This window comes from Balaenoptera acutorostrata, chromosome 2 (genome assembly GCF_949987535.1).
Source record: "Balaenoptera acutorostrata chromosome 2, mBalAcu1.1, whole genome shotgun sequence".
Classification (NCBI taxonomy): domain Eukaryota; kingdom Metazoa; phylum Chordata; class Mammalia; order Artiodactyla; family Balaenopteridae; genus Balaenoptera; species Balaenoptera acutorostrata.
In genome coordinates, this window is record NC_080065.1 from 94,720,582 (window position 1) to 94,792,670 (window position 72,089).

Genomic DNA, 72,089 nt, shown 5'->3' on the forward strand with positions numbered 1-72,089 from the left:
CACTGCAAATGAAATTTGGGGTTATGAATATTTTTGCTTTAGTAGGTAATGATGCTTTCTTGGTACTGTGAGTCAGAACTCAACCCCACATCTGCAAAATAAAATAATTTCTTGTTCTTTATTAAGTGTTTGGTGTGAAAAAAATGCCAACTAGAAAGCATTATTCATTTTTCCACAGGTAGTATTAATGTAACTTTTTTTTACTAGAAAGAGGAAAAGGGGAAAGATAAATCATATTCAACTCTTCATTTCTGCAAATGAAATTAAGCTATATAAAATATCTCTGTGCTGCTAATGCTGACCAATGAAATCTCAGAGTCTGGCCTTAAAATGCAATTTTTATATTATCAAAAGGAGTTGTAGAAAAAGATGAAGGAGCTCTTTCACTTCTGCACCCACAGAGGAAGAGAGATCACTCTTGATCATAAACTGTTCCAAAGAATCTGATTTGATAAAACATCATATTGCAAATTTCCACAAAAAATAATCTGGTTTTCCTAAGAAACATTTGGACTTAAATAATCACAAATTTTATCAATTTCTTTTCTGTCTGTTACTATAACTCTGATTTTGGAAGTGGTTTTTGGTCTGAGGGTTCTTGTAAGAGTTTAGATATTGTTGTCAATTCTACGATTATAATTTCTGCAAATAACCTGTAATTCTGATGGGTGCCATGTTCATAAAAGAGGGGTGGGAGATACCAGGAAGGAAAGTCAATTAATGTTCATTACAGTTTTTGATAGAACAAGACATTGAAAGTTTAGTGGGATTTTAAATTAATATTGTTGTTAAAGTATTATGATATGTCATTTTAATTTTAATTTCCTGAGAGGAGAGAGTAGGAAAAAACAGAATGAAGAACTCTTCTGCTAAGATCTTGTCCTGTAAAAAACATAAAGAACTCGACTTTCATGTTTACCTATTATGAACAGCATCTCTAAGTTGGAAATTTTTAGGCTCTTTGGACTGGAATATGCCAGAGTACAAGGAAATGATCTACTTATGCTTCAAGGTTGCTGCTGTAGCTGGTGGCAGGGACCACCTCCCTCTAGCAATGTTGAAAAATGCCAAACAGTTGTTTTCTCAGCCTCCCCTGACACTAAAGAGTGTAGAAGGTAGTTTTGGTCAAAAGGACCTGAGGTAAGTCTGCTGTGGAGCTTCTGGAAGAGCTTTCCTTCCTTATTCTTTTTCTTCTTCTTTTTTATTTTTTCCTTGTCTATAAATAATGTTTTATTGAATCACAGTTATACGCATTTATTTACATTTTACTGTGGCTGCTTTTGGCTACAGTGACTGAGCTGAGTAGATACAATAGAGATCATATGGCAAATCTAAAATATTTACTCACTGGCCCTTTATACAAGTTTGCCAACCCCTGCTCTACAAAAGTGGAATTTCTTTTTTTTTTAAACACATAGGCTGGGAGTTATATATATTTTTAAACATCTTTATTGGAGTATAATTGCTTTACAATGTTGTGTTAGTTTCTGCTGTATAACAAAGTGAATCAGCTATACGTATACATATATCCCCAAATCCCCTCCCTCTTGCGTCTCCCTCCCACCCTCCCTATCCCACCCCTCTAGGTGGTCACAAAGCCCCAAGCTGATCTCCCTGCGATCTCCCTGTGTTATGAGGCTGCTTCCCACTAGCTATCTATTTTGCATTTGGTAGTGTATATATGTGAATGCCACGCTCTCACTTCATCCCAGCTTACCCTTCCCCCTCTCTTATCTTCAAGTCTATTCTCTACGTCTGCATCTTTATTCCTGTCCTGACCTTAGGTTCCTCAGAACCATTTTTTTTCTAGATTCCATATATATATGTTAGCATACAGTATTTGTTTTCCTCTTTCTGACTTAGTTCACTCTGTATGAGAGACTCTAGGTCCATCCACCTCACTACAAATAACGCAATTTCGTTTCTTTTTATGGCTGAGTAATATTCCATTGTTTATATGTGCCACATCTTCTTTATCCATTCATCTGATGATGGACACTTAGGTTGCTTCCATGACCTGGCTATTGTAAATAGAACTGCAATGAACATTGTGGTACATGACTCTTTTTGAATTATGGATTTCTCAGGGTATATGCCCAGTAGTGGGACTGCTGGGTCATATGGTAGTTCTATTTTCAGTTTTTTAAGGAACCTCCATACTGTTCTCCATAGTGGCTGTATCAATTTACATTCCCACCGACAGTGCAAGAGGGTTCCCTTTTCTCCACACCCTCTCCAGTATTTACTGTTCATAGATTTTTTGATGATGGCCATTCTAACCAGTGTGAGGTGATACCTCATTGTAGTTTTGATTTGCATTTCTCTAATGATTAGTGATGTTGAGCATCTTTTCATGTGTTTGTTGGCAATCTGTATATCTTCTTTGGAGAAATGTCTGTTTAGGTCTTCTGCCCATTTTTGGACTGGGTTGTTTGTTTTTTTGATATTGAGCTGCAAGAGCTGCTTGTATATTTTGAAGATTAATCCTTCATCAGCTGCTTCATTTGCAAATATTTTCTCCCATTTGGAGGGTTGTCTTTTCATCTTGTTATGGTTTCCTTTGCTGTGCAAAAGCTTTTTAAGTTTCATTAGGTCCCATTTGTTTATTTTTGTTTTTATTTCCATTTCTCTAGATGGGTCAAAAAGGATCCTGCTGTGATTTATGTCATAAAGCATTCTGCCTATGTTTTCCTATAAGAGTTTTACAGTGTATGGCCTTACATTTAGGTCTTTAATCCATTTTCAGTTTATTTTTGTGTATGGTGTTAGGAAGTGTTCTAATTTCATTCTTTTACATGTAGCTGTCCAGTTTTCCCAGCAACACTTATTGAAGAGGCTGTCTTTTCTCCATTGTATATTCTTGCCTCCTTTATCAAAGATAAGGTGACCATATGTGCGTGGGTTTATCTCTGGGCTTTCTAACCTGTTCCATTGATCTATATTTCTGTTTTTGTGCCAGTACCGTACTGTCTTCATTACTGTAGCTTTGTAGTATAGTCTGAAGTCAGGGAGTGTGATTCCCCCAGCTCCGTTTTTCTTTCTCAAGATTGCTTTGGCTATTCGGGGTCTTTTGTGTTTCCATACAAATTGTGCAATTTTTTGTTCTAGTTCTGTGAAAAATGCCATTGGTAGTTTGATAGGGATTGCATTGAATCTGTAGATTGCTTTGGGTAGTAGAGTCATTTTCACAATGTTGATCCTTCCAGTCCAAGAACATGGTATATCTCTCCATCTGTTTGTATCATCTTTAATTTCTTTCATCAGTGTCTTATAGTTTTCTGCATACAGGACTTTTGTCTCCATAGGTAGGTTTATTCCTAGGTATAATATTCTATTTCTTGCAATGTTAAATGGGAGTGTTCCCTTAATTTCTCTTTCAGATTTTTCATCATTAGTGTATCGGAATGCGAGAGATTTCTGTGCATTAATTTTGTATCCTGCTACTTTACCAAATTCATTGATTAGCTCTAGTAGTTTTCTGGTAGCATCTTTAGGATTCTCTATGTATAGTATCATGTCATCTGCAAACAATGACAGTTTTACTTCTTTTCCAATTTGGATTCCTTTTATTTCTTATTCTTCTCTGATTGCTGTGGCTAAAACTTCCAAAACTATGTTGAATAATAGTGGTGAGAGTGGGCAACCTTGTCTTGTTCCTGATCTTAGTGGAAATGGTTTGTTTTTCACCATTGAGGACGATTTTGGCTGTGGGTTTGTCATATATGGCCTTTTATTATGTTGAGGTAAGTTCCCTATATGCCTACTTTCTGGAGGGTTTTTATCATAAATGGGTTTTGAATTCTGTCAAAAGCTTTTTCTGCATCTATTGGGATGATCATATGGTTTTTATCCTTCAATTTGTTAATATGGTGTATCACATTGATTGATTTGCATATATTGAAGAATCCTTGCATTCCTGGGATAAACCCCACTTGTTCATGGTGTATGATTCATTTAATGTGCTGTTGGATTCTGTTTGCTAGTATTTTGTTGAGGATTTTTGCATCTATGTTCATCAGTGATATAGGCCTGTAGTTTTCTTTTTTTTTTGTGGTATCTTTATCTGGTTTTGGTATCAGGGTGATGGTGGCCTCGTAGAATGAGTTTGGGAGTGTTCCTCCCTCTGCTATATTTTGGAAGAGTTTGAGAAGGATAGGTGTTAGCTCTTCTCTAAATGTTTGATAGAATTTGCCTGTGAAGCCATCTGGTCCTGGGCTTTTGTTTGTTGGAAGATTTATAATCACAGTTTCAATTTCAGTGCTTGTGATTGGTCTGTTTATATTTTATGTTTCTTCCTGGTTCAGTCTTGGAAGGTTGTGCTTTTCTAAGAAATTGTCCATTTCTTCCAGGTTGTCCATTTTATTGGCATAGAGTTGCTTGTAGTAATCTCTCATGATCCTTTGTATTTCTGCAGGGTCAGTTGTTACTTCTCCTTTTTCATTTCTAATTCTATTGATTTGAGTCTTCTCCCTTATTTTCTTGATGAGTCTGGCTAATGGTTTATCAATTTTGTTTATCTTCTCAAAGAACCAGCTTTTAGTTTTATTGATCTTTGCTATCATTTCCTTCATTTCTTTTTCATTTATTTCTGATCTTTATGATTTCCTTCCTTCTGCTAACTTTGGGTTTTTTAGGTTGTTGTTGTTGTTCTTTCTCTAATTGCTTTAGGTGTAAGGTTAGGTTGTTTATTTGAGATGTTTCTTGTTTCTGGAGGTAGGATTGTATTGCTATAAACTTCCCTCTTAGAACTGCTTTTGCTTCATCCCATAGGTTTTGGGCCGTCGTGTTTTCATTGTTATTTGTTTCTAGGTATTTTTTGATTTCCTCTTCGATTTCTTCAGTGATCTCTTGGTTATTTAGTAGCATATTGTTTAGCCTCCATGTGTTTGTATTTTTTACAGATTTTTTTCCTGTAATTGATATCTAGTCTCATAGTGTTGTCAACCAAAAAGATATTTGATATGATTTGAATTTTCTTAAATTTACCAAGCCTTGATTTGTGGCCCAAGATATAATCTATCCTGGATAATGTTCCATGAGCACTTGAGAAGAAAGTGTATTCTGTTGTTTTTGGATGGATTGTCCTATAAATATCAATTAAGTCCATCTTGTTTAATGTGTCATTTAAAACTTGTGTTTCCTTATTTATTTTCATTTTGGATGATCTGTCCATAGGTGAAAGTGGAGTGTTAAAGTCTCCTACTATTATTGTGTTACTGTCAATTTCCCCTTTTATGGCTGTTAGCATTTGCCTTACGTATTGAGGTGCTCCTATGTTGGGTGCATAAATATTTACAATTGTTATATCTTCTGCTTGGATTGATCCCTTGATCGTTATGTAGTGTCCTTCTTTGTCTCTTGTAATAGTCTTTATTTTAAAGTCTATTTTGTCTGATATGAGAATTGCTACTCCAGCTTTCTTTTGATTTCCATTTGCATGGAATATCTTTTTCTATCCCCTCACTTTCAGTCTGTATGTGTCCTAAGTCTGAAGTGGGTCTCTTGTAGGTGGCATATATATGGGTCTTGTTTTTGTATCCATTCAGCCAGTCTATGTCTTTTAGTTGGAGCATTTAATCCATTCACATTTCAGTTAATTATTGATATGTATGTTCCTATTACGATTTTCTTAATTGTTTTGGGTTTGTTATTGTAGGTCTTTTCCTTCTTTTGTGTTTCCTGCCTAGAGAAGTTCCTTTAGCATTTGTTGTAAAGCTGGTTTGGTGGTGCTGATTTCTCTTAGATATTGCTTGTCTGTAAAGGTTTTAATTTCTCTGTCGAATCTGAATGAGATCCTTGCTGGGTAGAGCAATCTTGGTTGTAGGTTTTTGCCTTTCCTCACTTTGAATATGTCCTGCTGCTCCCTTCTGGCTTGCAGAGTTTCTGCTGAAAGATCAGCTGTTAACCTTATGGGGATTCCCTTCTATGTTATTTGTTGCTTTTCCCTTGCTGCTTTTAATATCTTTTCCTTGTATTTAATTTTTGATACTTTGATTAATATGTGTCTTGGCCTGTTTCTCCTTGGATTTATTGTGTATGGGACTCTCTGCACGTCCTGGACTTGATTGACTATTTCCTTTCCCATATTAGGGAAGTTTTCAACTATAATCTCTTCAAATATTTTCTCAGTCCCTTTCTTTTTCTCTTCTTCTTCTGGGACCCCTATAATTCGAATGTTGGTGTGTTTAATGTTGTCCCAGAGGTCTCTGAGACTGTCCTCAATTCTTTTCATTCTTTTTTCTTTATTCTGCTCTGCGGTAGTTATTTCCACTATTTTATCTTCCACATCACTTACCCGTTCTTCTGCCTCAGTTATTCTGCTATTGATTCCTTCTAGAGAATTTTTAGTTTCATTTATTGTGTCGTTCATCATTGTTTGTTTGCTCTTTAGTTCTTCTAGGTCCTTGTTAATCGTTTCTTGTATTTTCTCTATTCTATTTCCAAGATGTTGGATCATCTTTACTATCATTACTCTGAATTCTTTTTCAGGTAGACTGCCTATTTCCTCTTCATTTGTTTGGTCTGGTGGGTTTTTACCTTGCTCCTTCATCTGCTGTGTATTTCTCTGTCTTCTCATTTTGCTTAACTTACTGTGTTTGGGGTCTCCTTTTCGCAGGCTGCAGGTTCGTAGTTCCCATTGTTTTTGGTGTCTGCCCCCAGTGGATAACGTTGGTTAAGTGGGTTGTGTAGGCTTCTTGGTGGGGGGGACTGGTGCCTGTGTTCTGGTGCCTGTGTTCTGGTGGATGAGGCTGGATGTTGTCTTTCTGGTAGGTAGGACTGTGTCTGGTGGTGTGTTTTGGGGAGTCTGTGCACTTTTTATGATTTTAGGCAGCCTCTCTGCTAATGGGTTGGGTTGTATTCCTGTCTTGCTAGTTGTTTGGCATGGGGTGTCAAGCACTGGAGCTTGCTGGTCATTGAGTGGAGCTGCATCTCAGCGTTGAGATGGAGATCTCTGAGAGAGCTCTTGCCAGTTGATATTATGTGGGGACGGGAGGTCTCTGGTGGTCCAATGTCCTAAACTTGGCTCTCCCACCTCAGAGGCTCAGGACTGACACCCGGCCAGAGCACCAAGACCCTGTCAGCCACATGGCTCAGAAGAAAAGGGAGAAAAAAAAGAAAGAAAGAAAATAATATAAAATGAAGTTATTTTAAAATAAAAAAATATTATTAAAATTAAAAACTAATAAAGAAATAAAAATGTAATAAAAAAAAGAAAGAAGAGGGCAACCAAACCATTAAACAAATCCACCAATGATAACAAGTGCTAAAAAACTATACTAAAACAAAGAACAAAAAATGGACAGAGAGAACCCTAGGACAAATGGTAAAAGCAAACCTATATAGACAAAATCACACAAAGAAGCATACACATACACACTCACAAAAGGAGAAAAAGGAAGGAAAAAATATATATATTTTTTTTAAAAAAGGAAGAGAGCAACCAAATCAAAAACAAATCTACCAATGATAATAAGCTCTAAATACTAAACTAAGATGAACATAAAACCAGAAACCAATCAGGTGCAGAAAGCAAACCCCAAGTCTACAGCTGCTCCCAAAGTCCACCACCTCAATTTTGGGATGATTCACTGTCTATTCAGGTATTCCACAGATGCAGGGTACATGAAGTTGATTGTGGAGATTTAATCCGCTGCTCCTGAGGCTGCACGGAGAGATTTCCCTTTCTCTTCTTTGTTCGCAGAGCTCTTGGGGTTCAGCTTTGGATTTGGCCCTGCTTCTGCATGTAGGTCGCCCTCTGGCGTCTGTTCTTCGCCCAGACAGGAGGGGGTTAAAGCAGTGGCTGATTAGGAGGCTCTGGCTCACTCAGGCTGGGGTGGGGGGCGGGGGGAGGGAGGAGTATGGAATGCGGGGTGAGCCTGCAGTGGCAGAGGCCAGCATAACGTTGCAACAGCCTGAGGTGTGCTGGGTGTTCTCCTGGGGAAGTTGTCTCTGGATCACGGGACCCTGGTAGTGGCAGGCTGCACAGGCTCCCAGGAGGGGAGGTGTGGATAGTGACCTGTGCTTGCACACAGGATTCCTGATGGCTGCAGCAGCAGCCTTAGCGTTTCATGCCTGTTTCTGGTGTCTGTGCTGATAGCCGTGGCTCACACCCATCTCTGGAGCTCGTTTAGGCGGTGCTCTGAATCTCCTTTCCTCACACACCCCAAAACAATGGTTTCTTGCCTCTTAGGCAGCTCCAGACTTTTTCCCGGACTCCCTCCCGGCTAGCCGTGGCGCACTAGCCCCCTTCAGGCTGTGTTCACGCAGCCAACCCCAGTCCTCTCCCTGGGATCTGACCTCCGAAGCCCGAGCCTCAGCTCCCAGCCCCCACCCGTCCTGGCAGGTGAGCAGACAAGCCTCTCAGGCTGGTGAGTGCTGGTCGGCACTGATTTTCTGTGCGGGAACCTCTCCGCTTTGCCCTCTGCACCCCTGTTACTGCACTCTCTTCCGTGGCTCCGAAGCCTCCTCCCCCCCCCACCCCCTCACCCCCCCACCCCCGTCTCCACCCGCGAAGGGTCTTCCTAGTGTGTGGAAACCTTTCCTTCTTTACAGCTCCCTCCCACTGGTGCAGGTCCCATCCCTATTCTTTTGTCTCCGTTTTTTCTTTTTCCTTTTGCCCGACCCAGGTACGTGGGGAGTTTCTTGTCTTTTGGGAAGTCTGAGGTCTTCTGCCAGCATTCAGTGGGCGTTCTGTAGGAGTTGTTCCACATGTAGATGTATTTTTGATGTATTTGTGGGGAGGAAGGTGATCTCCACGTCTTACTCCTCTGCTATCTTGAAGGTCTCTGCCTTATTCTTCTTGACTGGATATTTTGTTCCTGCATATTGTGCTTACAATGACTACATCCACCTTGTAACCATGAAGGGAAGATTATCACTGACTTAGTGACAATGGCAAAGTATAAAGTTGGAAAGTATCTTGGTCTGTGACGATATTGTTGAGTTAGTGAACCAACTCTGGAACCATACTACCTCTAAATTCCTTGAAATATGAGGTAATAAATAGCTTTATTGTTTAAGCCACATTTAATTGAGTACTCTAGAACTTTCAGCAGAAAACAGAATCCATCTCTGTGTATAATAAAGAACCTCCATTCAGCTGGCTTAAATAATGAGAAAAATGTACTACGTCATATAATAATATGAGAGAAAAGATGGTTTCAGGGTTTGGTAACTTAGTAGTTCAAATATATCATAAAAGACTCAGATTCTTTTTGTCTTTCTGCTCTGTTTTCTCATCATGTTGCCTTTTCCTCAGGATTTTCTCCCCATGGTTGTAAGGTGATTGCAGAATTTTTAGGTTTTATATGCAGATGCAATAACTTTAAGCAGAAGAAAGCCGTTTTCAATTATGTCCCCCCACCTTTTTGTTTAAACAGACAGACCTTTTCCCAAACCCTCCCAAAAGACTTCCCTTAAAATCTAATTGGCCAGAATTAGGTCTCAAGCCTTTGCTTAAACTAATCTCTGGTGAGAAAATTATTAATTACCATAATTATATTAGACTAATTAATATTCACCTACTCAGGGGAGGGGATTAACCCTTACTGAACCATGAGGCCCTCGGCTATGTGAACATAGTAGGGATTCTGTTAATTAAGAATGAAAACAAGTATGTGTCTGCCACAGAAAACAAGCACTAAGTGAAGTGATACTCAGGAATTCAGAGAAAAGAGAGCTGCTTATGGACTGAAAAAGTCAGAGAAGGGTTTGCAGAGGAGGCAGAACTTGAACTGGGCCAGTAATAAAAGGGAGAATGTTTGCTATCCAGAGGGGAGCTTTGAGGACACTATGCAGCGAAAAGAGCTTAAGTAATCACATAACTATTATAACAAGGTATTTAATGTGTTCAAGTTACTATTGCTGTAAAATAAGCCACTCAAAACTTAGTGACCTAAAATAAACATTGTATTGTGCTATGGATTCTCTGGGTCTAGAATTCAGAAAGGGCACAGCTGGGATGGAGTGTCAGTTGAGAGAATTGAAATCTGGGTGTGACTCGACAGCTATGAGTTGAAATATTCTAGCCCATACTCTCATGCCTGATGGTTCATGCTGGCTGTCAGCTGAGACCACAGCTGGGTGACAGGCTGAATACTGCACATGGCCTCTCCATGTGGTTTCTCCGCATGAACTATTTTGGGCTTTTTCTCTGAATGGAGGCTGACTCCAAGAGTGAGCATTCCCAGACAGCAAGGTGGCAATGCCAGGGATTTTTATGATCTAGTTTTTTTTTTTCTGTAATATTTATTTATTTATTTTGATTTGAATTTTATTTAATTTTTTATACAGCAGGTTCTTATTAGTTATCTATTTTATACATATTAGTGTATATATGTCAATCCTATATGATCTAGTCTTGAGAGTCACATAGTAGCATGCTTACTATACTTCATTGTTTGAAGCAGTCAAAGATCCACCCAGGTTCAAGAGGAGAAGATAGAGATCTCAAGACTCTATGGTAGTAATGTCAAGATCACACCGTATTACGGACATGTGGGATGGGCAATAATGTCGTGATCATTTTTGGAAACGATCTACTACAGGGTGAAACTTTTTCTAAAGTCTCAAAGCTGAGAACAATAAATGATAAATAACTCTCCTCTGCCTATGAACCCTCTAAAGAAAACTTGCAAGACATTCATTTAGGACTTGCTTAAGATATTGCTAGCCCGATCTAGTGACTATAACTCGATCACAGCCAAAGTAAGAGAAAGCTAGATAGTAATTAGAGGGTTCTTTGAAGAGAATCTGTAGATGTAGAGAGAGCTATGGTTTTCTCACCAATCTCACCAAGAAGGAGGGAAGTGAGTTTCCCAACACTTCCAATTCTCAAGCTAAGTATGTAGCTCCAAAAACAAAACAAAACAAAACAATTATAGAGACCAGGGGTATGTACAAGCATGTTAAATTGACGACTTACTCCAAGTTTGCTGAATTGCATAATCTTGTAGACTCAACTCCATGCCCACCTAAATGAAATATAAGACAGTTCTTGGAAGATCCTCTTATATATCTTTGCAGATAAAGCAGAGTGCATAGAAAATAATGCCTACCTCTCATTGGGAGAAATCTGAGGGAGGGAGATTAGTCAGAATAGCCTGTAATTACTGGGCTCTTGAAAGGGATCAAGAGTTGGTGAAGCTGCATGAGACAGAGGACATTTGACAGTCAAGAAAGGACTACCAAGAGTACCATCTAAATAGGATGTTTTCTTCACATCCTTTTCCTTCCCTGATCCCAAAGGAGTAGCCTCAAGATGGCAGGGCCAAGGATAGCAAAAATAAATAAATAAAGAACAATTTAAAAATAAAAAATAGGAACTGGTCTGGCTGCTGTCCTTTTTGAAGCATCATTCTCTAACTTTTCCTTTAGTTCTATACGCAATCCCATATTGCTCCCATTCTTTTTTCCCCCCATAGACTAGGCAGATCATTTTGTTTTCCAGTTTGCTTGTTTTGTTGTGCATCCAACCAGAACATTTCCAACCAATACAGAAATAGAGGGTATGAGGGGAATGAAGGAGGATGGGTAGGGGCAAAACAAGCGTTTTCTTAGGAAAGTAAATTTCTTATTTTTGAAATATTTTGATAAAAGCTTTATGTTAAAAAAGCTTTTATCAATACAGAAATAGAGGGTATGAGGGGAATGAAGGAGGATGGGTAGGGGCAAAACAAGCGTTTTCTTAGGAAAGTAAATTTCTTATTTTTGAAATATTTTGATAAAAGCTTTATGTTAAAAAAGCTTTTATCAAAATATAAAAAGCTTGGTGTCAGTCTATCTATCTCTTGTAAAAATAAAATACAGTGTGTGTGTGTGGAAAAAAAAAAAGTATAAAAAAAAAAAGAAATCAATTAAATAGATGTCATTTAAAAAAAAAAAAAAAAAAACTACAATGAGATATCATCTCCCACCGGTCAGAATGGCCATCATCAAAAAATCTAGAAACAATAAATGCTGGAGAGGGTGTGGAGGAAAGGGAACACTCTTGCACTGTTGGTGGGAATGTAAATTGATACAGCCACTATGGAGAACAGTATGGAGGTTCCTTAAAAAACTACAAATAGAACTACCATACGACCCAGCAATCCCACTACTGGGCGTATACCCTGAGAAAACCATAGGTCAAAAAGAGTCATGTACCAAAATGTTCATTGCAGCTCTATTTACAATAGCCAGGACATGGAAGCAACCTAAATGTCCATCGACAGATGAATGGATAAAGAAGATGTGGCACATATATATGATGGAATATTACTCAGCCATAAAAAGAAATGAAATGGAGGTATTTGTAATGAGGTGGATGGAGTTAGAGTCTATCATACAGAGTGAAGTAAGTCAGAAAGAGAAAAACAAATACAGTATGCTAACACATATATATGGAATCTAAGGGAAAAAAAAAAAAGGCCATGAAGAACCTAGTGGCAAGACGGGAATAAAGACACAGACCTACTAGAGAATGGACTTGAGGATATGGGGAGGGGGTGGGGTGAGATGTGACAGGGTAAGAGAGTGTCATGGACATATATACACTACCAAATGTAAAATAGATAGCTAGTGGGAAGCAGCCGCATAGCACAGGGAGATCAGCTCGGTGCTTTGTGACCACCTAGAGGGGTGGGATGGGGAGGGTGGGAGGGAGGGAGATGCAAGAGGGAAGAGAAATGGGAACATATTGTATATGTATAACTGATTCACTTTGTTATAAAGCAGATGTTAACACACTATTGAAGGCAAATATACTTCAATAAAGATGTTTAAAAAAAAAAAAAAAAAGATAACCTCTCCTATAGTATTCTGATTTTTTACCTTACCCTCTCCATCCAAGCTTTCTGGAATAGAGCTGTCCTCTCTTGTTTTGCTTTGTTTCTTAAGGACTAGACATCGTGTGACATATTTGAGAATATAACCTGTTTTACTCATTTATTTACTCATTCACACACTCATACATTTGTTCATTTATTGTTTTTTTGCTAATTTCTTGATGTGTGGCGGGCAAGCATCTGATTCTAAACTGACCCATGAATATAGTTTTATATGGCCTTTTGAGATTTATAGCAGGATAAATTTAAAAAGGTTAAGAAAGAGAACCACTGGGCTTCCCTGGTGGCGCAGTGGTTAAGAATCCGCCTGCCAATGCGGGGGACACGGGTTCAAGCCCTGGTCTGGGAAGGTCCCACATGCCACGGAGCAGCTGGGCCCGTGAACCACAATTACTGAGCCTGCGCGTCAGGAGCCTGTGCTCCGCAACAAGAGGGGCCGCGATGGTGAGAGGCCCGTGCACTGTGATGAAGAGTGGCCCCCACTTGCCACAACTGGAGAAAGCCCTCGCACAGAAACGAAGACCCAACACAGCCATAAATAAAATAAATAAATAAAATTTAAAAGAGATAAGCAAAACATTCTCTCTATAAATTTGATCTTTAAACAAAAAAAAAAAAGAAAGAGAACCACAAGAATCCATTATTCCTTTCAAATTTCTAGTTTTGGAGAGGTCTTTGATTGGAAGGGTATTGCTTCTGGGGAGACCATTTTTGCACCAGTGGATGCTAATTCTGTACCAATAAGATAAGCATGGGGAACTATGCACTCACAATTCTTCTTACCAATTCTCCAGGTTGGTGGACACCTCTAGTCATAATATCCTCATTTTGTGTTTATTATGTACCTAAAATCTGCTCAAATCATATTGACAACAAACCATGCTCACACTGCCCTCTAGATAATTATATTATGAAGATCCATTGCAAGTTAAGAACCTCTATGGTAACTGTTGGTTAATTTCTTCCATTTGTTCTTTCCTTTTCTATTCTTTTTTTTTTTTTTTCAGTTCTCTTAGTCCCTTAGTGTCAGGAAGGTCTGATAATGAATGGAGAAGAAAAGTCTCTATTACTATCAATGTAGCATAGGATATTTTTTAAAATGAGGATAAAAGAAAGACAGTGACCTCACTGTCAGTGGGCCTACATGGGTCTAGTCTCATACCAGATATTCTATTCAGGGAAAAGACTTCATGGAATATTTAGGAAAAGCTGTTACATGAAAGGCAATGTTGTTTGGGAAGGTAACATTTTACAAATCATTGTGGGGCCTGATTTCTGGCACTTGGGTCAGAAAAGTCCTCAAGAGAACAGCACAACATTGAAGGCTATTTCTACAATATTGTCATCTGATGCTGATAGCCCATGTGTCCTGTTACCCTAGCTCATGGCTATGGAGAACTTCAGCTTTGAGTTCCCACTATGACTGAAAAAAGAAGTAAAAGGATATTTAAAATAAAGAGAACTGCTCCAGCCTGACTATGGAAGAGGATAATGTTATGTGGATGCTTATACTGATGGCAAATCCTAAGCATACTCTTTCCAGAGAATTGACTCTTCTTTCAGGCTAAGTGCTACCATAGGCACTATCAAAGAACTGATTCATTTGCTGTTGTTTAATCAGGTAAAATCTTGTTCTAAGTTTTGGGAAAGGGATCCAACATCCATTTCCATGTTACGCTTTCATAAAAGCAGCAACATTAATAATTCTCAGGACTGGCTCTGTGGCTAGCATTATTAAAGAAGATGATTAGAGGAGCAGCCAATCCAGATCTGGCCACAGGCAAAACTGTGACACAGATTAACTTAAATTCTGTATTACCTTGAAAGCAGAGAGTAGTATTTGATACATTAAAAATAAAAAGGATTTACATGAAAAGAGTTGAAAAGAAATGGTTTGTTGCTAAAGAGGTTTCTCTATGCTGCCACATGTAAGTGACATTTCTCAAGGAAGCTGACTAAAACAAACATTTCCTATAGTCTCCAAACTCTAGATCAGAATTGCCATTACAAGATTTTAGTGAAATGTACATGCTTACCTGTAGAACAAGTAGATCTGACATATTCAGCAAATCTCTTATTTCTACCCTGGTTAACAATATCTCAGAGCAACGTGTATTTTAGTGGTTCTGCTCAACCAGCAACAGACATGTTTGTGTACATTTTCCACGAGCAGAGGAAAAATTGGGGCAGACAGAATGAACAACTCCCCAAGGTAGAAAGTCTTAGATTGAGAATAAGGAGTACTGATATATGGTGCCTGCTCTTTTATCACCTAATTTCACAGTTGTAGTCCTTAGTAGTTCACTCATCTGTGAAATAAGGTGGCGGACAAGCAATATCTTGAAACCTCTTTGGGTTTCTGACATGCTTCTGCCAATACAATGAAATGAACTATACGCATTTCTAAATTTGATTAGCAAGGTAAGTATAAATATACTGGTTATATATTAATGTGTAACAAATCACCCCCAAATTTAGTGTCCTAAAACAGCAATTAACATTTATTATGTTAAACAGTTGAGACTCAGGAATTCAGGAGTGGCTTCAGAGAGTGATTCTGGCTTAGAGTCTTTCATGAAGTTGTAGTCAAGATGTCTGCATGGGGCTTCCCTGGTGGCGCAGTGGTTGAGAACCTGCCTGCCAACGCAGGGGACACGGGTTCGAGCCCTGGTCTGGGAAGATCCCACATGCCGCGGAGCAACTAGGCCCGTGAGCCACAACTACTGAGCCTGCGCGTCTGGAGCCTGTGCTCTGCAACAAAAGAGGCCGCGATAGTGAGAGGCCCGCGCACCGCGATGAAGAGTGGCCCCCACTTGCCGCAACTAGAGAAAGCCCTCGCACAGAAACGAAGACCCAACATAGCCAAAAATAAATTAATTAATTAATTAATTTTAAAAAAAGATGTCTGCATGGCTGCAGTCATCTGAAGGCTTTACTGGGGCTGGAGAATATGCTTTCAAGATGCTTTACTCACATGTTTAGCAAGGTAGTGCTGGTGGCTGGCAGGAGGCCCTCAGTTCCTCGTCATGTGAAACACTCCATAGGACTGCTTGAGTATCTTCCCAATATGGCTGTTGAGTCTCTGCAGAGCAAATGACCCAAGAAGGAGCAAGTCAAAAGCTTCAACGTTTTTTATGACCTAGCCCTGTTACAGGTCAACCCTATTCAGTGTGAGACAGGACTACACAAGGGCATGAATACCAGGAGGTATGAGTCACTGAGGGCATCTTGGAGGCTGGTAATCACAATACCAGTAACAAAAAAGAAATGGTCTTTATTATATAAACTAATCAGAAAAAGTCACATTTAACCCTTTTTTAAAAGTTAGAAATGACGACATGACATAGCTATACTTTTAATTTACCTGAATATTCTGAAGTCCCAATGCATTGAATCAAATTGAAAATGATCATTTGTCAATGATCGACTACATCCACCACGTGGCTTGCAGGATCTTAGTTCCCCTACCAGGTATTGAACTCTGGCCCCCTGCAGTGGAAGCCTGGAGTCCTAACCACTGGACTGCCAGGGAATTCCCTACCTTTTCTTTTATTCTAACTTGGGACTACCATCCTTAGGGGCATCTCTAAGTAAAAAGAGCAATAGCTAGGTCCTTCTCTCCCACCACACATTCAAACACTTTGCTGGCAGCTGAATAGCAAGAAACTCAGGGAGGCAACTGATGGGGAGAAATGTACTCTGACCAACTGCTAAAACTGGAAAACTCACAATCAGCCCATAACATGGCCCTTTAAAAGATCACAGAAAAACAGCTAACATGCACGTCTACTGCTACCATATGACTAGATTTTCCATGACAGTTCTAATTTTTAAACTTTTGTCTCATTGTCCAGATGTAGGTCAAAGAACATAAATCTACTTGTCAGATAGGCCTACATTCAAATTGCTACACTACCATTAATTAAGTGACCCTGGACAAGTTAGGTAATCTCTGGGAACCTCAGGTTTCTTATCTAATGCGAACACACACCCATCATGTGGCCCATCATGTGATCCTGAAAATCAGATTGCTGAATGATTTCTCCCACCCTCCAGCTGCCCCTCAGTGATCTCTCCTTATCCTTTTCTAAACCTTGTGCTAGTCTGGATTTTGGCACTAAATAATCTTGGAACTGGACAAATCATTTAATCCCAATGAACCAATTTCCTCATTTGTAAAACAACAATATAATTTTTGCCCTAAACACCTCACAGTCTTAAATTGAGGATTATATTAAGATAATGCGTGTCATCAAAGGCTTTGTGAACTGTAAAGTCCTGAACAGGAAACTTTTTCAATTTTCTCCCCAAACTGCCAATATAGACAGAAGTCTTTGTGATTATAAAAATAATATGTGCATTATACAAAATTTAGAAAACTCTTAATGTTTATCTAGTAATTAAAACCATTTGTACATATTTCCATGACTCACAGGTAAAAATTAATAATCCATTAATATTCCAATTTATATTTTACTTTAAACAAACTCAGTAAAAAAGCAAACAAAAATATTTTATTATGGGAAATTTTGATTTTAAAGGGAAGCATAAGGACAGTATTATGAACTCCCACGTACTCATTCCCCAGATTAAATAATTACCAATCTTCTGTCATCTAAACCATGCACCTCAGTCCCAATTATTTTGAAAACAAATCCCCAGATATAAAATTTCATCCATAAATACATATCTCCAAAAGATAAGGACATTTAAAAACATAATCACAATACTACTATCACATATTTAAACAATAATGTCTTAATATCATCAAATATCCACTCAGTGTTCAAATTTTCTTGACAGTCTCATCGTTTCACACGCTTTCAAAATCACACGTTTAACCTGACTCCATCTGAGTTAAGACTTCGGTTTCCCCTTCACCCTCCTGGCCCTCGTGCTTACTTCCCCAGTCTTTTCCCTCCCCTAAGGTCCCGCTGAAAAGTGACTCGATTGTCTTCCAGGCCCAGGAGAGCTGGGAGCACCGTTAAACTGCTGAAGACTGTGGACAGCGGAACTGAAGTCGCGCCTCCCCTTCGAGCTCCGGAGGGAGCTCTTTTTCAAATGCACTGAGCACTGTCTCCGCTCACGCGATTGGCACCGGGGACCGGAAGCGCTTGGGAACCCGGCAAAGGATTGTGCCACGAGACGCGCAGACGGGCCTGGGTGCGCGGTTTCCACCGGGACTAGAGCCCAGAGGAAACCGTACCGCGGCAGCAATGGAGCGAGGCGCAGGAGAGCGCACTGCCAGCGCCCTTTTCGCTGGGTTCCGGGCTTTGGGGCTTTTCAGCAACGACATTCCACACGTGGTGCGGTTCAGTGCACTGAAGCGCCGATTCTATGTGACGACGTGCGTGGGGAAAAGCTTCCACACCTATGACGTGAGTGACTTCTTTCTCCCGCTTCCCGGGAATCACCCTCCCCGGCCCCCAGCTCTGTCTGTGGCAATCCCGCTCTCCTCCCTCACCTACCAAGGGCTTTCGCCACCGCATTACATCCACGTGTTGATTTAGCCCTTGAAGTCTGCTTGGGAAGAGTTTCGGAGGCAGTCTGTCTAGGGGGAGGTACTAGAGAACATTTCAGTTCAATAGCAATGTATTTGCTCAGTAAATATTTGTTGAAGTTCTCTTGAAGATGTAAATGTGATTAAGAAAAGTCCCGGGCGCCCCCACCTTCTTAATTAGAAAGACTTGCAAACTGTTTTATTGTGCAATTCATGACAAGAGCTAGGTTAGAAATGCAGGCTGAAAAACATTGGGATAACTGGAGGGGGTGAGATTAATTATGATGTAGGGGACAGTCCACATTTGATAGCAAGCTAGTTTTCCTAAACTTCCCCTGAGTAGCTTTCTCAAAGTTACATAGCTGGATCAGTAACCATAAATTGGGGTCCACAAACTGCAGCCTGCAAGCCAGTTCTGCCAACAGTTTATTTTTGTATGACCCATGACGTTTTTATTTATTTATTTTTCTGTGTATGTTTGTGTTTATTCTAATATAGCATAATCTCCAAGTAAAATTTGCATAGTGGTAGGATGCAGTATAATCAAATTTTGACGTGGGATGGAGACATCCATCTACTCTTGATTAAGAAACAGATTATTTAGTTCATCTTCAAGGGCTCTTTCAGTCTTACACATCTCTAGGGTTTGAATTTCTCCTTATACCCCTCTGAGCTCTGTGCTTCTGAGATGAACGGTTTTGATGTTTTTAAATGATTGGGAAATAATCCAAAGAATAATATTTCATGGCATATGAAAATTTTGAAAATTGTAGTCTATATCCATAAGTCAAATTTATTAGAATACAGGCATGCACATTTGTTTTTGTGTCGTATATGGCTGCTTTCACGGTACATTATCAGTTGAGTAATTGCAACAAAGACCACATAGCATGCAAAGCGTTAAAATATTTACTACATGACCCATATAGAAAACTATATGTGACACCTACCCTTCCATCACTGATGAAATAGTAGAAAATATAAGCTTTCCTAATAATGAAAATTAGGGTCAGTAAGTGTTTTTTTAAGGAAGGACAGAATGGCAAATTTATGTATGAGGTTAGATCTTAATCTTCAAGTGTTTGATTATTATAGTTGTTTTTGTTAGTAAAAATTTAATCATTTCTTTTTTTTTTTTTAAGACAGGTTCAGAAACTTAGTCTGGTTGCAGTAAGTAAGTATAGACTTTATCCTGAATTTGTGCATGTTTAATATCTTTTACAATTTTTTATAATTTTGACATAATTTAAGACTTGCAGAACAAGGACTCCAGCATGTATTTATAGTAAACTCACATAACAACAACAACAACAAAAAGTCCAGGACAGGATCGTGGGTTGCCTTCAGTTGTCATGTCTCTTTGGTCTTATTTAATCTAGACTAATTCATCAGACTTTCTTTGTGTTTTACAACATTGATTTTTTGAAGAGTATAGGCTAGTTCTTTTTTAGAATATTCTTCAATTTGACTTTTTCTGATGCTTCCTTATGATTAGATTCAGGTTATGCAGTATGGCAAGAATAACAGAAATGATGCTGAATTCTCAATGAACCATGTCAGGAGGCACATGCTATTGGTTAGTCTTATTCCTGGCAGTGAATACTTTGATCATTTGGTTAAGGTGACATTTATCAGGCAACTCCATTTTAAAGTTTTACCCTTTGTAACTAATAAATGAAATAAGTGGTAAGATACATTGAGACCATGTAAGTATCCTTTTACTCTCCAAAGTTTCAACTACTGCTAGTTTTATCATTTAGTGATGATTCTTGCCTGGATCAGTTATTAGTAGGATGATTATCGGAGTGATTTTCTGATTCTATCATTCTATTGTAAGAAAGAGTTTTCCCTTTTTCCGCATTTTGATATTTTTTTCCAATGGAAGGAATTTTTTTTTTTTTGAAAACTCTTTAATAGAATAAAGAGCTTGCCAGGGCTGAGAGATTCTAGTTTCACCATCAAATATGATCTTTGTAAGAGAAACAGAGCTATAAGGAATCCAGTGTACATGTCTGATAAACTTACATTTTTAAAATTATAGAAGGCAGTAGAAGGGCATAAAACCTAAGTCATACTAAAGCAATTGGTAAACCAATAAAAATAGTATTTTGGAAATGAAATCCCAAAGCAGAATATCAGCATGAAAGATACTTAAAACAATTCTCTATATTTTAACCCTCCTGCCCCCAAAATAGGAAATAAAAAGAAAAGGCCAGTGTGACCATGGTAATGAGAGAGGAATCAAAAAATCCTATCATAAGAAATAGCTAGAGGTGATAGGCATATTTACCTTGGAGAAGACTGAGTGGAAACCACATTCACTTGAAAAGTCAGCATGTAGAATATCATATGGAGTTTTTTTTAGGTTACTCTAAAGGGTAGAGTTAGAGTCCTAGGTTTTGATTTACTTTTAAAATTTTCCTGCAGTTATTAGGAACTTGATGTTCCTGAAGGCATTCACATGAAGGCTAGATGACCATATGCCAGAGTGTTGTGTATTTAGTGAGGATTTTTTTTTTCCCAAATAACCTCGAAAGCTTTTTCTCATTTCTTTAGGATTATGTTTTTATGTCTGCAAATACCAGACACTAATTCTCTTAGGGAAGGTCAAGGTGATGTCATATTTTTAGTGTGATAGTTATTATTAGATGTCTAAAATAACACTGAAGTCTAAATTTTATACTCTGATTCTCATACATACATATTTTTAAATTATAGTCAGGAAAAATGTTATACATATACTTGAGGTTTCTAATTGTTCCAAGATCTTAAAAATCCTTTCTTCTTATATTTCATTTTTCCTAGGTAACTCCCTTCCACAGGATATCTGCTGTATGGCAGCTGATGGGAGGCTAGTCTTTGCTGCTTATGGGAATGTTTTCTCTGCATTTGCCCGTAATAAAGAGGTTTGTATCACTGAACTATTTTAATTTGTTTGTCTTTTGCCGTCAGTAGTTGATTGTCATGGTAGTGGAGGGAACTTTAATGTTGTTTTCTTCATCTGGGACACTCTGGACATTTTTTTTTTTTTTTAATGTATATTCACTTTTCTGGAGGAAGAGAAAATTGATTTCATCAAATTCTCAAAATTAGTTAAATCTGGTGCTTTAGTTCAGTTTTCTTTGCCAAGGATCAATGTTAGAATTATTTGGGCAGCTCGTACAACATTTCTGTGTCCACCCAGGTCCCGTCTCTGTAGTTTTCTACTTTGCTTATTTGGTTGGGGTAGGATTTAGTTAAGAGTATTTTTTTGAAAGTGTTTTCCTAAGAGATTCGTATTTGCACTACTGCTTTATGTGGATTGACTTTTTCATTATGAACAACACAGCCCATGACTCATTTTCTAAGAACCAAGTGCTTGTTGCCAATATAGAGAAAACTAGATTCTCTGTTTTCTCTACTAAGGAAGGATCTTTTCTTGTCTTAATCTACTCATTCATTTCTAAGTTTGTCCTGGAACAACTGACTTGAGAGGCGACCTGGCTCTAGTGGTCCAGAATGAAAAGGGAAAGTGGCCATGGGGATGCCTAGATAGCCAAGTGATAGAATCACTGTGCTTCTCAAAGTTTAACTTGGACCGATGATGTTTGTTCCCAGTGTTTTCCATCATCACTACCTATGGCAGAGGAAGGCAACTTACCTATAAAGTTCTTTAATGGGAGTTTTTTTGATTTTTAGAGCGTCAGGAAAAATGTCCATTTTTTTTTTTGCAAAATATTGCAGTTTGTAGTTTTCCCTGGGAGATAAACATAGAAAGTAGGGGAAGAAAGGTATCAGAGACTATCAACTGCAGGAAGCGGTTACCATCCCTAGGGCCAAAGGGACAAGGAGAAGAAATAGTGTTTCTGGAGCCTGGTGAGAACTGAAACCATGGGGGAAGGGACTGTAGTTATTGAGGATGCAGCTGCTACTGTAAAGGGTAAGGGTGTCTATGTCAAGACAGAAAGCTATATGGAAGGAGTATCCTATATCTCTCTCCCTTGTCTCATGTGGAAGCCAGCTGGTGATGGCTGTAGAGGTCAGCCTTCTAGAACATACCACTTTTCTAGGATGCATGAAGTTGCGCTGATTGGATGGGGTGAGGGACCCAGTTGTGTGCATGCTTCCTAAGCTTGGTTGAGAAGCTGAGCCTCAGATCTCATTTCTGTGTTCCTAGCTCATGTTTCCTTATTGGACTGGCTGGGGGAGCACGTAAAAATGCCTGATTCCTTGCTATTTGTTAATCTAACCTTGGGTAATCAAAAGTTGGACCACATTTCTTAACATGAACATCTTCAGGATTAGCATGTTTTTTGGTTAATATGAATAATAATACATGATGAATGAATAATAATATGAAATTCTTTTGAACTTTAACATTGTAGGTAGTACATACCTTTAAGGGTCATAAGGCAGAAATCCATCTTTTGCAACCCTTTGGGGATCACGTTATCTCTGTTGATACTGACAGTATTCTTATTATTTGGCACATATATTCAGAAGGTAAGAACCAATTTATTGCTTTATCTTGGGGTAGTATGTGTGTAGCTAAAATTAAGTATCTATGTCAGCATAACTTCTATACCAGAGGAGTAAAGCAGTAAAAAAATTTTTAAGAATCTTTAACACGTGTAAGGAAAAAGGTTCTAAGTAAAAAATGGGTAAGTATCAATAATTTTAGTCAGCTAGTTGAGCTAACTGTTTATAACCTGTTTAATGTGTTTTTCTGAACTAATACTAGTTCAGTATTAGTATAGCAGTTCTCCAAGTTTAATGACATGTTATATTATTTTCTCTGTGGGGTGAATTTTGGTGTATGTTCACACCTGAGTAATACTTGGTTTGTATTTTCAACTTTCAGTAAGTGAAAGTATAATAGTAAACTTGAAGATCCAGTAATCTGAAGGAAAATATACATCCTTTTTCTAAGAGTATGAGTCAGTGTCCTTTAACTGTGATATTCTTAAATAGTGTCACTGAGCTATGTATATAGGACATGTTATCTTCAAAGATTAGGAACCTATCACCAGAATTTCCCCAGCTTTCTTCATGTTAAAGACTGTGGGGTCTGTCATGAATTAAAGCTTTTAAGTTTTTTAATCTGTTATATTTTTAGCTTTTGTTACCTCTTGATTAACTCATTTTTTGATGTAGTGTGTTTATTTTTAGTAAAAATCCTAGAGAGATTGCCCTCCTGGGAGTCATTCCATGTTCTTGTTCAGATTAGTCACTGTTTGTTTTGTCTTTGCTCAGATGGAGGGAACAGAATTCCAAAAGTAGTACCTGTGCAGATGGATGTTAAAAGGCCTTTTATAAAATTAGAGAACCTGATTCTTAGAGTTCAGTAGGCTGTCTTTCTGTTGATCCTTATGTCCAGCTTTTTGTTGCTGTTGCTGCAGCACAGTGTCTTCAGGGAGCTGTTTGTAGTGATCTTAAGTAAAACTGTTAGTTACAAACAGAGGCAAGAATCTTTTAAAATAGTATTTAAGTAAAATTTGTGTAATTCTCACCTGTTAATCTATTCTCCTTAAACTGGGGTACACATACGCCTGGGAGTGTGTAGCAGCCAGATAGTATGTGAAACTAAAGATTAAGAGAAATGTACCTTCTCTGATACTCAAACTTATTAGGAAATTTAGTGAAAAATTGTTTTCATCGTGGATGAACTGTGAAGTAGAAAAGAAAAGTCACACATAGGAATTTTAAACATACGTGGCATTTCAAAAAATGTTTTGATCTTGCTGCAAGAGACAACTGGCTGTGCCGTTTTCAACTCCACAGGGCTATAAGTTCTTTTCCTCTCCTCTGCTAGAGGTTCTCCTGTGGAAATGTGAGAAGCACTGCTCCTTTCACTGAAGTTTGCCTCTGACTTTTTACATGTTTGAGGAGCCAGTCAAGCTCTCTAGATACTTGGTCTTTCACTCTCCCTAGAATAGCTCAGCTCAGTGCATGCACTTCACTTGGAGCGTTTGCTGCCTCTTGATCAAATTATAAAAATACTAAGTCTGATCCCTAGCGTCATTGGTTTTTTTTTGAACCCTTGTTTTCATTCCTGTAAACCAATTTGGCAGTGAGTGAAATTTTAAATAGTATTGATATTAGAACTTTTAGAAAATTCTTGACAGTCAAAGTTAAATTTGCATGTTGACCCTCATCACATTTGTTTAATTTCTCACGGAATATTTATAGGTTAACATATGTCTTTGATTTATATTAGTACATAAATCTTTGATATGGTAGATTTTAAGTGCTAAATATATGGGTATATGAAAAATATTGTAAACTATTTTATTAAAAAATTACATATTGTTTATAACTTTTACTTTTGTAGAAGAATACTTGCAGTTGTCTTTTGATAAATCAGTATTTAAAATTTCTGCAATTTTGCATCCGAGTACCTACTTGAATAAAATACTTCTTGGCAGTGAACAAGGAAGCCTCCAGTTGTGGAATGTAAAATCCAAGTAAGCAAAATATTTAGAACATAAGTGATTCCTACCTAATCCTCATCTACTACTCCCTGATGCATACTTAAGTCTCTCAATTCTCCTTGCCTTTATGTGTTTATTTGGAGGGCTTTCAGTAAATATACCTGTTTTTGGAGTTATTACTCACGGCATCACATATGTGAAAGCTCGGATATGGTCTTGGAAAATGGTAGGCAGCTTCATAAATCCTCGTTGAAAAGTATATACTAATGGCCTTAGTCACTGTAAAGAATTCATAAAGCTGTAAAGAAGGCTCTAGTACACAGGATCAGAAGATAATTGTGAGATTGTCACTGGGCAGCTTTTAGTTCTCAGTAAACTAAGAGGTAAGATGGCAAAGCAAATCAGTGCTAATTTAGTGCTAGCATTTAGGAATGGTTTTCAGGGTAAAAGTACATTGATCGTCAACCACAGACATGACGGATATCTACTATAATATTATTGGTATAGCTAGGGGGCTAGATAAATGATTTTGAATACCTCTGCCTGTTATTTGAATGTTTATCCAGAGAAAAAGTGGCAGCTCACTTTTCTTTGTATAGCATTAAAAGGGCAAACAAAAATATTTGACCATCCAAATTGTTCTTTCCAAAGCCCTTATAAATTCGAAAAGGGAAATAAGATGTTCAGAGGTTTAATGTTTATCCTAGTTCTAATTCAGTGTTTCTGTTCAGTTTAATAAATATCATTGACTACCTACTCTGCACTAGGCTGAGGGATAATGACTGAAATATTCTGTGCCCTAAGGTTATCTCTTTAGGTTCTTTATGTGATGTTTATACTCTTTATTGTACATTAAGTATCCCTTGGATAATCATTGAGTGATCTAACCTATGCCCGCTTAAAAAATTTAACATATGCTTAAATATTTTGTCATTATAACAATTTCGTATATCTGTGCTCTGTGGATTCTTTATCATTTATGGCTTGATTCTGAAATTTAGAGCAGCGTCACTATTGTCATATAACAGTCATGTAACATACAAGGAGTATTGTAATTATAATATATTCCCTTTTGTGATATGTTTCTAGGAACATGTTGCAGTGAAAAATGAGATCTGCCAATATTCTAAGATTTTATTTTAAATTGTATCTGTCATATAACATGGTTACTCGTATTCTTTTTCTCTCTAATTTCTTAAAGATGTTGCATAGTAGAGTAGTTCTTAGCAGCTTAGGATCTGGAATTGGTCTCTCTGGGCTCTGTCAATTTTAGCCATGGGATCTTAGCTTGATTTTTTCACATAATTAAGTTTCTTAGTTTCTTTATCTGGAAAATGGCCATATCTACCTCATGGAATTGTTTTGAGTATTAAATGTTAATATATATACTTAGAATAGTGTGGGGCAGAGTAAGAACTTAATAAATATTACCTGTTATTATTTCATTTTTTAATATGTAGTTGATTTTGTTTTTCTCCCCCCCAAAAAATAGCTTTCAACTATTTTTCTTGTTGTAGTAAACTTCTATATACATTTGCGGGATGGAAAGTTGGAGTGACAGCACTTCAGCAGGTTAGTATTTTTCTGTTAAGTCAAAGAAGAAATGAAGCTCATAGTAGCATCTTTCATTTTCAGGGGCCAACTATATTTTTGGACCTAAAGACAAAATAATATATGGACTAGTATATCTTTACAAATATTACCCTAAAAAATAGTGTTTTGGAAATGTAATTGAAAACAACGCCTTTGTCGATAAACGTTTGTGGAAACCTTTTTGCTTGGAATTAGGCTCTAAATCTGTGGTTGCTATGGAATCATGTTTACCAATCATTTTGTAAGCATGTAGTCCAGTGCCTTGTAAAGAGTGGAGATGAGTTTTTCAGTGAAGCAAGGGAGATTGTAGGTCATTCAGAGAAATTTGTCAGGATGTTGAGATTTGTAGCTTGAGATAATTGGGGCCCAAATCTTAATAATTCATTAAATGCTTGACTCTTCCAGAAGTAACTGCTTTTTATTTTTATGAGTCTATAGGACATGTATGAATGAATGACTGTATGTCTGCAGAGAATCTTATATCTATTTTGGACACGTATACAGCCATGTACCCTTGTCTTTCTAAATATCAGTTGCTTATACCTGCCCAGTTTATATACATTCCTTTATTCTCTCACACTACCATCAGCCTTACTCTGCTTTTACCTACCCAGAAGACCCCAAAGGTATCAGATGATTAGGTCCTTTGAGGGCAAGACATCATACTTGTTTTAGTATACCCAGCTTCTACACAGGGTCTCATGCATAGTAGTTACTTGATGGCAAATTAATAACATGTTTAGCCTGATTCCATTTTGTAATGGTATTGGACATTGATCTTGTGTGCTAAAATAAAGAAATTTATGGAGTCTGTATATAAGACCATTTATAAAATGAAGATTATAATCATAGACTATTAGATTAGATATTCCATTATTTCTTTTGATAACACATAAGTAATGATGTAATCATCAGTATTATTAAAGCTATTTGATTAAGAAAATAAAAAGTTGAGTAATTTAATTTTCAGGCACCAGCTGTGGATGTTGTTGCTGTTGGTCTTATATCGGGTCAGATTATCATTCACAACATTAAGTTTGATGAAACATTAATGAAGTTCCGTCAAGACTGGGGACCTATTACTTCGATTTCATTTCGCACGGGTAACTCTTAACTTTTTTTTTTTTTTAATTTATTTTTGGCTGCGGTGGGTCTTCATTGCCGTGCAGGGGCTTTCTCTGGTTGCGGCGAATGGGGGCTACTCTTCGCGGAGGTGCGAGGGCTTCTCATTGCGGTGGCTTCTCTTATTGCTGAGCACGGGCTCTAGGCGCACGGGCTCTAGGCGCACGGGCTCAGTAGTTGTGGTGCACGGACTTAGTTGCTGTGCGGCATGTGGAATCTTTCCAGACCAGGGCTCAAACCCGTGTCCCCTGCATTGGCAGGTATACCACTGCGCCACCAGGGAAGTCTTTAATTTGTTTATTGATGAAAATTAAGAACACTTAAAGTGCATTAGTTTGAAGCTCATAGAAATTTTCTTAATATTTTCTTATAATTTAATCTAATAGAAATGAATGAAATACTGGAATGTAAAGAGCCAAAGAAATATTGATAGATTATTGGTGTATAGTCCTTTTTTTAACTTTATATTTATGGATTAAAAAGGATGGAGACAGAAATTCTTAAGTTTAATTGTTTTATGTTGCATGTTTTTCTTTATGTACTCTATTTTAACAACAGATGGTCATCCAGTAATGGCAGCTGGAAGCCCATGTGGCCATATTGGACTCTGGGATCTAGAAGACAAAAAGTTAATCAATCAAATGAGAAATGCACATTCTACAGCAATTGCCGGACTGACATTTCTCCATAGAGAGCCACTTCTTGTCACAAATGGTGCTGACAATGCTCTCAGGGTACTATGATTCTTATTATCTTTCTTGGCTCATGTGTCCTACCCTTTGGGTTATTATAAGCCTGCTGTACTGTATCAGCCTGGAACCTAGCAGATGAAGGGAATATGGGATAAGATATTGATACGGATGAAATAGAACGCATAGCAGGTTACATGATTTTAGCGAAGTGAGAGAGTTACAGCTTAGCTTTTCCCCAGCCCCCACTCCAGGGTCAGTGGTCTGCACGCACTACCCAGTGCCCCATTTGTATAGGAGATGATTTGACTGCTTGCAGATCACTTAAAACATTGTGGAGACACCTCACTTTTTTGTTTCTTGGCAGATATGGATATTTGATGGTCCCACAGGTGAAGGCCGGCTTTTGAGATTCAGAATGGGACATAGTGCTCCTCTTACCAAAATAAGATATTATGGACAAAACGGACAACAAATTCTTAGCGCAAGTGAGTTTCTGCTTTGTGCATTAATTTATTTCAGCAAGTAATGAGAGCAGAGTGTTTAATATTTATTAGGTATTTAATATTTATTTGGTATTTACACATTTTTAGATTCAAATGTCCCTTTGAGTGACTTGGAAATCTGGGTAAAATGACGTGATTGTTTTTGAATACTTCAGGGAACACTGTAGCTGATATTACTTTTATTTGGAGTGTCATTCTATTTACTAATCCTCGGAGACAGAAAGGGCATATTCCAGAAATGTGGCCCTTGCCTATACAAATAATCTACTGGCAATTATTAGCACCTCATTTTATCCTTTGTTCTTACTAAATGGAATTCTGTGTGCAGTTGAATATGATAAATTAGGTAGTTGCAATCAGCTCGCCTTTTAAAGTGCTGCAAACTAACTTCAAGCTTTTTGTAGAATCTAATTTTATAAGAGCTGTGATTTAAATGGTCCATTGTTTCAGTGAAGCTTGATTAGGCATTTTCTCTGTATATCAACAGGTCAGGATGGAACTCTTCAGTCATTTTCCACAATACATGAAAAATTTAACAAGAGCTTGGGACATGGTACGTCATTTGCAAGATGGAAAAAAGCTGTTGGTCACACACACAAAAAAATCATTTCAGGATTCTGTGAGATAATCAGAAGAGGTTTCATTGATAATTTCCTCTTTCTTCAGATGAAATAAAAATCCTGTGTATGAAAGAGTAGTAGTAAGATACTTAAGCTCGATGTTGCTATAGAAGTGATTGAGGTGCTACTGTAAGGTTATTGAAGAGTTAGATATCTTAGGTGGTAAAAAACATCGTAAGTGGTAAAAACATACTGCTACCACCAAAAAGACACTGATGATCTAACTTGAGCCATCGGCAGACTATAAAATTTTAAAGATGGAAGGAAGCTTAGAGAAAGCATCAAAGTAAGAAGCATCCCATCTTTTTGCAAAAAGGGCTCTTTTATTCTGTATCCCTTCCCATGGTTTCTGTTATTTGAAAGAGTTTGTTTATTAAACAAAAATGTTCAGTTTTATTTATAATTACTCTTCTTTGCAAGCTAATATCCTGGCTATTCATGCATGTATATACTTCCAGATGAATTTCAGGATCGTTTTTAAGTCAATATCCAAAATAATTCTTCTTAGAATCAAATTGGAAAGATGTGATATTTTTAAGAATCGTCACATCTAGGAATATGATATATCCTCATTCAAGTTGTCTTTAATGTTCCTCAGTGAAGTTTTTTTAGTTTTCCTCCTATTGGTCCTACATATTTAAGATTATTCAGTGGTATTTTATATACTTTAATATAATTTGCTAATATTTATTTTTTTGCTAATATTGTGACTGCAGTCTGTTCATTTATATTTCTGTCATTGCTAATTCTACTGATAATAGTGGCAATAGCATCATCTTTATTTTGCACCTGACTTAAATGGGAATATCTTGAAGTTTATAGTTATATGACAATGAATAGCTTTTTTTATATACATTTTTCATTAAGAAGGATTCATAACTATATTCCCTTCTCCCCTAACCCCAGGATTAATAAATAAGAAGAGAGTCAAACGTAAAGGACTTCAGAATGCCATGTCAGTGAGACTTCCACCCATCACAAAGTTTGCAGCTGGTAAGAAACTTCATACTGTGTTTCGAGTTCTGCTCTGTCATTTATTTCCTCCTATGTATTTATTTCCTCCATTTTAGTAAATGTTTTTACAAATATTAATAAGCATCCAGAGGGTAACGCAAATATATTTCTTTATTTCTCCCATTTTAATAAATGTTTCAGCAAATATTAATAAGAATCCAGGATGCATCCCAAGTGCATGCTAGTCTTGTGTGAAGACTGAAAATGAGTTATTTATAATTTGAACTTGTTATCTAATAATTTTAGGCTTTGTTCTCTGTAAGCTATTAATAAACAATATTTGCTATTTCATTTTGTAGCTCTTCTATTTATTCTGTTATATGCCTGGTATAAGAAAGTCACTAATGTAAAAAGCTGAGAACTGAGAACATAGAGCTCTGGCTAATTTAATAAAGATCTGAACATACCGAGGTCTTAGTATACTGTGTCATTTGAGCAGTGCATCATTTGAAGAAGTGATTTTAAGAAAAATGTAGATAGGTGATAAGATTGTTGAGCGAAAACTATCATAGAAATAATTGTATAGGCACCATTTCCATTTCAAGGTTATTTATAACAACCTGATGACTGGTAATTTTTTTTTTTTTAACTTTAACCCCCCTCCTGTTTATTTTCTATCTTAGAGCCTGAGTGGTCTTTCTAAAAGATCTGAATCATGTCATTCATATACTTAAAAATCTTTCATTGCTCCTTATCAACTTTTGGGTGCAACCTCCTCTCCTTCACATGGCTTTCAAGACCCTTGGTAATGTGACCTAGTGGCCTTGTCCTCCTCCCACCCCTCTCAAGAAAATACTTCACTTACTTGCTGTGCTTAATTTTGTACAAGTTACTCTTGGGCCTGTGTGTGTGTCTCAACCCCTCTCTGCTCTAGCACCCCCCCACCCCGATTAATTTCTACTTGTTTTACTTCTTTGAAGGAGCCATTTATTATTCTCCCCAGATCTCTTAGTAAACTCTTCCTGAGTGCTCTTACAAGACACCATCTTACTTTATTGTAATTTCTTCTAATCAGAATCTCTTGTTAGATTGGAAGCTCATTGCTCTCAGGAATTACCTGTTTACCATCCTGTCCCTAGTGCCTAATTACAACATAGAATATTAAATGCTTAATAAATAAAATACGTGAATGAATGAGTGAGGGAATGAAAAGCAATTTGATTTATGATTTTAATTATGTTTTAGAGGAAGCTCGTGAAAGTGACTGGGATGGTATCATTGCTTGCCATCAAGGTAAGCTATCTTGCTCAACCTGGAACTATCAAAGATCTACAATAGGTGCTTACTTTCTCAAGCCAAAAGAGCTGAAGAAAGATGACATAACTGCAACAGTAAGTGAACTTGTTTTTAAGGACATTTTCTCCTGTAAAACTGTCTTGTGGTTATCTTATTATACTCAAGTTTATTAATGATAATATTCATTGAAAGAACAAAGAACATAGTTTAACATTTTGAAATTTTTCCCTAATAGTGTTAACTTTTCCAGCTTGGAGAGAATTATTTTAAGTTAAGTTTTGCTTAATTAGATGTTGTATATTGGTTATTTTAATTTTCTGATTAATATAGGATTACTCAGGATACACTTTTGAGGGGGATTTCAGCATTTATCAATATACTTTCGTACCTGAATTATGTTGAGTATATAGTACTATATTCAATGAATGTGAATCTTAAGGTTTCTTCCTTCCTTTTCTTTCTTTCAATGTAGGAGTAAGATTCAGCTAAATCTTTTATTTATTTATTTATTTTTTCAGCTAAATCTTTAATGAGTTAAAGATGTAGAAGTTATTTAAATCCTTCATTTCTTATATTTGTCTGATTGAGTACTGTCTAAGCCTTTTTTAAATATGGTTTTTAAATGCCACTGTTAACTTATAACTTTTTACTCTATTAAAATTTTATTTTGTTTTCTTTTGATAATAATGTAAGTCTTCTGTTGGGTTCAGGTTTTAAGGTGTAAAGAAATGATGTCAAATTTGGTTTGCAGAATTGTTGCCTCTGCTTTTTCAAAAAAAGTTTTACCGATATATAATTCGCATACCATAAAATTCAGTCATTTAAAGTGTACAATTTAATGGGTTTTAGTGTATTCATAGAGTTGTGCAGTTATCACCAAAACCTAATCCATCTAATTTTAGAGCATTCTCATCACCTCAGAAAGAAACCATGTACCCACTAGCAGTAAGCCCCATCCTCTCACTTTTCCCCTTCGCCATCTCCCCAACCTAGGCAACCACAACCTACTTTCTATCTATAGATTTGCCTATTCTGGGCATTTCACACAGATAGAATCATACAATATATGATCTCTGTGACTGGCTTCTTTCAGTTAGCATTTTTAAGGTTAATGTTTTTAAGGTTCATCCATGTTGTAGCATGTATCAATACTTTATTCCTTTTATTTCTGAATAATATTTCATTTTCAACTTTTGAAATTTTGTTTAGCCATTGATAGTTGATGGACATTTGTGTTGTTTCTAGTTTTTGACTATTATAAATAATGCTTCTGTGGACATCAGTGCACAAGTTTTTGTGTGGACATATGTTTTTTTTTTTTTTTTTTTTTTTTTTTTTTTTTTTTTTTTAAATTATTATTTATTTATTTATTTTTGGCTGTGTTGGGTCTTCGTTTCTGTGCGAGGGCTTCCTCTAGCTGCGGCAAGTGGGGGCCACTCTTCATCACGGTGCGCGGGCCTCTATCGTTGCCTTTCATTGCGGAGCACAGGCTCCAGACGCGCAGGCTCAGTAGCTGTGGCTCACGGGCCTAGTTGCTCCGCGGCATGTGGGATCTTCCCAGACCAGGGCTCGAACCCATGTCCCCTGCATTAGCAGGCAGATTCTCAACCACTGCGCCACCAGGGAAGCCCTGGACATATGTTTTTGTTTCTCTGTATTTATATCTAGGAGTGGAATTGTTAGGTCGTAATGTAACTCTAACGTTTTTGAGGAACTGCCAACCTGTTTTCCAGAGTGGCTGCACAAGTTTATATTCCCACCAGCAATGTATAAGGGTTCCAATTTCTGTATGTCCTAGCCAACACTTGTGCTTATCTGTTCTTTTGATTATTGCTGTCCTAGTGTGTATGAAGTAGTATATCACTGTGGTTTCTGATTTGCATTTCCCCAATGACTTAACAATGTTGAGCATCTTTTCATGTGCTTATTGGCCATTTCTACGTCTTTGGAGAAATGTCTGTTCAAATTCTTTGCCATTGTTTAATGGGGTTATTTATCTTTTTCCTCGTGAGTTGAAATAGCTCTTTATATATTCTGGATACAGGTCCCTTCTCACATATGTCATTTGCAAATATTTTCTCCCATTCTGTGGGTTGTCATTTCCTTTTCGTGTTGGTGTCATTTCAGCGTAAGGGGTTTTAATTTTGAAGTCCAACCTTTTTTTTTTTTTTTTTTTGCTTGTGGTTTTTTGAAAAATATTGCCTAACTCAAGGCCATGAAAAATTTACTCGTGTGATTACATCTGAGAGTTTCATAATGTTAGCTCTTAAATTTAGATATGTAATCCTTTTTGAGTTAATTTTTGTGTATCATGTCATGTAGGCATCCAAGTTCATCATTTGCCCAAAACACTGTTCTTTCCCCATTGAATGGCCTGGGTACCCTTGCCAAAAATTGTTTGACATGAATGTGAGGGTTTTTTTCTGGATTCTCAGTTTTCTTTAATTGTTCTATATGTCTATTTTTATGCCAGTACCACACTGTCTTGATTATGGTACCTTTCTAGTAAGTTTTTTGAAATCAGGATGATTGAATCTTCCAAGTTCTTCTTTTTTCAAGATTGCTTTCGCTATTCTGGTTTATTGCATTTCCATATGAATTTTAGGATCAGCTTGTCAATTTTTGCGAAGAAGGCAGTTAGGATTTTGATAGGGATCTTGTTGATTCCACACCTCAGTTTGAGGAGTGTTAACCATCGTAATATTACTTCTGATCCATAAACATGGGATGTCTTTCCATTTAATTAGATTTTTAATTTCTTTTAGCAGTGTTTTGTAGTTGTCAGTATACAAACCTCATATTTCTTTGGGTAATTTTTCCTAGAATTGTATTCTTTTCAATACTGTTATAAATAGAATTCTTTCCTTAATTTCATTTCAGATTGTTCACTGCTAATGTATGGAAATATAATTGATTTTTGCACATTGATCTTGTATCTTACAACCTTGCTGAACTTATTAGCTCTATTAGTTTGTTAGATGCCTCTGCTTTTGAAAATGCATATTTAAAGTATAACCACATTTGATCCTATTTTGTACAAATTTTTTTTGTCAGTATGTATGCTCTGTTCTCCATAGTATAAAAATCCACTCTTAAGCTTTTATCTCTAAGCCATAGAGAGTCTAAAACTTCTTAAGTTTACCTGCAAAGTTTTGAGTAGCTATTGTAATAGTAGTGGTAATAATAATTACAGCTAACATTTTTTGTGTGCTTACTTTGTTCTAGGCTCTCTGCCTAGCACATATCAATATTATATTATTTTCACAACAGTCCGATGATATGGAGTATTGTTAGCCTCTTTTTATAGGCAATAAAACTGAGGCTGAGGCTTACTATAATGAGTAATATGCCTGAGATCAGTAAAACTAGTAAATGGAAGAGCTGGGATTTGAACCTAGGACCACTCCTTCTAGAACCTATGTTCTTAACTCATAGCCTATAATGATCACTCGTAGAACGTTGTGTGTGTGTGTGTGTGTGTGTATACACACATACACGCACACAATGATACTTATCTGGTGCTGGGTTGGAGTCAGCTATCTGGAACAAAGCCAGTAGCCAATAAGTAGTAAACCAGTAAGTATTTATCAGAGAACCCATGTACTAGGGTACAGTTTGTCAATCAAAGGTAACCTTCTTAGCTTATTCATTTTGGCTTTGCTTGTGCTGTCTTCAACAATAGGTTAGAATGAATAAATAAATAAATAAATAAATAAAAGGAGACTTCCAGAAGCAGTCCCATTAACAACAATAAATCCTATTAAAATAAATGCAAGTTCCAGAAAGTACAGCAGTCCCCCCTTATCCATGGTTTCACTTTCCATGGTTTCAGTTATCTGCAGTCAACTTTGATCTGAAAATATTAAATAGAAAATTCCAGAAGTACACAATTTATAAGTTTTAAATTGCATGCCATCTGAGTAGCACTGTCCCCCTCTGTCATGAATCATCTTTTTATCTAATGTGTCCATGCTGTATACACTACCTGCCCGTTAGTACAGGAAAAAACATAGTATATATAGGGTTTGGTGCTATCCACTCTTTCAGGCATCCACTGGGGGTCTTGGAACATATTCCCTGCAGATAAGGGGGACTACTGTATAGCAGGGCCATCAGGGGCCATTACTTGTAGGTTATAGCCTAGTATCTTTACTAGTTCCTGAGAGCATAAATATATAATATAGCATAAACATTTATGAGTTGTTCAAAATAGGTAAAATTATGTTAGTGTTCTATTTGGGAAGATAGAATGCTTTATAAAGTTAGTCCATAATTTCCTGTCTAAAACTTTTTTTAAGTAATAAGCTATAATTGTCTAGAAAAATATAGATGTAAGTGGAGCATACTTCTGTGGATGCTGTGTAAATATATCTTGACTCAGTGGTGTATCAATCTTATGCTGCTTTGCACAGTTAAATATCCTCTGTTGAATATTTTCTTTTAGGTCTTAGAAGTCATCTGTTTCTTTAGGCATAAATTCAACAGTCTTTTGAATTAACTCTTGGGTGGGTGACATCTGACTGATGCACAGTGGCAATGAAGCATTTCTCTGGGCATGACCCACCACATAACCAGTCTCATGTTTTTAACAGAAAAAAAGACATCTTTTTAATATAATATTGCTACTTTAAGTATTAAAATATGAGTTTATTTTACAGAAACTGCTTATAAACTAAATGTTTTCCATGCAGTATCTCATGTATTTCCTTCCTAATATGTTATAATTAAAATATTTTGGGCTTTTTCATTGGACGTCCCAACTGATATGGTTTCAGTTTTATATCCGCTATAAAACCAATTACAAAAGTAAGGTAATGAGAAATTAGGCAATGGAATGCTTTGACTTCAGTACTGTTGTGAATAAATTAAAAATTGAAGACCAGTTGATATACCATTCTCCTGAGTAAATTTCAATTGAGTTAACTTTGGTTATGTTTTGCTGTCTTGGAAGTATGGATTTCTCCATACTTCTTAGAGAATGGAGATAGAATCAAACAGATATTTCTAATACACCCAAATACAATTACATTATGTTTAAGAAAATTAACAAAGCAATTCATTTATCATTCTTTTTTTAAAAATGAGATAATTAGTAGATTAAAAAAAATACTTTGGAAACCATAAAGTACAATAAAAATGTTAGCTATTTTCTGTGTCATTTGTGTTAATTTTTTTTCCCTTAAGGCAGTGGATATAACTTCTTGTGGAAACTTTGCTGTGATTGGTCTCTCATCAGGAGCTGTAGATGTATATAACATGCAGTCGGGTATACACCGAGGAAGTTTTGGCAAGGATCAAGGTACTGAATTTTTTTTTCTTTTTCTTATTTTTTAAAAAAGTAATATAGATAAAGGCTAATAACTGTCGCTGGCATTTATTAAATTCTTGAGTGCCAGTCATTTTGCTAAAGTTGTATATGGGTTATCATCAACTGTATGTGGCAGATACTGCCATTATATCTATTTGAAACACCATGTTGAAATAAAGAGAATGAAGTCATAGTTGTATTAGGGGAAAGTGGATATTATAGAAATTAAAGGTTCTTTTTTTTCATCTCCTTGCATTAAGCAGAAAATCTTAACTATTTTTTGAAACCTTCATGGCATCAACCTGATGGATTTTGTTATTACTCAAGTGGTATAATAATCTCTCTGCTCCCTAAAATGCATATTAATTTAAAGATTTTAGGGGCATTAAATAGTGGGAACTTAGATATTTAAATAAAGGAATCACTCTCTGTGTAGTGTTCAGAGAGTCAGTTGCAATTCTTATTTCTTTTTTCTTTTAACATATGCTTTAAAGCCCATAAAGGATCTGTTAGAGGTGTTGCAGTGGATGGATTAAACCAGTTGACAATTACAACTGGTAGTGAAGGAGTACTGAAGTTCTGGAACTTTAAAAACAAAGTTTTAATTCATTCTGTGAGCCTTGATTCATCTCCAAATATAATGCTGCTACATAGAGACAGGTAAAGTTTTTCTTTTAATGATAATGGACTTTCTTCTTGATGTTTTTAGTTCTTAATTTAAGTACAGTAGACCTTTGAACAACACAGCTTTGAACTGTGCAGGTGCACTTACACACCACTTTCTTTCACTAAATACTCACTGTAGCACTACATGATCCATGGTTGGTTGAGTCCACAGATGTAGAACCATGGACATGGAGGGCCAACTGTAAAGTTAATATCATCTTTTTTTAAAAAATTTATTTTTGGCTGCATTGGGTCTTTGTTGCTGCACACAGGCTTTTTCTAGTTGCGGCGAGCTGGGGCTACTCTTCGTTGCAGTGCGTGGGCTTCTCATTGCGGTGGCTTCTTTTGTTGCGGAGCATGGGCTCTAGACACGTGGGCATCAGTAGTTGTGGCTTGTGGGCTCTAGAGTGCAGGCTCAGTAGTTGTGGTGCACGGGCTTAGTTGCTCCGTGGCATGTGGGATCTTCCCAGACCAGGGATCGAACCCGTGTCCCCTGCATTGGCAGGCGGATTCATAACTACTGTGCCACCAGGGAAGTCCCCCAGCTGTAAAGTTATATGCAGATTTTTGTCTGCAGAGGGGTGGCGCCCTAACCCTCATGTAAAGTGGTCAACTATAGGTAATTTACCAAGTGGGAAAAACCAGACTTTTCATATAAAAGAACAGCATTTTGCTTAATTTCCCCCAAAGGTATACTTGATTAACAAAATTTAAATGACTGTGAGATTTTAGTTCAAGGGTGTTTTTTTTGTTTGTTTGTTCATTAAAACTGTTGCATTTATCTTGCTAGTGGCATTCTGGGACTCGCCTTGGACGACTTCTCCATTAGTGTTTTCGACATAGAAACTAGGAAGATTGTCAGAGGGTTTTCTGGACACCAAGGCCAAATAAATGACATGGTAAAACAAACTTTATATGTTTAAATAAAACTTGATTCATTTCTATTTCTGTTTAGGTTTAAAAAGTTCAAATAATTGAAACTTATCTTTTAATAGCATTAAACTCATCATATGAGGAGATGTTCAAAATAAATAATTAGGAGACTAATTTTCAAAAAAGAGATTTTTAAGGAAAATTTAGAATTAAAAGAAGTTTAATATTTCTCAGGAAGTTAATGCCATTAAAGTATAAATCCCAGAGTTCATTTTTTTCTTTTTAAACAAGGCCAGAATATACTTTGGAGAGTGAATCATTGAAACATAAGTGTATCATTTTTGACTTAATATTAAACTAAGCTGAGAGAACTCATTTCTGTTTTTCTACATTCATAATGAATTAATAGGAGACCTGGAATATCTGATTCTTGGTTCATTCTAGTTTAGTGTTATTTCTACAGTTTATATATCTTAATTTCGAAAGAGTTTAATTAATAAAAATGTGTTTTAGCTTACTATTATGTTCTTATAGTGAGAAATATGGTAATAAGTACCCTAGTTTAAAAAGTGTAAGTTGAAGACTTTGCATCAATTGCAGATACCTTTATTTACTTGAAACAGAAAAAATAAAATAAAATCCTACTTAGTGACACTCCCAACAGCTACTTTTACTTATCAGTTCTCACACCAAAAATCTGAATTTGCAGTGTTTACCCCCATTTCCTTAAAAATCAGGGGTGGGGGGGTTAATGGTCAGGAAATTGTGTTATCCTGCAGATAAGAGATTGGCAGAACTACCCATCAACAGAATTTGTTGTGACAGCATCTATAGAAATGGGGGTGGGAGTGGAGTAATTTTGATGAAATTGCATTTTTGAAAACATCTGTCAATGCCGTCTTGCTCTTCCTATTTCTTTCCTTTTCAAACTTTACTTTCGAGTTATACGTCTGGAGTTTCCCCTAGTCACTAATAAATTACTCCTGTTCCATTAAATCTATGAGCATTTATAACATGACTTCACCTATCAAAGTCATTTTCCCATACTTTATTATCTGCACTATCCTTCTGTAAATTGAGTTCTCTGCACCTTAAGGTTTGAGTTTCCACAGTATCATCGTAGCCCCATGACCAAGTTGGAGTTCACTTATCCCACTATTATTTGCTAATATGGATGGTTATAATCCCTGTGGTGTGTTTACACTCCTGGATGAACAATCTACTACCATTATAAACCTTAAAGTTTTTCCTTTTGGGTCTTCTTTTACATTTGACTTGGTTTAAAGCTCATGTGCTGCAGGCAGAGAGCTATTATTTTTCCATCTTTATCTACAGAGAAGATATAACTTCTTCATGGTGGCATAGGTAGTTTATTATTTAAATTTATTTTGAAAATCTGATTATTGTGGTTTTAATTTATACTTTGGAAATAAAACATCATTAAGGAAGAAAAGACTTTTAACTGAATCTATAAGTACAAGCAGAAGGACTTCTTTAGTAACTTCACTATATTAAGAGAATTTGCATTCTTCAAAATCATCCTTAGAAAGCCATTCTAATATATAGATGCTTTTCAAGGAAATGTAGCTTTTGTTGCTTTCACAGATACTTTATAATTGAAATTAGGCTCACAAAATATTTCTAATAGAATGTTCTCAGAACCGCAGTTTTATGTTAAAAACAATTAGTAGTCATACAGTTTGTTAACTGTCTATAAATATAGGAGATTATGGAGTAGAAATTGAAAATTGGGTGAAACTATTCATTTTTAAAACTTTTTATAATTCATGTAAAAGCTTAGTCCTTAGCTGTATCCAAATCAATGGTATATAAGATGGTATTTTATGTAATAAGATGTAAATTTTGTACTTCAAACATTTTTTAATGAAGCATGCATTATCTTTTCATTTCTTGTATTCTTTAAGCTGTTAAATATACAGATACAAACATACATACAGAAATACATACATATACACACACACATATTTATGTATGCATTCTTTTTTTTTTTTTAATTTAAAGGCTTTCAGTCCTGATGGTCGTTGGTTAATAAGTGCTTCAATGGATTGCTCTATTAGAACTTGGGACCTTCCATCTGGGTGGTGAGTTTTTAAATCTCTAACCTTATCAGAGGTTTTCTCAGTCGTTGTCATTACATGTGACTTTTACCTGTTGTTAATGGATTATGTACTTTTTGAATGTGAATATATCTGGGGATTTTTCTAACCTGACTATATCTTATCCTTGGAGTGTTTTTGATCTCAAACAGCAGAGATTAGTGCCATAAAAGATAATAGGAAAATCCAATCTCTTAGGTTCTCTATTCCTGCAAAATTGAGATATAGAAGTGAGTTGCATAAACCTTAAGAAAGCACATTTGGCCTTTTTGATACTCCAAAGTAGAGATCATACTTCAGGACTACAAACTTCTGTTTTGAGTATTTTTTTGTTTTTGTTGTTGTTGTTGATATTGAATTTAGTTAAGAGATCAGAACACTTTGCTTTGTGTGTATTATATATTTTCTGTCTCTAACGTAATTCTTGAAAAAAGACATTTAGATACCTTAAAGTAATGAAAATGTGTGTCTTAAGGTTTGGGTAAAACCCAACAGTGTTCAGAAATCTGCCATAGATTGAAACTTGCCACTAAAACAGCACTTGAAGAAAAAACATTAATTCTGTTCAGTAATTTGAGAGAGAGAGTACTTTGTTCTTAAAAATTATGTAGGAATAGATACAATTTGAAATCATATCACTTAACATAGAATTGCTTAGATTGAGTTTGAAAGGCGTGATGGGAAAAGGAACATACCATAAGGAAAGAGATACGTGAGAAAGATGAGAAGGAAGCTAGTACTTTTCCATCTTTTGAAATATTCCTAAACTAAGTTTTGTCCAATTCTACTCTTCTTCTTTCTCAGGAATTAGATAAGCTCATACCTGAAAGCAATTTGACCTTTAGAAAGGAAAAACCCTGATGTACTTATTTCCCTTTAAGTTTGATATAGGAATGAGGCAGAGCTGTCTATACAGCATACATACTGGATTTGGAAATATGCACAGCAAGAGTGTCACTAATGGGTGCAACTCTAATAACTAGGGAGTTTGGTCCACAGGAGTGTCTCTTTTGTACTTAAAATAGAGTAAAGCAAAATATAATTAGTTGACTGTGTCCTTCAGCTTCAAAATGTTCACCTCAAGTTGGTACTTTCTTAATTAAAAAAAAAAACAACACAACTTTTTTCTAAAGGTACCATTAGAAATATTGATTAGTCTTTTGCTTCTTGGACTTTTGCTTCTATCTAAAAGTGAACATTATAAGTTGAATTACTTTACAGTAGGAAAGTTGTACAGAAAATAGAGTTGACACAATGCCCTTTTCATTTTCCTTTTTAGTAGTTTAAGTTCACGTTAGATGGGAGAGACAGGTTAATGTTCAGTAGTACTACATTGGCAAAATATTTTTTTAAAGTGGTAAGGTTTTTTTGGAATGGAAGAATTAGGATCTGAAAGTAGCGTTCAAAGCCACCAGTCTTTAACTCAGCATTAGCCTTTTTTGCTGAATTTCTTATTTTAGTAAAAAGATGAACAGATTTAAATCTATAGATTTTCAACTCTGGTATCTTATTTTTCGGTGAACACAGGCGATTTTAAGTGAATACAGAGGCATTAAGCTGGGAGAAACACCAGAGCAAGAAGTGAGTCACATAGGGATTGTTAAAAGAAAATATACTGATTGGACCAAAGTATATTTTTAATAAAGAAAAAACTACTTTTTTGGTTAAGATTTGAAGTGGAGCAAATGAGAAAGGTTGAAAAGCAGTATCATACAACTGCTGCTGCCTAACTGCAGCCAAGCTAACATTTACCATGAGCTGCTAGGCACTTTATATGCTTTTATTTTTCATCTTTCCTCATATCCTATTAGGTATAGGTACTGTTTTTTAGTCCTCTTTTACAAATGAGGAAATGGAGGCTCAGAGAGAAGTTAAGTGATTTGCCCAAGGCGACATAGTTTGTTAATGAGATTTTGCTGTAATAAGCATAGGGGAAAGACATTCCCCAAAAGTTGTGATATCAGCCTTGCGTGGGTTGTGTCATATGTTCTAAGGATGATTTGGTTTTCTTGATGTAGAAGATAATAAGGAAGGAAGGATCAGTATTTCATCATACAACCATAGGTAACTGTTGGGTTTTTTTGTTTTTGTTTTAATATTTATTTTTTTATTTTGGCTGTGCTGGGTCATAGTTGCGGCACAAGGGGTCTTCACTGAGGCATGTGGACTTTTTAGTTGCGGCATGCAGACTCTAAGTTGCGGCATGCAGACTCTAAGTTGCAGCATGCATGCAGGATCTAGTTCCCCAACCAGGGATCGAACCCAGGCCCCCTGCATTGGGAGTGCAGTGTCTTACCCACTGGACCACCAGGGAAGTCCTCTGTTGGGTTTTTTGATTTCCCCCATTTTTTTTTTTAATTTTTATTATTATTTATTTATTATTTATTTTTGGCTGTGTTGGGTCTTCGTTTCTGTGCGAGGGCTTTCTCCAGTTGTGGCAAGCGGGGGCCACTCTTCATCGCAATGCGCAGGCCTCTCACTATCGTGGCCTCTCTTGTTGTGGAGCACAGGCTCCAGACGCGCAGGCTCAGTAGCCGTGGCTCACAGGCCCAGTTGCTCCGCGGCATGTGGGATCTTCCCAGACCAGGGCTCGAACCTGTGTCGCCTGCATTGGCAGGCAGATTCTCAACCACTGCACCACCAGGGAAGCCCCCATTTTTTTTAAACATAATTAGTATGGCAACCTTTGGAGAGTCCTAGTTTTTTCTTCAGTAAGCAGTTTTATCATTTACATAACATGTTAAATATGTAGAGAATGAATAAACTCATTGCAAAGGCTAAAAAGTGATACGTATGAGTAAACCTTTGGTGTGTGTGGTAACATACAGATGTATCCATCAGGAATTGTGCCTATCTAAAACAAATTGCAGGGACTTCCTTGGTGGTGCAGTGATTAAGAGTCCACCTGCCAATGCAGGGGACACGGGTTTGAGCCCTGGTCCAGGAAGATCCCACATGCTGCGGAGCAGCTAAGCCCATGCACCACAACTGCTGAGCCTGTGCTGTGGAGCCCGCGAGCCACAACTACTGGCTCACGCCCCACAGCTACTGAAGCCCGTGTGCCTAGAGCCCAGGCTCCACAACAGGAGAAGCCACAGCAATGAGAAGCCTGCGCACTGCAACTAGAGAAAGCCTGCATGCAGCAATGAAGACCCAATGCAGCCAAAAAAATAAATTATTAAAGCAAATTGCATAGGTACTGAACTGTTTCCTGTAAAGTTTTTTTTGTTTGTTTAAGTGCTGAAAATTTTCTTGTGTTTGTAGGATTCTCAGAGAAGCAGAGTTGAAATTTTTTTTTAATTTCTTTTTTTTTAAATTTTATTTCTTTTTTTATTATTTTATTTTGATAAAATACTGCTTTAGCACAGGCTCAGCAGTTGTGGTGCATGGGCTTAGTTGCTCCGTGGCATGTGGGATCTTCCCGGACCAGGGATTGAAACCCGTGTCCCCTGCATTGGCAGGCAGATTCTTAACCACTGCACTACCAGGGAAGTCCCCAGAGTTGAAATTTTTTATCCCTGAAATTATCTCTCATCCCCTACCACTACCACCTGTAATTTCTGGTTGCTTTTAATCTCCTAGAAGTTTAGGTTGAACTCTTTTGGGGGTGAGAAAAATATAAAATTAAATAGTTTCAATAGAATTTTGCATTTTTTTTCTGTCTCATCCCCCTGACCTTGCTTTCTGAGGAGCATTACATGAGAATAATTGCAGTAGAACATTGTTTTGCATTTCTCACTGAGGCAAAACTATCCCTTTATTCTATTCATTAAAGTTTCCTTTGTAAGGTGATTCCATCACTTTGGAGATTGAACATCTAGACATTCTCTGCATTTGTTTAGAATATAATCAGAAGTGGGTTAATGTTACCTGTTTATGAGGAGCTCTGTACTTGAAAATCTGATCCCTTAAAATGGGAATTTTTTTTCAGTTTTTCTCTCAAAAAACATAATTTACCTGAGACTTTCCATTTTGTAGGATTAGCAGGAGCCTATATGGTAGTTAGGTCTGGGATTAAGCCTGTAGATTTAAGCTTTATGAACTAATTTGGCCATGTAAAATATGCTATGTATGTGGAAACCACCTTCCTCAATTCGATGCTTTTACATAATGGAAGGCCAGCCTACCCACACACAACAGCTGTGGAAGTCACACTGCACAATGAATTTGCCAAAGCAATTATAGTATCAAGTAAAATAAATTTGCTCAAGCAGTAGATTTCTCTTTTTAACAGATAGATTCTGAACATGTTAGGGAGTTTCACCCCTCAGACACTTACACTTGTAGTGAACAAATATTAAGACAAAGAAGAAATGGTAAGATCTGAAATTGCTGAGTTTAGGTTTAATCATCAGTATACATGGAGATAAAGTTTCTGCTCTGGGTTGTTTGCATTAAATGAATTAACAAATAATTTTACAGTCTCTGGTATATAATAAGTGTTTAGCAAACATCCTTCTCCCCAATTCCTTTGATCCCCAAGAGCAGCTGTTCTTGTGAGTTTCCAAAGAAGGGTTGAGCAGAAATCAGATTATTACTCACCTTTTTCCCCATAAGTGAAAATTAAACATCAGTCATTGTCCTGAGCACACTTTGGTTTGTAGTGCTCCTAATTTTAGTCTTGTCCTACTACCTTGCATCCATTAGTTAAGGTTCACATTGTTAATCACTCTGTAATGAACACATTGAGAGAGATTTTATCATGGATAAGTCATTTAATGCTTCCATTGGAAAGTTTTCATTTTGAGCTGCTCAGAGTGTGCTTCATGAATCACCAGTGTAGGCTTCTTTTGGGTGTGTGTGCTATCAAACTGTTGGACCTTTAGTTTCAGTAATGGTTTTACTGAGCTTATAGTGATTAAGTGTGCAGACTGCTTGGTGACAGATATGGCTCAGTTACTTTTTGCCTTGAGCAAGTTTTTAAATCTTACTGGGCCTCATTTTTCTAATGTGTATAGTTAGGATGGATCTGCCTCATAGGGTTGTGAGGATTAAATTAATAGGCACAAGTGCTCAGGATACTTCCTAGCATGGAGCACTAAAAAAAGTGTTAACTCCTGTCATTTGCTTTCTTGAAATAATTTGGTTTATTTAATGAACATTCTGAGCTTCAGTCATCTTGCCATGCCTTCTCATGGATATTGTATTGGCTTCAGTGAACAAAGTAGTTTTTAAAACAGCCCTGATTAAAACCAGTATACTCCTCTTAAAGTATACAAGGTATTCACACTCTTAGCCAGCCTAAGAAGCCTCTTCTGCAGGATGCCAATGTGTTAGGGCTTTCTTTTGCTTCTTAAATTCACCTCGTTAAACTTCCTGCTTCCACCATCCTAGTTCAAATCTTCACTGCTTGTTAGATGACTACTACCATAATCTCACTGTTCTTTCTGTTCAGATATAGTCTACATTCTGCTAGCAGATTTTCTTATGAAAGTGAAGATTACAGCACTATCTGCTCAAAAGCCTGTCGTGACTTTCCATTTATTAAAAGACAAAAACAAACTCAGATGTTTGGTATTCAAAACCAAACTGCACTCCTCGCTAGACAGTGTTTTCCCTCACCTTGCCCTCCACATTTCCCTCACCCAGAAGATGCTTTCTTTACCATCAACATCCATTGAATTCCTGTCCGTTTGTAAGGCTTATCTCACACACTGTTTTCTGAGAAGCCTATTCTGAGTCGTCTTCTTGAGTGTGATTGCTCCCTTTTCCTCCCCAATTTCAACCCCTGCTCACAGCTATTTGAAGATGTGAGACTAGTTTCCATAAGCTGCTTTATGGTTATGCTGTATAGACTGAATTTTCATGTTTCATGTATAGCATGGTTACCTATTTGAAAAACAGAATTGCTCAAATTTTTTTTCCACTACCTTCTCTTATTATTTATAATGATTTTTATTACTTTCTTCTATTACCTATACCTTTTATTATTTTCATTGAAATAACAAATACAGGAGAGTACTGATAATCTATTTTAAATGTGTGATATCTTTAGAATTGTTTCCAAGTCTACCAAAATGGCATTCCAGAAAAACAGCATTTCCTCCTGTATTCTCCCTGTTGTTGAAACTCTTTCTCCAGTTAATTGGTCTATTTAGTGCTCTGCTCTGGGTCTTTCTCATTAAGGAGATTATTTTCACGTAGTAATTTAGTTAACAAAGCTCTTTGTTAGTGATGACTTTCTGGTGTTGGTGATTTAAAAAAGAAAATTTCTGCATCTCTTACCCTTTGTTCTTTTAGCAAAAATGTATTTTGTGAATTATATCCTTTTTGGTAGAGTTCAAATATTTTAACATCTTGATTCTTTCTATAGCCTTATAGACAGCTTTTTGTTGGACTCAGCTCCTCTTAATGTTACTATGTCCCCTACTGGAGACTTTCTGGCCACTTCCCATGTGGACCACCTTGGAATTTATCTATGGTAAGTTCTTGTATACAGTTCTCATTGGGGTAAGAAGGAAAAGGAAGATGATATTGTCAGACAATCATAGTTGCTAACATTGCCCTTTAGGTTTTTTTTTTAACTTACAAAATGGAAGTGTCACAAAGTTCACCATAAGTCTATGACTAAGTCAACATCTGCTTGATAATTTAGATAGCTTTGCTCAAGTGTGTATTCTAAACTACATGATTGATTTTTATCTGTTATCCTATTTGGCTTTTATTTGCGGAAAGGATAAGTGAGTTTACAAATCTTAGAAGAGGGATATCCCCAGCCAGGCTGGTCTTCCTGCCACTGCCTCAATACCCCTTGATGACCTTGGCTAGTCACTTCTCAACTTCAGACTCCTTTATCTATAAAATAAGGCATATATGTGGGCAAAATACTTTCTAAGATTCATTTTAGTTGCGTAACTTTTCATAGCCATGTACAGATCTTTATGGTGGTCTTCTAATGGTGATGAACATATAAGAGTTCAAAATAAATGATCCATTATCTGGGTCTAGAAAATTTTTGTTTGTTTTCTGAGTTTAGATGCCTAATTCTTTTAACTCTTACTATTGAGGAAAAGGAAAAAATGAATTCCTTTTCTAATTACAAGATTTTCTAATTGGCTTTTTAGGATATGAAAGTAAATTCACTATATAATAGAAATAGATTCTGGCCATCTTAATAAGCAAAATGGAGTATCTCCTGGAATCTTTGAGGCTTGAACAATCAAGACAAGAGAAGAATGGTAGCTGTGGTACCTCAGCAACAAGAGCATATAGTACAGCTATTAACTCAGAATCTGATATTTCCAATTTTTATTTTCCATTCCAGATTCGTTATGTTTAGGAAACAGAATCTGATTAGCCCACTTTGGGACAGGTATCCACATCTTGATTAGTCATCCAAGGCCATGGTGCAGGGTCAGGTAGCACTTAGAGGACCATTCTAGAAAGGGGAAATCCATGACTGTTCAGCAACCCCCCAAGAACCTGATCAGCATATTCACTCTCTGACTTAATTCTCTCAGTCCATCTTTACTTCATTTATAATTTCCTTATATGAAGGTTGCCATTTGTCAAAGCAATATAAATATATGGATGTTATGTTACCTTATAAAAGTATTATCCATTACTGATCTCTCAAATAAATATTGGGTTGGCCAAAAAGTGCCTTCAGTTTTTAAGTAAAAATAAAAGACACATTTTTCATTTTTTACGAAGAACTTTACTGAACAATGTATCACCCTTTTGTTCCACTACCTTCTGCCATTTTTCAGGCAACTTCCTAATTCCACCTTCCCAAAGCTTTTTGTCTTTTTGAGCAAAGAACTGTTGCAGGTACCTTTTCAGTCTTTCAAGGAATTGAAATTTTTTCCATTAAGAGAATTTTGTAAAGACCGAAATAAATGGAAATCCGAAGGTGCATTGTCTGGTGAATACGGCAGATGAATCAGAACTTCTCAGCCAAGCTGTAACAGTTTTTGCTGGTCATCAAAGAAACAAATGCGGTCTTGCGTTATCCTGATGGAAGATTATATGTTTTCTGTTGACTAATTCTGGATGCTTTTCGTCGAGTGCTGCTTTCAGTTGGTCTAACTGGGAGCAGTACTTGTTGGAATTAATTGTTTGGTTTTCTGGAAGGAGCTCATAATAGAGGACTCCCTTCCATTCCCACCATATACACAACATCACCTTTGGATGAAGACCGGCCTTTGGTGTGGTTGTTGGTGGTTCATTTCGCTTGCCCCACGATCTCTTCCATTCCATATTATTGTACAGTTCCACTTTTCATCGCCCGTCACAATTTGTTTTAAAAACGGAACGTTTTCATTACGTTTAAGTAGAGAATCACATGTGGAAATACAATCAAGGTTTTTTTCGCTTAACTTACATGGAACAGAAACATCAAAGCGATTAACATAACCAAGCTGGTGCAAATGATTTTCAACACTTGATTTGGACATTTTGAGTATGTTGGCTATCTCCTGCCTAGTATAACATTAATTGTCCTCACTTAATGTCTCTATTTGATCGCTATCAACTTCAACTGGTCTACCTGACAGTGGGGCATCGTCCAGCAAGAAATCTCCAGCACAGAACTTCGCAAACCACTTTTGACACATTCTATCAGTCAAGGCACCTTCTCCATACACTGCGCAAATCTTTTTTTGCATTTTGATTGCACTTTTACCTTTCTTGAAATAATAAAGCATAATATACCAAAAATGTTGCTTTTTTTCTTCCATTTTCAATATTAAAATGGCTACACAAAAATTCACCAATTTTGATATGTCTTTTTTTAAATGCACACTGATATGACAGCTGTCACATACAATCTAACAAAATTGTTTCGAATGAAGTTGAAGACAACTAAGTGCTACTAGAGCCATCTTAGGGGAAAAAACGAACGAACCTTTTGGCCAACCCAATAGTTTTTTGTGCTACATTAGAAATAAAGACTCCATTAATAATGTGTATGCACACCTTTCTTGTGATGACATCTGTGATATGAATCAGCATTTTCAAATTAATGCTATCTATTTTTGAGATCTTTTTTTAACTTACAAGTGATTAGAATTTATAGCCAAATTCAAGATTGTGGAGATTATTACCAGTAATTGACGTTTCCCTGAACATATTTTTATAAGTTTTACAATATTGCTTATGTTTTTGTTTCTCAGGTCCAATATTTCCCTGTATTCAGTTGTTTCATTAAGGCCACTTCCCACAGATTATGTTCCTTCAGTAGTGATGCTTCCTGGTACTTGTCAAACCCAAGGTAATCACAAAATAGTAAAGTAGTTTTTGAAGTGTAATATAATAAACCTAACGTGCAGGATATTGCTACTGAAGGCAAAATTTAATGCATTCAATCAAAGTATTTTTTAGCTTATATGAAATATTTTGAATGACTTCATGAATTTATGCAAGGATATAATTGATGTGGAATTGATATCAAATAGTATACCAGTGGAGAAATGTTTTGAGTCTGGTGATGGGAACTGTAGTTAATATGAGAAAATAAGAAGATGAACTAAATAAATAGAAAGATTTTACAAGGCTGTATTGAGTGAACATGTTATGAAATACTAATGGATTTAGAATGAACTAAGTTGCTTTTATATGATAAAAATCTCATTCAGCATTAATTTGTTTTACCTGAAAATTTTTTGTTTTAAGATGTAGAATTATCAGAAGAAACCATAGAACCAAGTGATGAAATGATAGAGTATGACTCCCCAGAACAGTTGAATGAGCAGCTGGTGACTCTGTCACTCCTTCCTGAGTCCCGGTGGAAAAATCTTCTTAATCTTGATGTTATTAAGGTAATACTGTAGTACACTTAATACTGGCCCCTAAAGACACATTCCAAAAGTATTTTCTTTAGTAGAGATAGCTTCCCTTACTTTGAGGGCTTTAGGAGGAGCAGGTGATGCCTAAGGTAGTAAAGAGAATACCATTTGGTTAAATGCTGTTTAATCTAGTATGATTATCGCAAGATTTTCTCTCTATATATATATCAACTTTGAGGGCAATCAAGGACCTTTGGATATAGCAAAAGTATAGCCTGCAACTACAGAGCTATTAGAAATTGGATGTTTTAAGCCCAGCCTAATAAATTACTTTTTTAACTTCTGAAGTAAGAAAAAAAAAAATTGCCATAATTTGTGATGTTTCTATTGCTAGACATTTTGGGGATTAGAATACTTTCACTGGTCTTTTTAAAAGTAAGCTTCAGTCACCCTTTATCATACCACACCCTGCTCTGTCAGCTATAAGAAGATTTGCTGTTGGGTTCAGGGACATAAGTTAATATGAACTAGGTACTGGGTAGTGTCCTGAGACAGCAGTGGAAAAAAACTTAGGCCCTTTGTCCTTCAGGAGTTTACAATTTTACATTAAAAATGAAAAAAAAAAAAAAAAAAAAGGACAATTATGGCATAAATTAATTTTTTAAAAGCATGTTTCATGACCCCTATTTGTGAGTAGCAAAAGCAATTGAAAGGTATAGACTAGAGTAGAAAATTTCAGACTATCCTCTGATAATTAGGGTAAGTATTGTTTTATGAAATGCATACAGTCACCAGAGGTTATGTGTGTACTAAGTCACATTAAGGGCTGGCATTAAAAAAAGTGTAAGGAACACTGACATAACTATGACAAGGTGCAGTATTTTTGTAACTAATAACTTAGCACAAGAAAAGTTATGTGTGTCTTGGGTAAGAAAAGAGAGAGGTTTTCACATGTTAATTTGACTCAGAGAATTTAAAAGTGCTTATTTTTACTTGCTCACTTTTTGAAAGATTGGGCATCAGCATAAAGGTATGTTGTCCAGGCACATAGTTATGAAATCTCTCCATTATGTTGTCTAGTTTGTCAGCCATAAAGGAACTACTTTATGGAATAGCTTTAAAAGCAATACATTAAAAAGTACAAGTAGGTGAGTGTGAAGGGAGCAATTAGAGTAATGTCCAATTAATTGAGCTAAATTTGGGGGCCACTCTGCTTCTTGCTCAGATATAGTTTGTTCTGCATAAAAACATACAGAAACCTGAGTGAATGCTCTTTATGAGAGAAATATGCTAACACCTCCAATATTTTTATTTCCTTCTGAATGAAAGAGGTTAGAATTTTTATTTTTGTCTTGTGGGTAACTTTTCTACTTTAGGTTTTCTTTATGAAATTAGGTGATTTCCAGAGCCCTGTGGAACTTCTCCAAAGCCCTTTGTTTTTATTTACAACTCAGTGACCGTCTGCCTTCTAACTCAAGAACAACGAGTTAGAAGAGTAACTGACTCTTACTACACTTTCTACCATCACAAAGAAGGGCTGTGCTTTCATTGCTAGTGGCAGTGCTTTGTCTGGCTTTCATGTAACAACTTTCTTTTATGCTGTGCCTCCAGGAGGCCACACGTATCCCTGGCTTTCTTTCAAAAAGCAACTCCCCAGGGTTCCTAAAGAATGGAAGAGGAGTAGCGTAAGGTAAAATTGTGCCACTCCTTTATTAGGCAGTTTACCATATGCTCCTGAGATTGTGATCTGTAACAATGTAGTCACCAAAACTGAATTCTGTCAGTGGGAATTCCAAGGGAGGTTTTTGTGATAGAATTTTGCTAACACTTGAAATATTTTATAAATGAGCAACAGTATTCTCTTTTTAAAAGCACAGAGTACTAAGGAAAAATAAAAATTCCAACAAAATAGAAGAATGAGGGCCATGCTTCACAAAAAAATTTCACCAAATTACTTCTAATGGTGGAGTCTAACTCTGGCTCCAAATTTCTTTTGGAGAAAAGAAATTTGAAAAACTGTTGAGCATTTATGTAAATTTTGCTTTCTAGCCCATTTTGCAGAAAAGGTTGTATTTCAGTATAAAAGAAGTTCAAAATTACTTGTTACTTCTTCACGTAAATATCCATGTTTCAGGAAAATGAGCTGTTTTTGCCTTAGAGCTTCTCCTGAACGGTGTCGTTTTCCTTCTGCCTTATCAGCAAGAATACTGGAGGTTTGCATTGGGAATCCCAGTTTAAGGATATCTGTGGTTTTGGTTGGTTGGGATTTTATTTTAGCATCCTAATCTGAAAAAGTTTCATTCCTTTTTATACCTTTTGGACTTTTTAAAAATTAAGTGGGAATTAAATACTTAATTACTTACTAGTCTTTTTTCCTTTTCTCATTTTCTCTTAATTAGAAAAAGAATAAACCAAAGGAACCACCGAAAGTACCCAAATCAGCACCGTTTTTTATTCCAACAGTTCCTGGCCTTGTACCCAGATATGCTGCACCTGAACAAAACAGTGATCCTCAACAGGTAAGAAGCAAGTTGGAGGGAGCATTCTAAATATGTGGGGTGCGTATTTTGTGTTTTACATTTGTAGTTTTAACCAAGACCCACTTTTACAGATATAGAGTAAATTACTGATAGCTTTTAATAATAAACTATACATTTTTTTGTTACATTTATGGTTTTTGAATAATGTGTATTTGTTTTTGTTTAAGTCTAAAGTGGTAAATCTTGGAATTTTGGCTCAAAAATCAGATTTCTGCTTGAAACTTGAGGAAGGACTGGTAAATAATAAATGTAAGTTAAATTATAAAATATTTTACCAAGTATTTCAGTTTATTTTACTTTATATGAAGAGATTGAGTGAAATATTAGACTTCTCAGTAGCTGAAAGTAAAAACCAGAAGGACTGAAATTTTGGGTTTAATCTTAAGTAATTTTAGCTTTGTGTTATATTAAATGAGTGACACTAAACTCAGATGATATTGAGATTATAATAATCTTTTGAGAACCTTTATTCTTTATGGAAAATTGGATTTTTTTTTTGCTTTTGTTTTTACTTACAAATACAGTTTGCAATATAGTTTGCAATACAGCAGAGACTTTTGTCTTAGATAATTTCAGATATTACCAAATTATCACATAAAAAGGCAATTTTAAAATTTATTGAGTGTTTTAATAGATTTAAACTTTGAAAGCTACAGACTGTAGCTAATAATGATAGTAAGAGCTGTAAGCAATTAACAAAAATCACATTCTCCTGTTTGACTTATCCTCTGGTTTTCTGATCCAAATGCTTTGTTTTCATACCAGTGTCACTCACATGCACATTGGCAAAAGTCAAAGAATGGTACTGATGGCTAAAGAATAGCAGGATTATACAGGGAGTAACTTGTTATATTTATGGGGGAACAAAGAAAAAAAGCACTACTATTTAATATATACTGAAGAACAGAAAATAAAACGTATTAGGCTTTTGTCATTGGTGTTGTTCCTTTTCAAAAAGCTAAAAGCATAGTCATTGCCATTGTAATATCAAATACCTCGTATAAAAGTTATAAGTGTATAGAATATGTTTTCGTAGGATGCATATGAAACGAGTGCTTACTTCTAGGGAAAAGAAGTAGATTTGGGGTGGGTAAGATTAAGGTGGAGTCTTTCCCCACATATATTTCTGTAGTGTTAATGTTTCTTAATAATCATGTGGTACTTCTATAATTTTTATAACAATAGAAAGCAAGAAAAATAAATTCCCTCACCTCATCTTGTTCCCAGTGGCAAATACTATTAATAACTTGGCGTATACCACTGTAGCCTTCTTATATTTGGATTTGTTCTGACTGATTCATGAACATATTAAAATGTCTGTTGCTAGGTATTAATTAGATTTTAACAGCCTTAATAGGAAAAAAGCTTAAATTACTGAAAATGCAAAACAAAAATTAAGCCATAGAAGTAATTTCTTGTGCAATTTAAGTATATGTTGGGTTTGAAATGTAAACTAGTTTCCTAAAAGAAATGACTGTAGATAATAACTGGATTCTTATTAAAACTTAATGTAGATGAAGCTGCTCTTAACCTTCTGAAAGAATTAGGCCCGTCAGGAATTGAAACAGAGCTGCGAAGTTTGTCTCCTGATTGTGGTGGTTCTGTAGAAGTTATGAAGAGCTTCTTGAAAATGATTGGGATGATGTTGGACAAAAAGCGTGATTTTGAGTTAGCCCAGGCGTACCTTGCGTTGTTTTTAAAGGTAAGTCTAATATATAAAACAGTACTTCGCAGCTTGCCCTCCTATAGAGTAGTGCTGTCTGATAGAACTTGCTGCAAAGGTGGAAATGTTCCATATCCACACTTACCGTGTGTGGCTACTGAGCACTTGAATTGTGGCTAATGTGACTGAGAAACTGAATTTTTCACTTTATAGAAATTTAATTAATTTAAATAGCTTCCTGTGCCTAGTGACTACCATACTGGATGGCTGGATAGGGCAGCAGCTTGTAATTGTTTTTTGTTGACTTTTGTTTTTTAACACAATTTTGATTCAACCCCCTGACTTTTGTGTGTCATCCATTTGATCAGTATACTAAACTATTCACTTTTGTAGTTACATTTTGGCAGGTTTTTTTTTAATGATCATGAAGAGAGTCAGGTTTTATGTTCATTTTTTGTTTTGTTTTTTCTACTGTTGAAATCAAAATATTTACTTCTATCCTGGTTGAAGGAGTTTCAAATGATTTGACAATGACAGTTGCTTTTATGACTAATAGAGAACTCATGTTTATCTCAGTAGTATAATGTATTGAAGGAGGTAGATGATGCTGATTTTCAGTAATAGCAGATATGATTCTTCATTTATCCCATAACTATCTAAAACAACTTTTCACTTGATCCAATTATTTTAAATCATTTGAAAAGTAGTATGTAGAATTAAAAAATAGAAATGCCATAAATTGTTTCTATATTCTTTCCCAAATTTACCTTCCTGAATGTAAGTTTACTTAAATCTTTAGAAAATAAAGCAAAGGGCCCATAGGTCATTCATTAACAATGGGTTACTATGAAAGGAGAAACTTAAAAGAAGCACAGAAATACAGATTTAGTGTTAGAACTGGGACCTTGTTTCTGGATCTGTATCAGGACCGTCCTTACGTGGAGGAGAGTGATGACCACTTGAATTCTATTAAAAGAGTGACAGTACCATAAAGGAACTCATAGTAGAGGAGAGGGAGATGGGAGATGGTAATAAACCAGCATTTAAGAAAAAAAATTAAGAATAGTACCTTCTGAGCTTCCTTGGTGAAACAGTTAAATCCAGAATAAACAAAATTTTAATTTTCTTAGATGTTCAACTATCATTTTTCTTTTCAGTTACACCTGAAAATGCTTCCTTCAGAGCCAGTACTTCTAGAGGAAGTGACTAAATTGTCATCACAGTTGGAAGAAAACTGGATCCATTTACAATCACTCTTCAATCAAAGCATGTGTGTTTTAAATTACATTAAAAGTGCTTTGTTGTAAAAATAAACTTAGGTGACTAAATAAAGACTTTTATATTAAAGAGATAGAGTTTAACTTACAACCTTGTTTTCCAAGTGTCAATGTGAAAAGAAAATAAATGCCAGCACTACCAACTAGTCCATCATTCTCCACTTTAAATGCTAAATACTTTCTTGAAATAAAATTATACCTATTTTTTGTTTTAAAGACATAAAGAATATTCTCAAATGATTTATTTTCTGAGTCTCTTCACATCAGTTACTTGGATATGACTTCTTTTGAATTGTCATCACCAAGCTCGTGTTTTTTGAATATTTGTAACATATGAGGTACGCTGGGTGTTTAATGTAGAATATTGCAGAACTAAACTGAAGATAAAACCAATACATAAAACAGTTATAAAAATGCCTTCATGTTATAAGGTAAAAAGGCATGTTTCCTTCCTTGGTGGCCTTTGATGAAAACATAGAGCCAGAAGGTGTGTTAGACAGTGAAGCCCTCTTGCATTGCAGAAGAGGAAACTGCTGAGGTCTGCTCAGGATCTCAGAAACAGATCCAGATTTTCTAACACTGGCCTAGTTAGTCCTCTCTACATTGTAGCCTTTCTAACTTACTCTTTTATTCTTTTATATGAGAGGCGCTTTCACAAGGCAACTTGCTACAGGAGGCAGTTGAACAGATACCTAGGATAGGTGAGGGAAATTGCAAATAACATTAAGGTTATCCTTCAAAGGTTTTTCTTCCCCACTGATGACCTTTTTATTTGGGAAGAAACTGCTGACTATACTTTTCTGTCATAACCATTGTGAAACCAGATAGTTCTGGCACTTTTTTTCTCATCGTCATTGTTTTTGTGGTTCAAGATTTCAATATGTGAATTAAAAATAAGCAATTCTCAAAAGCACACTGTTCTAAAAACTTGTTAGTTTTTACACTCAAAAGTAGTGTCATTCGTAAAATTCAGCTGGTTGTATTTGAACACCAATACTATTCTATTCTAATTAGGATGTAGCTTTACAGAATAATCTCCAGAAGGAACAGTCCTTACAAGGAGATGATCAACGATAACTAACTATCAAAGTGTTTTTGTTTAATGGTGAAAGGTACAATTAGTAAACTGCTGAGGAAATAAGCCAATCTGGTTTGGTACTTTGTTCTTTTAGAAATGTATATAAACTTAATAAAGCCATCGACTTAAATGTTAATAATGATTTAAGTTGTAACTTTAAAAACTATTTCCCCTTGCCCCAGATACTATATTCTAAAGATATGGCAAAATTTCAGTATACAATTATGTACAATGTGAAGATTGTAAATACCTAAAACAGTAAGAGTTCTAAACTGAAATTGTATTGCTGTGACAAATCTTGAACTGAGCTTTCTTTTTCAGGTGAGAATAGAGGAGTTGAGTGTATTGTTTTTATTGGAGATAGCTTTAGATAGTATTAAAGCATCATTTTGGCAGGTAATCTGCTAAAACCTTTCCTGTATGTTTGCCATCAAGGAAGGGAGGGAGAAATAAATACAAAGGATAATTTTTTGTGTATATTTTTTCTTAAAATGTATCATTCTGTGCATATTGCTTTTTCTTTACATTTTAAATTACAAATTAGTATATGACATTTTACTTGTAAAACCGTCAAAGACAAGTCTATTTTTTATAGTCACCTTCAATCCCAATACCTTCCCTAGAAGTAACAGTTGTTAACTTTCCATCTAGACCTTTTTCTGTGAATGTATATACATGTTATGTATAGCTACAGGAAATAAAATGTATAGCTTCAGTTTTTACATAAATATATGTATATCATTCTGCAACTTTTCTATGTGGTTTCTTTACTTGAGTATAATCTCACCTAATCTCACCTGTTTACATTTGTATAGTGTGCCACAAGCTATTTAGTCTATAATGGACACTAGGGTAGTTTCCCTTTCGTTTTTTGTTTACAAACAATGCTGAAAGAATGTCATCCTGTATGACTATGTGCATATAGGGATTTCTCTAGTGTATGCCTAAGCTTTGAATTGCTGGGCCAGAGTTAGGCAGTTTTAAAGAGATACTTCATTTGGCTTCCAAAATGACTGGTAGCAATTTACAGCTTCTCCTCAGCAAGGAATGAGTACCTGCTCCCCATATCCCTAAGGACAATTTGATTTAGATTTTAAAAAATTTTTATTAATCTAATAGGTAAAAAATTACCATTTTTATTGTTTATATTTAAAAAAATATCTGACAGGATGGGCATCTCTTCATATATTTATTTTAGATGTGAATTGCCTTTTGCCAACACTGCTCATTTTTCTGTTGAATGATTTGTCTTTTTATCTCATGGATTTGTTAGGAGTTTTTCATATAGTTTGGATAGATATTAGTCTTTTATGTCTGCTGCAATGTTTTCTCCCAGTTGGCCACTTAAGTCTTTAGCTTTACTTTTGGTGTCTCTTTTAAAGAGATGTTTTATATTATATATAGTAAAATTGATAAGTATTTTTATGACTTATTTCAAAATATAGAGCATATTCTGTATTTTCTTTTAAGATAATTATGTGTGCATCCAGATCTCCATCTGGAATTGATTTCTGTGAAGGGTGCAAGGAACAGAGCTACACTTATTCAAAAGTCCAAAAACCATTTGAAGTTCATTTTTACTGATTTGGGATGCTGTTTTATTATGTGTTAAATTCTCTAAGGTATTTGATATTCCTAATAAATAATGCATTGCTTATAGTTTTCTGGTATATTTTCAGAGATGGGGGTAAAGCATCCTAATGTTTTTCAAAAATTTTTGGCTATTGGTGAGCATATCTTTTTGAAGTTTTGATTTTAGTTGCAGTAAATTTATAGTATTGATTTGAAAAGAATTACAGTTGACCCTTAAACAGGCGGGGGTTAGGGGTGCCAACCTTCCGTGCAGTCAAAATCTGAGCATAATTTATAGTTGGCTCTCCATACCTGTGGTTTCTCCATATCTGTGGTTCTGCATTGTGGATTCAACTAACTGCAGATTTTGTAGTACTGTAGTATATACTTTTGAAAAAAAACCATGTATAAGTGAACCCACACAATTCAAACCCATGTTGTTCAAGGGTCAACCATAACAATAGTATTTCTTTTTGAGAAAACTCTATATCTTCATTAAACCAGGAGTGGGCTTCTCTTGATTTCATAAGATTTCTTTATATAATCATACATTTTTTTGACAGATTCGTTTCTGGGGATTTTATTTTTGTTGTTATAGTGAAATATACCTTTTTTCCTAATATATTTTATAGTTGGTTATTACTGTCATGGCAAAAGCAATTTGCTTTTTATGTGCTGATCTTTTATGACACTGCAGAACTCTTAAAAGTTTGTCAGTAGAGTCTTAGAAAATCCAAGAGAATCCCATCTTCTTCAATTGATTAGCCTTTATTTTCTATCCAGTATTCATATTTCACTTACTTGTTTTTAGTTAGGATTGCTTTAGCAATCTGGCACACAATGTTGGATACTAGCAGTGCTTAGCAGAGATTTTTGTGTTGTTACTGACTTGAGTGGAAATGCTTTTAGTGTTCCATCATTAAGGATAATGTATGCTCTGAATTTCTGGTAGATGTCCTTGGTTAAGTTCTACTGTATTATTAATTTGCTACTTTAAAAAATTTTAACTAGAGGTAGGTATAGAATTTTATCAAGTGATTTTTTTCAGCATATATTGGAAAATCAATATCTTTAATTGTAATTGGTGAATTTTATTCAAAGATTTCTAACACTGAGTCATTTTCATTTCTGGAATAGAACATTTTATAAATGAGATGAAACTGGTGCATTTGTTTGCTTCATGGAATTCAGCTATCCTTGATATATTTTTTTAAGCTTGTCTAGTCAAAAGGGAAAGAAGTCTTGCATAAAGTCTTTATTATATGGTAATTTTTACCTACTTAATTTTTGTGTGGCTACTGAACTAATTGGACTTGCTGTCTCTTCTCAAGCCAATGTTGGTAAACTGTATTTTCCTTACAAATCATGACTTTAATCTAGATTTTCAAATTTATTAGTGTAAATTATATTAGGATTATGCCTTTTTATTAATAACTAGGTTGCAAGTGACCAAAACCTAACTCAAATACATGAGTATCTGCAAAGTCCAGGGATAAAAATTGGCTTTACCTATTGATGGATCCATGGGTTCCATAGGAATTAGTCCCTTTCTCCATATCTCCTTTTTGTTCTCATTATTGGTTAACTGTTCAGTCAAGATCTCTCTTCATTCCCTGATTCATCAGATATTTATTGAGAACTTAGTATGTGCCAGCATCTTATTTGTGCTGGGAGTATAAGCAATCAAAACTTGAAGAAATACAGCTGCCAGCAGCTCTGAATTTACATATTTTCCACTTAAACTAATTAGAAAGTGATTATCTTTAAACAAATCCTGAAATAGAATTTCAATGAGCCTACTTAAACTTTGAACCATAGTTAAGGGTGACTGTATGGTGATATATTTAGGCAGAGGGAGAGAGACCTGTAACATCACAGTTTTCCATGACTGGGTGACATTTGGAGAGCTCTGAACTTTCCACCTGTTCACCAGAGTAACGAGGGAGAGCTGAGAGTATAGTGTCCACAGGCTGGCTGCACAGCCACTGTGACACAGTGAGCCATGACCCCATAGCAGAGTGTAACTGCACCATCCTAGCCCAGGGTGCAGCTGGAAGGCTAGCTGAGACTTAAGGCACAGGCTAAATGGGATGACAGTGGTGGGTGGAGGGAGGAGGAAAGGATCTGGCAACACAGAAGGCTTTTATCCACATGCCATCTTGGAAAGGAGAAGGGAGTGGATTGAACCACTGAGAAGAAAGCAAGCCTTAGTGGATAATTTGAACATAAAATTTCACAAAATGTGTATTCGAAAGAGCCTAAACTAATGTGAAGGACACTGAGATACTTATTTGGTAAATTTGTTTCCCCCATCCCCCGAATCCAGTGCCATGAAGGTTTAGGATGAAATTCAGAATTCTGTGGGATTTTTTTCAGTGTCTGTACTGTAGGCTGAATTTCCAATTCCAGTTATGCTAATTTCCAATTCCAGCTGAATTCTACTAAATATCTCTAAAGGAGTACTTAAAATATTCAGTAGTTTTCATCTCCATTTTTTAAAAAGTGATTTATCTACACAGACATGCAGATAACAATGATTTAATGTTCATGGGAAAAAATAAGAATGGCAGAAATCCTAGACAAATAATTTTTAGCAATACCATTTATTTTCTATTACAGCCAGCAATGTATATTGCAAATCAAAAGGTTTTGTTACCATTTTAATTTTTTCCACTGTCTCTGACTAACCAGTTACAACTTATTTTGGCTCTTTTCCCCTATCCGAACTTCCCAAGTCTGGCCTCTGTCCCATGACTCTGGCTTTGTTTCTTCACTCCTGGCCACACCCTGCTGTCTAGAGTAAATATTATGCAAGCACAGTGGCCGAATTAGTGGCAGGTGCGAGGATTTTCCAGCCTGGATTCACCTTGCCCTGTTGATTGAGTCTCTTAAGCAGTATAACATACGAAAAGGTGACAGCCTCCCCACCTAGCACAGTGTTTCGCTCCTTCCTTCAGTCACTGACTTACTCATTCTGCCTCATCAAATGCTACCCACTTAGAACCTACTCTGTCTCAGGTGCTGTTTTATGCTCTTGAAATACTTCAGAAAACAAAACATACAAGGACTCTGGTCCTTGTGGAGCTGAGTTTTAACTCACCATTCTTTTAAAATCTCTTGGTTGGCCATTTTCCTTTGCTCTCTTTTAGTGCAAAGACAAAAGAGATTGTTTCTAAGCTTCTACGCTTCGCAAAACCAGCGACTGCCTGGAGTTTGTTACAAAGCGCGGGCCCCGTGTGCGTGCGTGCGTGCGTGCGTGCGTGCGTGCCTGACGACAGAAGGTCTCAAGCAGCTTCTAAGCGTGCAAGATACCTACGTGAGAGGGAGTACGACGTGAGGAAACGCCTGCTTGCTGTTTCGCTGCGGTTCTTTTTTAACAAAGGATTTGGTTATAACTTAGAAAAGCAATGCATATAATGAGATTAAATAATTAAGGAAAAAAAAAAAACCCTACGTTTTTTCTCAGAAGACGCCACCTCTCCGTTCTCTGGAGACAACGGGTTGGTACCAGTCGGCCAGATCTGAGGAAGCGGAAGCGAGGCATCGGCCCGGCCCCGCTTGTTAGACAGGGCTCATGGATCTGAGGGCCACTCCCCAGGGCGGCTGGGTGCCAGTGTTCGCTCTTGGCACACTGGACACAGTATGACCCGAAGGGAAGGTGGAGACAGGATGCCTGTTGCTGCGGTGACAAGGAGGTGAGGTGAAGGGCACCGCAAAAGCGGGGACTGTAACGGGTGAGGAAATAATAGGTACACGTGGGGACCGTGTGCTTCCCTCAGTGCATCCCATTCCCTTTCCTCAGTGGTTCATTCAGAATCCTGTGTGGGGTTGGACAAGGTGTTGGAGATACCGACGCAAATAAGGCAACTTGACCCCAAACTCCAAGAGATGAGCCACACAGGAGGAGAGCATCTGCCTCTGTGAGCCCGGGCAGGCTGCGTGGAGAAGAGGACAACTGTCAGGAGAGCTCAGAGAGAGGTAGGTGGCCAGGGGAGTGGTGGAGTAGAGAGAGAGACAAGAATTCAGAGACCAAGGGGAGATGAAAAAGGCAGTGGAAAGTCAGGGGTGGCTACGTGCTATTTGTTACCTCGGGGGGAGTGTGGAGACCAATGGTCCTTGAACTAAGTACAAAGGAAACGAACTTTTCTAAAATAGTTTATGTATTTTTACTTAAAATTAGACAAAATCGGATAAAATGTTGATTCTGGGTGTTGTATGCTTACATTTCAGTACTCTTTATATTTAGGTGTTTGTTTGGTTTCTTTTACTCTATTTTACTTTATTTTTTACTCTTTTCATTTAGTTTTTCAAATAAAATTTGTTTGTGTATATAGCTTAACATCCATCCACCCAAATGTACATACATCCTGTTGTGCACATATATCCTATGTGGCTGGCCAGAATTGCATTTCCTCCTGGAAAGCGCCACTGGAGCTACAACTGTGCTTGCTGCCCTAATTACTGGACCTTCACCCAGACCTTCAAACTTGAGCTGATGACACTTGCTTGGGGTTGCAAGTCCCTAGCATTGGCTCTTTGAGAGGAGGTGCTACTCTCCAGGTCCCGTCTTCTCTCGGCACTTGGCTGACAGGAGCTGGGATGTAGGAGACCCATGGAAGTGGCCATGACTCACCTGGCACTGGGCTGAGCCTGGAGTTCTTCCAGGAAGTGGTGGGAAGGGCAACTGGCAAAAGAGATCCTCACCTAAATAAATGGTGTGGTGCGTGCCTGAAGTTTCCCAGAAAGCTTGAGGAATATTGGGGCTGAGAGTTTCACTGTTGTTCAGCGGTAAGCAGAAAGAAATAACCCACTTGGTTCCTCATGAACTAACTGGCTAAGAGAGACACAGTATCACATTAGCTTATCTCTTTACCCTTTACCAGAGTCCACAGAAGGAAATTACCATTCTCCTTCCTGCTGGGAAATGACAGTCTCACAACAAATATACCACACCTTGTATCGCTTGAAACCAAGTTTATCTTTAAAAAATACTAAGCCTTAAAAAATTATTCTTTATTTGAAACAAAAGGCCTTTTCCTTATAGTTCTTATGTAGCAAAACCCCTGAACAAAGAGCATTGGCCAGAGACACTTAGGGTAAATTTAGATCATATGGGAAAGTGTCTCTCATTGTTTTCCCTTATCTTCAAAGTGCTCTGCCTGGTTGGTTTCCTCCTCTTCTGTTAACATGGCAGTCATGTTCTCATAGATCTGCCTCTGTTTGTGCTGTCACCTTCAGCTGAACTTCCAAATTTGGTATAAAGTCCATTTCAGTGTTGTGCACACAACAGGTGTACAATAAATACCTAATTCCATGGTTTTCATAGCGTGATACAGTTGCCTGGGGGTTCCTGAAATCCTTTCAGGGGGTCACCAAAATATTACGAAAAACCATTTTAGTAATAAGACTCAGAAGTTAGTTGCCTCTTTTTGATCTCAGTATTTCAAATACAGGAAGTATTAATAGGTATAATCTATATAACTAAAGCTTGGTGGGGCCCTTAATGAGTTTTAAGAGTAAAGAAGTCCTGAGACCAAAAATGCTGAGAATTACTGCCCTTATTAATTGGCTAAAGAAATACATAACCTCACCAAGAGGTGCTAGCATATACTATGCAATACCTTATGCTCATATCTGAAAATGCCTTAAAACCTGATGTTCCAAGATATGGAATATGAATCAGTACTGCTCTTAGATTCTCTGAGAGGGCCAGTGGGGCCAGGGCAGCTCTCAGGTTTTGAGATCCCATTCAACGTCAGATTTAGTTGGAATCAGTGGTCTGTTGAGTTCAGTGAGGACTAGATGGCAAACTTTAGGCTAAGACAATGAAGTGACAAATCAAGAGTGCTAAAATTGTTAAGATAATGAAATGTATCAATCCAGGTGTTTAGAATCAATTTTAGCTATTTTCAGCAGAAAAAAAATGTTAACCTTAGGGTAAAGCAACTATACTCCAATAAAAATTAATTAAAAAAAAAAAAAGAACATTAGGAATCTTTCCAAATCTTTTGTGGCCTTTGTAGTTAAGAACGATGTCCAGATCACCCCAAGTCACTTGCATGGCCAGCCCTGGGTGCTGGGTGTCTCTGGTACCTCTGAAGGTTGGGGATCTTGGCCACCACTCTCACTGGAACAGATTCTGTACAGTACCTCCTCCATGGCAATGACTTACAATTCATATTATGTGGACACATCCAGTTGAAACAGTCTAAGGCTCATGCCTGTATCCAAGACATAAGGGAGGCCAAGAGAGTGAGGTTCTGGATTCTGTGTTGGGGATCCAGGGACTTAAAGTGGGAAGATTGTTCAGGAGGTATTTGGAGTGAAAAAGTAGGATAGATATCCCCATAGTTCTTCCCTTGGCTGTCCAACACACACCCTTCTTCCCAGCAACAGTAACAGCAGCAACAATAATAAAATACTATCTTCCATACAAATAAAAACACACTCACCCTTTCCCTTAAATGGAGAAACAATTCTCTATCAGTTATAAATGATTTGAGGATTAAGTAACAGAAAATCCCAACTAACCATGATTAGAACAAATTGGGACTTATTTTTCTCATACATCAAGAAGAAGTCTAGAGGTAGGTAGTTTTTCACATTGGTTCAATTATTCAATGATGCTGTAAAGGGCATAGGGTTTTGTTTGTTTTGGGGTTTTTTTGTGTTGCTTTGTTTTGTTTTCCTGCTTTCCCTGCTTCATTTTTATGACAGGAACATAGTTCCTCATATCTGTCATTTTGTGGTCTCAGGATGGCTGCCAACAGCTGTAGACATCAGACCTATCAAACCTTCCCAAGCATGAAAGGAGATCAGCAAAATTATTTATTCTTTTGAGGCTTTGTTCTTTTAATAGGAAAGACCCCTAATCACCACCCAAACAGATTCTCCCTAAGTATCACTGGACAGAACTGGCTCACATGACTACCACTTGGCCAATCACTGATAAAGAGAAATGATTAACTTAGACCAAACATGATTTATCCCCAAGGGCTGGGAAAGAGAGCAATGGGCACTATCTAAACATGAAATTGGGGTGCTATTAGAAGGGAAGAAATGGCAGACATTGCTCTTACATTGGCAATAGACACTGTCTTTGGTTCATAACCAAAAACAAACAAAAATACATCATTCATTGTCTACTGGAGATTGTTCTCATTGAGTTATGAGTTAAATATGATTTAATGAAATTTGGTGTATAGTTTAACAGTGGTCAAATATTTTAGTATGAAATGAAAGGGAATGGATATTAAGGGATGAAAATGGTCCAAATAGTCCTGCTTATTCTGCCTTGTGAGCCTGGCTCACCATTTCTGAGTAGCTATGAGTGATGAACACAACACTTCTAGAATTGGCAGCAATGTGGCTCTTAGAAAACAATCTAGAAGGGAAGATTTAAAGCCAAAGGTGATGTTTGTGACAAGGTCTGACAGAATTCTCCTGTATAAATTTGCTTTTTAATAGCAGCCTAAATTCCAGACTTCCTTTCAATTCAAGGGCTGGTGCCGGGTGGTCTCGTTGCTCTCAGCTGCCCCACCCCCCTCAGGTCCTCACGCTGCTAAGTCATTATGAGCATAGTAGCTGCTCACATAGTTGTTTTTTTTTTGAAGTATAATTGATACAAAAAATCGCATGTAATGTATATGTTTTGATGAGTTTGGGGCATATTCATAGACCCTTGATAGCATCGCCCCACCTTGGCTGGATCAGAGTGCCCTCTGCTGACTCCCAGAGTCCCATGTTCATTCAGCACTAGCCAAAGCAGTCTTACTCAGGTCTAGTCTTACTCAGGTCTAGTCTTACTCAGGTCTAGTCCAGGATGTGTGGTCAAAGTGCTGATGAGTCAGTCTTCTCAGCACCTCATCTGTAAGCAGCAACACCTTGTGAAAATTAAGGCTCGAAAGGACTTTTCAATCAAGTGATGGCAAACAGCTGATTCCATCTCTTTCTCTCATCTAAAAATGTTAAGTAACTTAATATCAGAAAGAAGATGCTAGGGAAGATTTTAGAACATTTTCCAGGGGTTTATATTGAACTGAAAGCCATCTCAGTATCATCTGCATGAAAATATGCTACATTCAGAAAAAAGAATGTTTACTTTTAAAAATAAAGACATATCTATAAATTTTGCTTTCCATTAAGAAGTGACAAAAAGAGAAATGACATGTTTTAAGGAGAGAAAACATGTCACGCCACTTTCCAGGAACAGTTAACTAATGCTACATTTTTAAATGAAATGAAATGCTTTTAAATGAAATGCTACGTTTTTAAAGAAAACAAATGTAAATAACATAGAATATAGAGTACTCCATGTTTTTCTCATTAAGCCTAATTATAGCAACTGAAAAACATGTCTCTTCCTTCTCCTTCCTTCAAAAACAGCAACCACAAAAGTGCCTGCTTAAAAACCCCATATCATTTGGCACTTTTTCAGTGACCAGAAAGTTGTTGGCTGTGGAAAACTGAATTGCCAGTTGTAGTTAGTACTCCACTCTTAGGGTTTCTGGCTGGGCCTGAGAACTAAATTGACACAAACCAATTAACAGGAGAAAAGCACACAGATTTATTCCATATAAGATTCATGTGCCATGGGAATCCTCATAAAGAAATGAAGACCCAAAGAAGTGACAAAACCTAAATGCTTTTATACTAGGTTGAACGAAGAGAGGCAATTGTGGGAAAGTAACTAAATATATGGGGAGGCTAAAGGAAGATGAGAAGTATTTTAACAAGGTGCGCTTGTACAGAATTCTCTCAGCCTTGACTCCCAGTCTCTGGTAATAATGTTTCTTTCCCCCAGTACAGGGAGGACGTCTTTCACATGGGAGTTTTCTTTTCTGTTTTCAAGAATAAAAGCTGAGGTCAAAGCACCTTTCTTACACCTACTGCTTTTCGAGTCTTTAGCAAAAAATAATCCTTATGCCCAAATAGCATATTTGGGCCATTCTGCAGTCACTAAACTGGCTCCACTTCGAACTTACAGTTGGGCACAAAGTATGACATTAGAAGACTTTGGAGTCAGAAGCACCTGGCTTCTAAGCAGAGCTCTGCCACTTGCCAGCTAGGAGATCTTAGCTTCTTTGACTCTCAATTTCCTCATCTGTAAAGAGAGGATAAAAAGAATTCTACCTCATAAGGTTATTTTGAGAGTTGATTCCCTGTTCTATTCTGGCCTCTGAGAGGCCTAACCCTCCTAGTTTGGGGAGCAGTCTGAGAAATAGGTTAATACATGATCCCAATCCCTGTCTGAGTCACAATGGCATCACTGAGTGAGGCTCCACCTTTTTCCAGAGAGAGAAACAGCAGGTCTGCAATGCCCCAAAAGTTCTCAAACATACAGGACTGGATTTACAAATTTTCTCACAATTGTAAACCCCGCTTCCTTTGTTCCTTCTGATTTCACCCAGATGCCTACCTAATGCTTCCCTTGAGGTGGTCTTTGCACCCGAGGTCCCAGTTAGCTGTGTACATCTGCCTCTTTGTACACCATGTCTTTATAATGTATTGGATGGTCTGGTATCTTAGTCTTTGTTGACATCTGCACTGTCTTTCCTTGGAGTTATCCTTACTTATTCTTGATATTCTATTCATTGTAGGCCAACGACATTACACTTTTGTCACATGCAAAGAACCAGAGATTTTCCTTCCATTATGCCTTGTAGACATCAGTTGTCAACACTAGTTTATCTGTCTGTATTTTATCAGTCCTTGACTTTTTTTCCCCTTGTTTATTTATTTTGTGCAGGACTTTATCCTCAGATTGTCTACTTATTTCTAAAAATACTGTTTAATTTAAACACGTGAACACATATTTTTAACTAACTTAGTTCATTTTTTTCCCAGCAATGAAAATTATATATGAAAAGTATGAAAAAGCATACAGCATGGGGATCTGATGCAAAGGTTGACACTTAATATCTGAAAGGTTTTGATGGAAACAGACTTTAGAAAATACTGTTCATTATTAGATGGTTCCTTAGGTCTGTTTATACTAAAGGAGCAACTACTGACAAGCAGTTCAGTCAGTCTATTCAGAAACTATCCATTTGTAGGATCAGAGAAACAGGGAGGAAAGGTTGGAATTGTTAAAATTTAGAAGCTTGGAGAAGGGGCCTCGAGTAGCAGGGATTAGATCTCTGAGTCATGCATCCTGTCCAAATACTACTGGTGCCCTGGATCTGGAACTCAGAACGCTGAGGACAGTGGTGCAGCCTGGCTGGTTACTTGTGCCTCAGGAACTTGGAGGAGGTGCCAAAAGGAGATAGAACAGATCTCTAAGGAGGCTGCTTTGGCCAACTGGTCCTGGTGCCTCTGAGTGAATACTGTGAGGCTGTGAGGCCCTAGTAGTCTGGAAAAACTGCAACCTGGAATCAGCCATTGCTTCTGGAATAAACTGCTGCTTCTGGATCAAAGAGTGTTGCTAGAGGTCTGCTGACTAGAGCAGAAAGCAAACAAGAAAGAGAACGTCTCTTCTTCCAACTCCAGCTTCTCGTCTTATAGTCTTCCTTCAGCAGCCTCTTATTGGTGGAGCCTGACAGGACTCTGGAGAGAATCCCAGTCTTCCCTACCCCCAGGGAAATGGTAGCAATGTAATTTCCCTGTGGTAATCAGGAGAGATCACCCAGACAGTAGAGTCTCTCCTCTGTCTCCTTTTGTCTGTTTTTTCAGTGGCACAAGGAGCCTAGAAGGTAAGTAGAGTCTCAACTTCCCATTCAGTTTGATTTGTTCCCTGGTGGAAGCATTCTTCCCTTAGGAACCAAGACTTCCAAACCAGAAATGCTGAAAGTTGAGGGGAAGGGAACCAAGCAATCTGAGAGAGGGTTATTCATTGTTATAGGTCAGTCACTCCCACTTCTTTAACAACCACTTAATTCTCAGATTCAGACATTTTGATTATGGGAGAATCGGCACCATATATTGGTTGTAGAATCAAAACATACACTGCCTTCTGCAAGATAATCTCAGTCCTATTTTAGGGCATTGTCTCTCAACTAGCATCATAACTGAGTCTTTAGTAAACTATTCCAATAGTCTATCAGGTCACGTTCTTCTGAAGTTTCAGGGTCATGGTAAGATCAGTGAATTTCATAAGCATGAGCCCTTTGGTGTACTTCTTTTGCCATGGCATGAGTTTCTTGACCTGAAATAATATTGTGGGAATGCCATGGCGGTGACAAAGGCACTCCGTAAGTTCGTACATGGTGGTGCTGGCAGAAGTATTAAAAGCAAGGAACCCAAATAGTATCTGGAATATGAGTCTATTGTAGTGAAGACAAGTTGTTGTCCCCTCCATGATGGAAGAAGTCCAATATAATTAACCTGCCACTGTGTGGCTGGCTGGTTCTCTCAGGAAGTACAAGCATATTAAGGACTCAGCATTAGTCTCTGATGTGCAAAAGCAAAGCACTCAACAGTAGCGGTAGTCATATCAGCCTATGCATGTTTTAAAGCCTATGCATTGCCTTCATCCCTGTCTCCATGGCCATTTTGTAACATGGGCACTTTAAACAAGCACTAGGGTGGCTGGGGAAAGAGGCCAACTGACATCTACAGTATGTGTCTTGTCCACTGGATTATTGAAAGCTCCGTCTGTAGTGGATGCCCTTTGGTGATATTCACATGGGACACAAATACTTTCACTTTTACCCACTCTGAGAGTCATTGCTCTCAAGTTGTGCAACTGACCAAAATTTACATATGTTATCTGGATAGAAGAGCCCAGCATACTAATTAGCCAAATGGATTAAGCCCAGGGCAGTTCTTGTCTAGGTGTAGATGCAGTAGCCCTTGAACATTATTGTAGCTATTTTATTCATCCAGAGTGATGCATCATAATGCTTTTTATGTGTTTTATCAATTGATATCAGTGTGGAGGACGCTAGAATCATCATATTCTGTCAGAGACCTCAGGTCTCACATGTATAAAATCCTTGACAGAAGCTAATAGATAATGCAGTCTCGGAATCTGCCAATCTATCATTTTAAAGGTATCCTGAATCTGCTAACATGTCCCACTTTCTCCTCTGACAGTCACCTAATGTGATGATGATATATTTCTCTGCCCTTGCAGCACCAAGGGTCTACTAGGTAAGCAACCCCTCCCCACCCACCCCAACCCCACCCTTTCCCCCTCCCAATACTTCAAAAGGACTATATCTCAATACTGCCACGCAGTCAAGAGTCATAAACTTCTAAAGTTAAAAGGGGGTGGGGAACCCCCTTTAGTAATTAAGAATCATCCAAATGATTGGCTAAGTACTAATTAAGTAGTAATTGAGAATCATCCAAATGATTGGCTCTCTTATTCTTCCCTAATGCTTACAAATATTTTGATATTTTCTGTAGTAACTGTGATACTCCAGAAGCAAGTAGCCTGATAAAATGGTGGAATAGCTTACTAAAGACTCAATTATGTTTCTGAGGAAGTGTTTTTCTCAAAAGGAAATCAGAGTCATCATTTTCCGTTATGTGTCATGCAGATTTCTGAGGAGGTTTAGAAAGACTCTCACCTCAGAGTTTATAATTATTTACCTCACTTGATCACTCCAAATAAATCGTCTTGTTTTATCTTTCCAATACCCTGCTCGTTTGAAGTAGTTTGGCCAAGATCACTCTCTAGTAAGTGATAGCTAATCTCTCAGTTTCCAAAGCCTAGTCCACTTAAGGAAACTGGCACAGTGTCATTAACATTGAACAGAGTATTTTTGCACATCCCATAAATCCCGGGGTGTCCTGGCTGGGATTAATTAGTGCTGGCAAGCTCCTCCTCTTCACCTTGGGGAAAGAACTGTGCTTGTGCAGATATTTAAAAAAATGACCTATTCATTTTATCAACTGGAGAACCCTTTTGCTGATCTGGTACCTGAATAGCTGTGAAAACTTCATACCCAGTTGCCCTCTAGATCTATTTGTTTGAGAAGTATTGATAGATCGGAACAGCAACCTGGCTAATAGAGAGTGGACCTAATTAGTTACTGCCTTTGATCCCCTTCAGAGACTAGCACACCCAAGAGTATGGAATTATTTGGAAACTGACTTCCTGACTTACCTGTACTGGTGAACGTCACTACTTCCAGAGGAGAAAAAGTACAGCCAGCCAGAAACTGATTGTTTGTTTAACTATAATCTTCTCAGCTTTCAAGAAGGCAATTGAAACTTCAGGGTCCTTGGCTTATGGAAAGTGCTGGCAAGGCTGTTGGCAATATCTATGAAAGCCCTATATTTTCTAAGTTTTCTTCTTGGAATTTAATTTACATATATTTAAATGCACAGATATTAAATACTCAGTTCAGTAAATTTTGACAGTTATACAAACTCAATACAAAACTATTAAACAAAACAAAATATAGAACATTTCCATCACCCCAGAATGGTACCTCTTGTCCTTTTCAGTCAATTCCCTTCTTCTCTACACACTCATCTCAGAAACAATGACTGTTTTGATTTCTATAACCATAGATTAGTGTTGCCTGTTCTTAGATTACATGTACGGAAAATCATACACTGTGTACTTTTTTTGTGTCTGGCTTCTTTCACTCAACATGATGTCTTGAGATTTATCCTTGTTTTTATGTATATCAGGAGTTTTTCCTTTTTATGGCTACTTAGTATTCCTTCATATGAATCTATTAACAATTTATTTTTCCATTTTTAGACTTTCTGGTTGTTTCTAGTTTGGGCTTGTTTAAATTTCCTTTTTAAAAGGATTCAGATTAACTGGAGTAGATTTCATGCAAAACTGTGAAAGGAGAGC

The 72,089-nt window shown here is 36.8% G+C and overlaps 1 protein-coding gene across 1 annotated transcript; it reads left to right on the plus strand.

Moving 5' to 3' along the window:
- The first annotated feature begins 17,920 nt into the window (after positions 1–17,920).
- WDR36 (WD repeat domain 36) lies at positions 17,921–55,757 on the plus strand. Its single transcript, XM_007192089.2, has 23 exons — positions 17,921–18,202; positions 19,471–19,498; positions 21,130–21,230; positions 22,689–22,806; positions 24,635–24,767; positions 26,252–26,306; positions 27,298–27,430; positions 28,008–28,183; positions 28,506–28,626; positions 29,132–29,197; positions 30,171–30,257; positions 31,464–31,609; positions 36,699–36,813; positions 37,317–37,482; positions 38,279–38,387; positions 40,384–40,463; positions 46,792–46,899; positions 49,592–49,689; positions 50,091–50,236; positions 52,603–52,722; positions 52,911–52,992; positions 54,258–54,445; positions 55,564–55,757. The coding sequence occupies exons 1-23, from the start codon at positions 18,041–18,043 to the stop codon at positions 55,711–55,713; spliced, it is 2,688 nt and encodes an 895-aa protein (XP_007192151.1). The 5' UTR covers positions 17,921–18,040; the 3' UTR covers positions 55,714–55,757.
- Positions 55,758–72,089: the final 16,332 nt, after the last annotated feature.

Excerpts from the sequence above, each read along its gene's own strand:
- WDR36 (XM_007192089.2), top strand. The coding sequence starts at position 18,041 with ATGGAGCGAGGCGCAGGAGAGCGCACTGCCAGCGCCCTTTTCGCTGGG. Across the intron at positions 18,203-19,470 it reads AAAGCTTCCACACCTATGAC|GTTCAGAAACTTAGTCTGGT; the intron begins GTGAGTGACTTC and ends TTTTTAAGACAG. Across the intron at positions 40,464-46,791 it reads TGGGACCTTCCATCTGGGTG|CCTTATAGACAGCTTTTTGT; the intron begins GTGAGTTTTTAA and ends TTCTTTCTATAG.